General features: G+C 37.6%; 2 protein-coding genes and 2 long non-coding RNA genes across 6 annotated transcripts; all 4 read right to left on the reverse strand.

Annotated features, from left to right (window-relative positions):
• Positions 1–28,324: 28,324 nt before the first annotated feature.
• LOC140809702 (uncharacterized) lies at positions 28,325–29,966 on the reverse strand. Its single transcript, XR_012113155.1, has 3 exons — positions 29,684–29,966; positions 29,571–29,594; positions 28,325–28,548 (listed from the first exon to the last, which is right to left on the reverse strand). It is a non-coding gene; the product is annotated as an uncharacterized lncRNA (long non-coding RNA).
• Positions 29,967–30,154: 188 nt separating this feature from the next.
• Positions 30,155–34,885, reverse strand: LOC140810230 (uncharacterized). The gene is made up of 5 exons (XM_073168103.1): positions 32,873–34,885; positions 32,042–32,698; positions 31,073–31,849; positions 30,873–30,964; positions 30,155–30,785 (listed from the first exon to the last, which is right to left on the reverse strand). Exons 1-5 carry the CDS (start codon positions 34,883–34,885, stop codon positions 30,155–30,157), a joined length of 4,170 nt encoding a protein of 1,389 aa, XP_073024204.1.
• Positions 34,886–35,297: 412 nt separating this feature from the next.
• Positions 35,298–36,383, reverse strand: LOC140810080 (uncharacterized). Its single transcript, XR_012113235.1, has 2 exons — positions 36,194–36,383; positions 35,298–35,595 (listed from the first exon to the last, which is right to left on the reverse strand). It is a non-coding gene; the product is annotated as an uncharacterized lncRNA (long non-coding RNA).
• Positions 36,384–55,882: 19,499 nt separating this feature from the next.
• LOC140808750 (phytochrome B-like) lies at positions 55,883–68,365 on the reverse strand. Of its 3 annotated transcripts, XM_073165979.1 has the most exons (5): positions 65,969–68,365; positions 64,994–65,801; positions 64,371–64,664; positions 56,648–56,712; positions 56,406–56,544 (listed from the first exon to the last, which is right to left on the reverse strand). In XM_073165979.1, the coding sequence occupies exons 1-4, from the start codon at positions 68,094–68,096 to the stop codon at positions 56,649–56,651; spliced, it is 3,294 nt and encodes a 1,097-aa protein (XP_073022080.1). In that variant the 5' UTR covers positions 68,097–68,365; the 3' UTR covers positions 56,406–56,544; position 56,648. The 3 variants fall into 3 exon arrangements, with proteins under 3 accessions (XP_073022077.1, XP_073022080.1, XP_073022079.1); XM_073165976.1 differs by lacking the exon at positions 56,648–56,712 and having other exon boundaries at positions 55,883–56,544; positions 65,969–68,364; XM_073165978.1 differs by lacking the exon at positions 56,406–56,544 and having other exon boundaries at positions 56,654–56,840.
• Positions 68,366–72,089: the final 3,724 nt, after the last annotated feature.

The raw sequence follows: 72,089 nt of genomic DNA on the forward strand, positions 1-72,089 counted from the left end.
CTTTATGGGACCGTTTCCTAGTTCTTTCACAAAAAAATATATTTTGGTGGCAGTGGAGTATGTATCTAAATGGGTGGAGGCAGAGGCTTGTGCCACTAATGATGCACAAGGGGTGTTAAAATTTTTGGAGAAACGTATTTTTAATCGATTTGGTGCACCACGTGCAATCATAAGTGATGGTGGCACCCATTTTTGCAACAAAATTTTTGATAAACTGTTGGGCAAATATGGTGTCACCCACAAGGTTTCCTCTACGTACCATCCCCAAACTAGTGGACAAGTTGAAGTATCCAATCGAGAAATTAAGAGGATTTTAGAGAAGACGGTTAATGTGAATAGAAAGGACTGGTCCATTCGGTTAGATGATGCTTTGTGGGCTTATCGTACTGCTTTTAAAACACCTATAGGCACTACACCATATAGGTTGCTTTTTGGTAAAGCATGTCATCTACCAGTAGAATTAAAGCATAAAGCATATTGGGCGACCAAAGCACTAAACTTTGATTTTGCTCTTGCAGGTGAAAAACGATTGCTGCAGTTGAATCAGTTAGATGAGTTTAGAGGAAAAGCTTATGATCTTGCACTATCTTACGAGGAACGCACCAAACGAGCCCATGATAAACACATCATAAGAAGGGAATTCAAAGTGGGTGAAGCGGTGTTGTTATACAATTCTCGCTTACGACTCTTTCCGGGCAAGCTAAAGTCAAGGTGGTCAGGACCATTCACTATAGCCAAGGTGTTCCCATCAGGTGCAGTGGTGTTGCATGGTAGCAAGGAAGAAACATTTACTGTGAACGCTCAAAGATTGAAGCACTATATCGGTGGCACAATTGAGCCACAAATTGGAGTCACTCGGCTCCATGACAGTCATTGAGGACATGGGTGAAAAGTCGAGCTCTAGACTATAAATTGAGAACTACTTCGACTCCTTATATTGATTTTAATTATATTTTCTTTTTTTTTTCAATCGCATCATTTGCATTTAGGTAGTTGCATGGCATTGCATTCATTTTAAAAACGAGACTGTCTCGCTAGGGCGGTCAAAAACTGACCGCCCCAGCAGGCACTCGCATTTTTCAAATACATAGTCGCCGAAAACGCCTCGCTAGGGCGGTCATAATTGACCGCCCCCGCGAGAGATACGTTTTTTTTAAAGGTTTTAAGTCGAGAACTCCTCGCTAGGGCGGTCAAAGGTGATCGCCCCAGCGACAACTCGTATTTTTCAAACATTTTTTTTCGAAAACTTCTCGCTCGGGCGGTCAGTTTTGACCGCCCTAGCGAGTCGCACAGATAATCAAATTTTTTTTTCCGAAAACTTCTCTCATAGCGAGTCGCGCAGATTATAAAAACTTTCCTCTTCTATTTTCTTCTCCACTTCGAAACCCTCGCCCCCTTCCCGATTTTTTCGCTCCCAATCTCTCAATCTCACTCAATTCATCTCTTGTCACAAAATTTCAGGTACAATCGTGCACCCTCACCTTCACCAAGTGTCAAGACGCGATTTTTCCGGTCAAGAACTCAACTCTCCGGAGAACCCAAGATTTCCGGCCACCGCCGCCTCTTTTCCGGCGGCCTCTTCCGTTCCCGAACGACACCAAGTTCCAGAAAACATCCTCCTACTACGGGCTACTTGTGCTCTTCTCCAATTTTCCACAATGGCACCCAAAATATCTAAGGTAACTCACGGTGCTTCTAGTTCTCGGTCCACTCCATCTATGTTTGTGAATGAAAAAGCTAGGGAGAGATTTGAAAATGCTAGACTACATAGGAAACCAATCCCTGAGCGTGGATTTAGCTCGTCTATTATCAATCTTTTTTCGGAGTCCCAAGTAGAAAGAAGAGGGTGGAATATCTTTGTAGCACAACCGAATGCAGCTGTGGTTCCGGTTGTGCGTGAATTTTATGCCAATGCTCCGGATGGGAATGAGTATAAGGCGTTTGTGAGGGGACATCTAGTCCCGTATGATTCCAAGACGATCAAGGAAATGTTGGGTTTACCGTCGGTGGACGATTCGGTGTTTCAGGCGTGTGTGCTTAACTCGGATTATGATTTGATCATTTGCACACTCTGTTATCCGGGCACCACGTGGAAACAACCGGGGACTTATACGATCTTTCTTGAAAAAATTTTGAAAGTGGAGGAGGCATTGTGGTATGCATTCTTGTCTAAGAGATTGATGCCGGTCGGCCATACGAGTGATGTGCAGCGTGAGCCGGCGGTTGTTCTTTATGCCATCTGTATTGGGATGGTGATTGATGTGGGCAAGCTCATTTTCGGACAGCTTAACATGTGTATTAATAGCAGCAATTTGGCTTTTTACTTCCCGACGATAGTGACTGAGCTATGTGCCCGAGCGAGGGTGACATTCGCAGATGATGATGAGTGGTTACCGCCGATGCGAGCCATTGATGAGGCTCTTTATAAATCCAAGAGGGAGAAGCGACAGGCTGAGCTGCCCGAGGAGGTATTTTTCGAGTATGGGGGAGCAGCTCAACCACCTCCGGCCTTAGGACATGCACCACCACCTCCGCCGCCGCGCCGCCGTGCCATGCAAGATCGCGTCGACGAATTGGGCGCTTGGGCCACTTATCAGACTCAGTACCAGGCCGTTAATCAGGCCCACATTCAGAACATCGAATACTTGGTACAGGGGATCTCGACTCATTTGGGCATCGACACTTCCGGACGGCCACCTACACCCGCATACCCGCCACCCTTCCATTTTCAGTACAATTATCCTATGCCCCCAGCAGCTGAAGAGGGATTTCCACCGCCAGAGAATGAGGAGGAGGATGATTTCTGATCAGGGGAGTTTACTGTTTCCCCTTTCTTTTTATTTTGCATATTCTGTCTTGGCATTTACATTCAAGAGTTTTTATGTTTTTAGTGTTTGTTTCGTTTTGTGCAATGAGGTCATTGCACAACTCTAGTATGAGGGGGGGTAGATTGATATGTTTGTTTAGTTAATTGGTGTTAGTATTGCTTGTTTTGAGTTGGTTGTTTTTAGTTTGTTATAGTATTGCATGTTTGGTGTCGTTTATGGTGAGAAGACATAGTTTATGAGCCAATGATGATGTTGAATTGATAGTATACAAAAGTATTGATTGGGTCACTTCATGAATGGTACTCTTGATTGTTAAAGCATGAATCTTGGAACAAATTTTGAACTTTTTGAGCACATATGTGTGGGGAATAGAATTTTGTAGGAATAATGGTGAAATTTGAAGATTTTGTGTGGTTAACTTGAAAGGCATCATTTATGAGTTGATTTAGCATGTAAACCCGAGAAAATAAGTCACTAATTGGGACCTTGAATGAGAACATTTGATTTGCCTTGAACTTTACATATACCTCCTTTCCAATGCACTGAATTAAAATATCATACTCCTAACCAGCTGTAATCCAAAGTTATATATTCTTAGCCTAGGGAGTACATGTGTGAAAATTGTGCATCTAAACATGTTGAAATAACAAAGTTTCTTGCAAAAAGAACTTTGAGAAAAAAAGGGAGATGTAAGGTGAGGGGGAGCCGAAATAAAAGGAATGAAATTCTATTCCTAGGCCAAAAGTTGGAGATGTAAGGAGACGAGGAAAGTCAGACGAAAAGTATTGACGATTTGCACAATGAAAATGATCGGTGTACTCCCAACTTTTAGCCACTTGAGCTTATTTTCCTTCTTTTCGATACCCTTATCTGCACTCAAGAATTGAATAAAGTTCAATTTATGGTTAGTGATAAATGGAGACGGGGGTGCATGCTAGTGAGACTTGTATTGAAGTGTTAATTGAGTAACCCGCATGATTTGATGATTGATCTATTTGAAGTACGAATGACTAGACCCATCATGACACACACACGTTCAAATTAGTGTCAAGATTTATGTGTAGATGAGAATGAGTATTCGTTTGTGATTTGACTTGATTATGATTTGTATGTGAGAAAGTTCACTGAGGCATGAGCATAAAAGTTGTTAACTCACCATTGACATTTACTTGTGTTGGTTATTTTCTTGTTTGAGTATTTTGTGTTTGTTTGTTTGTTTAGAATCTCGTGCTTTAACCTATTTTGCTCGAGGGCGAGCAAAAGGTTAGTATGAGGGAGTTGATAGGACTCGTTTTTACGTGTTTTTAGTGTGGTTTTGAGTCGCGTTCATGCATCATATTAGTTTGTTTTAGTTGAATTTTGCATTTTTTTTTATCATTATTTAGCATTTGACTGATCTCGTGTATTCTGTGGTTATTTTGTAGGAATTGAACCAAAAAGTGGGAGAAACTTTGGCATAATATCGAAGAGGTCTCGCTAGGGCGGTCAAAAGTGACCGCCCCAGCGAGCATTGTGGTCTGGCCGAGGATCATTTTGCGCAAGTGTCTCGCTAGGGCGGTCAAAAGTGACCGCCCCAGCGAAACCAGGGACATGCTCGAGGAAGCTTATTCGAGGACCTCACGCTAGGGCGGTCAAAATATACCGCCCTAGCGAGAAGCGAGATTGAGAAAGATTTGTTTTCAAATTTCTAGGGACTCTATCCTACACCAAAACCTAACACACGAGATCAGCAGCCGTTTTTTTGGGACATCTATCATATTTTCATCACTTTTCTTGGAGAGGAGGCGAGGAGCAAAGGAGATTTTCGAAGACCTCGAGATTTCCACGCGTCGTGGCCGGCATCCATCATCATCTTTAGTATTTTCATTATTCAGTATTTTATTTCTTACATTGATTGTTGGTTTCTATCATGAATTTCAGTAGCTAAACTCTAGATTTGTTAGGATTTGAGGGGATCCTACCTCGTACTCGGTGTTTAACATTATTTCTCGACGTTTTTATTAGTGATTTGTTTATGCTATTGTTCTTTCTTGTTTCAATCGAGGCCTAGCTAACTTCCTTTGATTATTTCATGTTGTTGATGATTTCGATAGAATAATTAACAATAGGATCAAATAGTATAAACCACGGATTTACAATTTTAGTAGATATACGGAGTTGGGCACGTGTCGATAGTGATAGTTCACCCGGACGAAAGCTAGTGGATTCCATAGAACATAATGCAATCTTGAACTGTTAAATAATTGAGGACACTTGATTACTACATGTTTATGATTAGTATTAATATAGCTCGACAGAGTATATTAATTAGTCTAGGGAATTCCGTCGAATGCACGAGTAAAATTCGAGTGTAATTATTTAAACACGAGTGGTAGGTGAACTGCTAATTCCCAACAAATTCATTTCTCAATTGATTCAATCCAAATTAATCATTGCTTTCTTGAATACGTTTTCTTTGCATTTTAATTATTTTAGTTGTTTAATTTACATTAGTTTAATCATCCACTCATTTTATCGTTGCTAAAGAAATTTTACTTGAAAATAAAAATAGTGTAACGCAGTCCTTGTGGGACGATACTCGTATTCACTTACGTTTATTATAACTTGACTATCGTGCACTTGCGTATTTAAATCGAGCTTTCATTTATAAAATAAATTTTGGGACTATTCACTGTTCAAGTTTTGCTCGATCAGATGCTGGACAGTATACTATCACATCTCACAATCTTGGATCAATATCTCTCAAGTCAAATCCACTCAGTTGCTGTATTTTTGAGTGTGGATACCTTAAAAGATCACATAATGAAGGACTTAAAGAAGCTGAAAAAGGATGTATCTGATCTCTTTGATACCATGGAAAGATGAAAAGAAAATCAGTTACAATCCTTACACTGATTTCCTCCCAGGAACTACTCAGCAACAAAATTAATTTTGTTCATACAAGCCTATCTAAGAAGATTGACATCGTACAAGATCAACTAGTTGAGGTATTTGCCCAAGTCAGTTCAACACTCATTTTTTTCTCCAGAGGTGTGGGTGTTTACAAAAAAAGGGAGAACAACATACAATAGCAGAAGCTGCAGGCACAAGCAGCGAGAGAGGTGTGAACCAGACAAACCAACTGATAAATGACCAGCTAAGAAGAAATCAAAGAAATAATATCAAGTGTCCTAAGTCAGTTGTTAGTTTGTTGGACGTCCATATATATTTTTTCATTTTGAAATGTATGAACGGATCTGTAATGACCTCTTTAAAATTCAATGAAAAACTATTCCTAATCATGTATGAATCTGTACATTATTTTATCTACAATCAGTCTCGATTATTTCAGTCTATCAGAATAATCAGTTCATCCGCCCAAGATATCTAATTTTTGTCAAACACCTAAAAGTGGAAAATTGTTGGAATATTATAAGTTTCAGAGTGTGAAAATTAAACCCGCAAGAGAGCTGAAGAATTGAACTTTTCGGACGTTTTCAAGAAATCGTTACTGAAAGAAGATTTAAAATTGATGACATAAAGTTCAGTAAACGAATTGGTAATTAGAACTAAAGTTTTCGCTTAAGTGAACTATAAAATTCTTTATCAACTGAAGTATCCTAAATTGAAATGACAAAAGTTATGACTGATGATGTCCAGCTGAACTGATCTGTCGACCAGTTGACTCCTGATCAGTTAGCCACGTCATCAGTTGTAATATCAGCCGATAGCCTGATAGTTTGTACCAAAGTAGAATAGATGTAACAGAGTAGAACAATCTGATACTTTGTCCCATTGTCAGATAAAGACATCAACTTGAACTAAACGATGATTCAACAGATATTAGTCATTAAATTCATTCAATGTGACCGTTGAAATCAGAGACTATATATAACTGATCGATTCAGTTGAAGAAGGTTGGTGAAAACATACTAGACACTATCTACAATCATCAATCAGTTTCGATACATTTCTCGAGCATTTCTCAGTTTACAAATCGCACACTTAAGCTCTTATTTCATTTTATTTATTTTAGCATTAAGGCTAGTCTTTAAGAGAGATTCAGTTATTTACTGTAAGGTATTTGAAAACTAAGAGGTAAAGTTTGGCATTGTATAAGTCCAACTGAAGTGGATTATTACAAACTGTTGTAATACATCAAAATATTTTAATGAAAAATCTATCCTTGAGATAGAAGGGGTGACGCAGGAGCATTTGAAAACTCCGAACATCCACAAAATCGTGTGTTCTATTTTGTTATCTATTCAGTTTTTACAGTACCTCACACTCAGTATTCAGTCTATATTTCATTCTAATTCCGTAATATCGTTAGTCGACTGATTTATATAGACAAACAAGATTTCAGGATCCGTACAATTAAAAGACTGATTCATACTCAGAAGGTTGCAAAAAGCCAGAGTATTTATTCATCCTCCCTTCTAAATACTCCAACTACATTAATTGATCCTATCACAAACCTTGAAACAATATATGAAATAAAAATTAAATAAAATTGACAGTTTTTTATAAACCTTACTTCACAAATTTCAACTAATTTATTTTTCAATGTATGTATCAATAACAACATTATAATTATTAATAATCTATGGTTGCATTATTTGATCTAGCATCATATTTTATGAGGAAAAAAGTTATTTTTTTTGGGTCAGATTTTAGGTCAATCGAGTCGACCCGAAACCAACACGGTCCGTCATATATTTTTCGGGTTAGATTTCAGGTCCAACTCAATCTGATTCAAATCCGAAAACCTCCAACCATAATGCAATTTTTTTGCTCGGGTTCGTTTTTATACTCCAAGTAATAATCATTTTTTTAGAGTACATCTATTTTCTCTATTTTGTGATTTTCATTCTCTGTCTATTCATCAAATATGGATCTTGTAAAAATGAAAATAGGATCGAGTAATATAAATATTAATAATGTTTGAGTTATATTATTGTTTAAAATGTAAGCTAGATTATTAAAGTTTAAATGTCAGCTAGATTATTAAAGTTATTATGTGAACATATTGTATTAATATATATAAAAAATTGATTTAGCAATGAATAAAATGTACACGCATCTCGTGATTTTCATTTCAATCTAACTCTTCTGCTTAGTTTGACTTGTAATAATTAAGTGAGATATAGACAAACCTTCTAAAAATAAACGAATAATAATAATCACAATGTTTGTGTTGGAGCTATATTTTAACTAAGCCCAAAGTTGTACAAGCACAATCAAGCCCATGAAGATGAATAGTAGAAGCCGATCAGATAAGAAAGCTCATTAATTAAAAATTAGTTGGAATAAATTTAATAAAATGTAAATAGAAGGAAATCATGGGAAAGAAACATAGGCAAATCGTGAGTTATGGAGAGAGAGGAAGAGCCGCACATTGTGATGAAGAAATTGATGACATCGGCCAAAACAGCAAGACAGAAATATCTCGCACAAATTCTAGCAAAATCCATGAATAATTCTCATAATCTTAGTCAAGTGTTTTCATAGTTTTTCATTTCAAATTTCAGTAGTTCAAGTCATTTTATTTCAGATTTCAACAAGTTCTTTGTTTTATATTAATATTTTGTAAATTCATATAGTATATTAAAACTATAAATCATGTTAGGGGTTTATCTCTCAATTTTCACTAGTTTTTATTTAGTTTTCTTTGTTTATAGCATTGTATTTGTTTATGAGATCGTAACAGATGGTCAAGTTTAATAAAGTTGTGTTTTTAGAAGTTACATTTTTATAATTTTTACACAAATTGATGCATCTTTGGACCTTGCACACCTGCAACTCAAAATATTGTGCAAAAAAAAATTTGGCACGCCTAGTGTGACATGATTATGCCGCCAAGAGGGAAAAAAAGTGTAAATTAAGGGATGTGGAGTCTCTACTAAAATAGGAAGAGATTCAAGCTCCACTAACAGAACAGCCAGCTGATGAAGAGCCGATCAGGGAGTTGGATTTGCATCCAATTCGTATTCGAGAGGTATATGTTCATATTTCAAACCGTTTTGTTGAAGAGTTGACTGCGATGAAAACCAAAGAGATATCACATGTAAGAAAGAATGGAATCAGAGAAACAACCAATTCCATGACTTTGCCCAAGGAGTAGGAAACTCGAGGTCTGGCGATCCTCGCTGCCCAGATTTCACTCTCTTGAATCAACCAGAGAGGAGGTATATACCACCTCACAAGAAAGAAGAGACCTTAGGCGAAAGAGCCCAGTCATATACACGTGCTCATGAAGTGAGGAGCTCAAAACAACCAGTTGATCAAGTGTACAGTGTGACAACCCTCTGTACCAACCAAGAGTTTTTGATGACATGTCGCACATTCATTATCAAGGAGTGGATGGCAGCTTCCCAGGAGGTAATTTTGGTTTTAATGTAGGGTTTCAAGCTCGTGAGATCACATTATTATCATCATCCACTTCCAGCTCAGAATATCCTAGTTATCGACCTAGAAATGGCACGAGAAACTGTTCAAGAGTTATAAGGGACGGCCTTGAGACAAATAGGCCGCCCAGAGTTCCACAAGCCCTATCCAGATTATGTAGATGTAATCAACCCGTATCCCGAGGTCTATTCTCCGGAGATGACAGCTAGTCCAGTATAGAACACATAGACAAATTTATCCAAATTGGAGAACTTCAACAAATTAAGGTTGTATGTGTTCCCAAATTCCCTCACAGACACCGCATTTTCTTTGTACACTTCACTCCCTAAGAATTTAGTGATGAATTGGGAAGAAATGGAAAGACAATTTCACACTCAATTCTATATAACAGAACCATAGGTATGTATTACTGATTTATTCAGGATCACTCAAAAGAAAGGAGAATATGTGGAGTCATTTATCGACATGTTCAAAAAGATGAAGAATCAAGGTGTTATTACCTGAGACCGAGTTCGTGAAAATGACAAAAAAGTTCTGGATTTTGAATTGAAGAAGAAATTCCAGGGCATGAAGTTCATGGATTTCTTTGAGTTGGATGCCAAAATTGATAAATACGAAGAACTATTGAGGGATGAGTCATATAAAAAGAAAACTAGTATGGGTTCCTATTATCAAGAAGTGAAGGGTGTCAAGTGGTGTGGTTCCCTTAACTCCTAATCATTATTATGATGCAATTTGATTATAATTAATTAATTATAACGGAAAAAGAGTAAAAGATTTCTTTACAATGAACTCAAAATGTGACACTATGATTATAATACTAAAAATAATACGTCTAAACACATCACTACATAAAATAAGCCCCCACATGACTAAAATCGACTACATATAAATAACTCATATCCCTGGGACATGTCCCGGTATATAGATACATATATATACACTGGGATAGACTACTTAACATCAACTCGGAGATGTGACTCTCTCCAAAAGTACCATATTCGGTCTCCTCATAAAAGGAGTACCTGCCATTGTCCACACACAAAGTCAACAACAATAGCCCCCTTGGGGTTGAGCAAACGCTCTGTATGGAATGACCATAATAAATATAACATGTATCTAAACAATGATATATGATATGCAATGCATGCATATCATGGAGATATCAGGTCAAATGCTTATCCACTGATCATATATCAGAATCAATCGAATCGCTATCAAATTAATGCTCGAGCATGCACACATGCCTCAATCAAGTATAAGGAAATATCTGTATGATATCATCGGCAAAGCGCTATCAAATCTCAACCAATCAATCATAAGGGCCATGATTGACTATGTTTTTATAGGTCACATAATGCCAAATAGAATATCATGCTCAAAACCTTTGAATCAAAATCCAATGATATCAAGGTATCCAAGGATCATAGTTCAATTCGTATGTCATGTATTGATGTATGTATAAAAATAATGTGTGTTAAAAAAATAGTTATTTTATATACATATCTACCAATCATGAATGTCATTTATGCCACATCAACTCAATAATTAAGGCATATAGACACATATACTTTCAGCCAAATCAACTAATCAATCATATATCATATGACACCGATACATATTATATGTTACTCGGTCGCAAAATACCTCAATTATTTGTCCCAAACTTACAGTAGCTATATCCGAAATTAGGATTTCAATAAAGAAAATCAATCTACATAATCAAAATATTCATTTCAATCAATGAATTCATTCAAACGCAACTCTAATAGCGTATTTTAATGTATCAATTCGTTCAACACTATTCAGTTTAACATTTACATTATTAGGATAATTATATCGTATTATAAATCCTAATTACTCATTGTTATATAATCATTAATATACATCAAATCATTTACAATCAAAATTTCATGTTTTAGAATTATTTTGAAACTTTGAAAATTCATTAAAAAAATATTGAAATCATAATATAATTCAATTTCGACTTTGAAAGTTAATTTCTCGTCGACTATTCTATCGCATATATTAATTTCGAATTCAAATACATGTTATTCCATCAATTCAATAAATAAAGTTGTTGAATCCAAGAGAAAATTATCTCAAAAGAACGCCCTCAACACGAGGATTCCGAATATATATTTTGTTTTATGTTTCGACGACGTGTTGAGGTAGATTCGGATTATAACACTTGAATTCATTGTTTTTCCTTCGAAATTGGAGAGAACATGAAACTAGGATTATGTGGAAACCAAGCTTATCGACCTTAAAATTTGTTCAGCTAAGGGGGTGGACACGGGTGCACGAAATCCCATGCGGTCGAGTGCCTAATGCTATCTGGAAGGAGTTTGGCGCTCGGCTTCCTGTACTGGTGCGTGCTTTGTTCTGTCCAAAACTCTATTTTTCACTTCGAATTAGCAAAGATTCACCTCACTTAATTTGAACAACCGACACGAAATTTATGCTCGTTATCCTAAAATGTTTTAGTGCAAGAATGTCAATATACAAGACATAATTCATGGTGATTTTTCCCCAATTTTCAAATAAATTTGGACAAAACTCAAAACATAAAAGTTTTAGTGTTATGTATTTCTTTATAGTGAAATTGGTTTAATTTAAGTTAAAATAATACTCAAATTGTTATGCTAAAAACCGTAACATGTGTCACTTCTCAATTATGGTTCAGCATAATTTTCAAACATAAATCAATTACTAAAACAATCTTTCACTATCACAACATATTTTCTCACTTCACTGTCAATTTTATACTTCATACACTATATAATATGACAAATATCATTAATTATCGAGAATCAGAATACAATTTACGATAATACAATGTGAGGTCCGTACATTTCTCCCCCACATAAAATATTTCTTCCTCGAAATTTTAAGTATCCATATATACATAACATTGATAAACATATAATACTTCACATGTGACGAACCGTGTCTTAAAAATACTACTACTTTAATATTGAGGAAAATTTTGAAATTTTCTTATTAAATAATTTATTATAAACATAACTCATAATATAAAATAACGGTCGCCGCTCCTACTAAAAATAAATTTAATTAAAACTCCATCATTTTTAAATACCACAACCTTAAAAATCCAAGTTTAAAAAATAAATCATAATTTGAAAAATCTAATATAATATAAAAAGTTCAGAATATTAGTCACCAAAATCAGTGCAATAAAATCAAAGTAAATAGTTTTTTTTTTAAATGTTCATAAAAAAATCTCATAAGCTACAAGGTACTCGGGTTTGCCTTGCCACTAGCCCGAGTCTGTTCACTGATCACCACCTCCAGCCTCCTCATCTACACCATCTGAATCGATCAAGTCTAGTGAGTCTAATGACTCAGCATACATAAATCATGAATAACAAGTAATACGGAATAAAATTTTATGTAATTTAAAGTGTTTTCTCAAATTGTATCTTTCTTACGAATATTCGATGCCGAACTGAGAAAAGAGACTGGAGACGATTAAGGTGTTAACAATTTAAAGTATGTTTTATTTTAAGCCGAGAAAGTAAATATTTTAAAATATTTTTAAATTTTAACATTTTAGGGCTACATTTATTTTATCGAGTGAAATATGGACGTTAAGCATCTTATTTAGCTAATTCGAAAATAATAAATTTAAATACGTCCACTCGAAATATAATATTTTAATAATTATTTTTATGACTTAATTAATTAAATTAGTTAGCATTTAATTATGGGTAGAATTTAAAATTTGTAGGACTCTTAATTTCAAAAATTGGAGGGCTTAATTAGTAATTTTAAATGGTGATTTAATTAAACTAAACACCAGTCATTATCTTATTTAAATATAATAGTAAGAATCCTACCCTAATTCCCTACACAACTCACGCGCACACACACCACACACCAAAACACCAAGAACACACAATATTTACACATACTTTGGCCGAAAATTTCATCTTTATTTCATCAGCAAGCTTAGCCGAACACTCACACTACAATCCTTGATAAATTTAGTCACTTTCAAGCCATTAAACGCAGCAATCCGTCTTCGTTCGGCCTCCATTCTTCCACGCAACTGTTATCGATATTTTGTGCGTTTTTAACGTAAAGACATGTCTAAACCTTTCTTTTATGCTTCGACCATGCTATATACTGTATCTTGATATAAAATATGCATGAAAACTTGTTGGTTTGATTATATGTATGTTAGAACTTTATTAAAAATCATTTCAATATATATTGCTTGAACTTCAACGTTGTTCTCGAGTTTTTGATCGTCAGTCTTCGCTGGACCGATCCTATGGCTTGCTACCACATATGGCTATGTTTTACGGTGTGTTTAGATGTCATTAGGTGGGCCATGATGGGGCAAGAGGCTGCTGGACAGCAGGAAACAAATAAATCACACGACCACGCACATAGGGGTTAGGCCGCAGGTTTTCACGTTAGGTTGCTTGAAGGCTGGACCAAGGTGCATGTCTAGGGTCTAGGCGTGGTCCTATGGTCCCGGGATAGGCCTAGTATGTGTGGGATAGTGTATGGTTTGATGGCTAAGCTGGTGGAGCTGAACTTGGTGTTGCACGCGTAGGTGAGGCTCGCGAGTTAGGGTGAATGGTTTTAGATTGTTTAAGGGGTTTTGGTGTGTTAATGGCTGGAATGGGCGGTCATAATCTATGTCTAAGGTTCGATTGTAGGGCTTGGTTCGAGTTAGAATCTATAGGAATTTGTACGAAACGCATAAGTGCCATAACATCACTCTTTGGGCAGCTTGTGTCTATATTGTTCGTTAACCATGGTACAGGGTTTGGTTATGGTCCGGGGCTGGTTTAGGGCCTTGGGCAGTAGCCTAGGATGTGTTTTACGTATGAGTTGAGTCCCGAGTCGATTGGTACGTCCTAAGTGGTTCCATTTAATTCGAGATTCGTATGTGTCCAAATGCAATTTAGGAGCTGTTTTGGGTATAAATTTTAGTATGTTAGTGCAGCATGTCCAAGGACGATCCAACGAGGTTCACGATGTTTGTAAGTATGTATGACGTGCAAAATAATTATGTTTGAAGTATGCGATTTGTCTTGTAGCCAAATTATGTTACGGGTTTGTAAGCCGAAGAATGTCTGTCACACCTCGAGCCCGGGCACACGCCTACGTTACTACACAATGGGCTCCTATAACAACTACTTCGTATTCGTTCTCGCATTAAGAAAATTATTAACCCAATTCTATAAAAATCCATTATAGCCCATTATAAACTCATTTTAAATCTCTAGTTTTTATCATGTGAGATAAGAGGTATCATAATCAACTCTCTTTCAGAACGCAACGTCCTCGTCGCGCCCTGCCCCCTCTATCCACCATCGCCGATAATCTATAGGTTGCTCTTACAGGTTCAAGAAGTGGCTCTCATGCACGTAGCACTTTGCACTTATTTTCGGTGTTCCTTGCCCGTGACCGTCTCTGATACCATCTTGTCATGTCCCGAGCTCGGGCCTGTGCCTATGTGACTGCACAATGGGACTCTATAGCAACTTCTTCGTATACGTGCTCGCTTTACGAAAATGATTAACCTAAGTTGCTATAGAAGTCCATTGTAGTCATTAAAAACTCATTTTAAATATTTAATTTTTATCAGACAAGAGGTATCACATCACCGGTTATAGTACATATCAAAACTGAAATCAATAAATAGATCATCATATATCGAATACAATGGAACATATGAAATATAATCAAACAAGTGTAGATATAATTCTCGCATCTTGCTTTCCAATTCCCGACGTTGACTCCTCCACACTAAGTCGTGTCCATCATACGTATACCAGTGTAATTGATTTGTTACGCGATACTTTCTCCTTCCGATTCAGAATGCAAATAGGCTGTTCAACATAGGAAAAGTGAAGGATCAAGCTTAATCTCATCAGGTCAAAGCACAAGTGATAGATCTGGTTCATACTTTCTCAATATAGAAACATAAAACACATCGTGAATTATAGATAAAGCTGGTGGCAATGTCAACCGATAAGCAAGATCACCAACTCGATCAAGGATCTCATATGTACCAACATAGCGAGGATGGGTTTTTTTATATCGAAATATGGTACTTTCTTTTTATCAAAATACAGTGTTTTGAAAACATTTTATCAAAATATAGTTAAAAATATGAGGAAAAAAAAACTTTCACTCCCTCGCCGAAATAATAACAAGCGACATAAATGTTTGATCGTTTTCATAAATTTATTATTCCCTCATCTTACTTAAATTTTTTGTAATGTTTGATCGTTCTGATAAATTTTTTTATAATCTTGCTACAGCTCGAGATCTCGTTGTGTGTACTTCTATTTCAAGGTAATAATTATTTTTAAATTTTGCTATACTCTCATTCAGTCTACTTTTATTTCAAAATAACCATTACTTTTAAATTTTGTTATAGTTATAATCTTATTATTTTTTATTTATTTTTCGCATTTTCAAATCATAATTTTAAATAACAATTATTTTCTCATTTTTTATTATATTATCGTTATTTGTCATTATGTTATTATATTCATGTGAACATACATTTTTCAAATATTTTTTTATATAAAACTTATTAAATTTATAATGTTTTGTAAAACAGTTAAGTGATTTTATTTATATTTTTTAAAATTCGTTAACTATATTAGTTATGATTTTATTTTTATAGTTATATATTTGTTTTTACTTAAAAATATTTGAGTAAGTCTCATGTGAGACCGTCTCACGGGTCATAATCCGTGAGACGGGTCAACCCTACCCATATTCACAATAAAAAGTAATACTCTTAGCATAAAAAATAATACTTTTTCATGGGTGACCCAAATAAGAGATCCGTCTCACAAATATGACCCGTGAGACCGTCTCACACAAGTTTTTGCCAAAATATTTATTGTAGTTTACATTTATCTGATATGTTGTTGTAATTTATTTGTTTTAATTTAATATGTTAAATTAACGAAGATATTATTATTCTTAAAATTAAAGTGTGTATGTAATAAATTTTAAAAAATAAATTATTAAGTGTTTTTATTAATGTTATTATTATCAATATTAATTAATTTCTTAACGTTCTCATAACTATTTAAAAAAACAATTGTAGTTATAACATTTTCACAAATGAAATAAAAGTTTTAGTATAAAAGTTAATTTTTTTAAAATTTCTCACTATTTAATCTTTATATATGAAATACATGATGAAATTAACGTTGAACCAATAGATGATAGTGTTTTACATAAGAAAATCATATATCCAGTGTGATCTCAACAAATAATTTGGATAAAACTTTAAGAGTGCACCGATCTGACAATATTATATCAAAATTATGTGAAGATAAAATAATATATCATCGTGTTCTTGTGCATTTAAATGATATGAGATTCTATGACATTATTCGTTGTGGATTTTTCAAATATGATAATCATTTGATTACGGATCTCACTGAAATATGTCGTTGGGAGACCCATATATTTCATCTTCGCATTGGTGAGACAACATTAACGTTGTTAGATAGATGTTGAGCTGATATGGAATCTAAATATCAATAGATTTGTTGTCACCGGTGTTGATGAGTTTTTTAAACCACGTATGTGGCAAACTTTTTGTGCTGAATGGTTAGTTTTTCTACAACATATAAATAATTTCAGATGTAACAAATTGGTAATGTCAGTCTTGGATCAATATTGTAGAACGAATTTGATTAACGAGAATAGCTCAAATTTAGAAGTGGATCGGTATACTCGTTGTGTGACCTGATGATTATAAGAGGGTGTATGTTACCTGATTCAAATGACTTTTCGGTAAATTTGATGTACTTACGTCTTCTCCAAGACATTAATCATGTTTTTAAATGTACGTGGGGAAGTGTTGTGCTAGAATTTCTCAACCGTGAATTGAATACTACATCAACTATCGGCAAGGGTGAAATAGCAGGACCGATTTTCATTTTACAGGTATATATTAATTAAGAATTATTTGTTATTTTCAAAAAAAAATTCCGTTACACACTTATTATCATGTTTAATTAATGTATTGTTATTCTAGGTTTGGGCATCTTCTAGAATTACCTTTCTTTGTCCAGATCCATTTGGCGACATTTCTGATTACGGTGAGCACGATGACCAAATCCTTTTATTCCCTCCATTTGGCGAAAGGTATATTTATAAATTTTTGTGCAAGTGCGTTTTTGTTAAGTGCATTATAAATATTTTGTCAAATTTATTTTCATGTAGGTGTAACCGTTATTTTATGTAGACTCGTACTACTACCCACTCAGTACAAGTCGTTCGTGAATTGTTGGATAAGATGGAACCCAACCAGGTATTTATTAAAAAAATTAAATATAGTTGCAAGTTATATATGTTTAGAATTTTTCATCTTAGTTGTTTGTTTTTTCCATTCATTGTAGTTTAAATGGGTGTTGTATTCTAATGAATTTGACAAAGAAAATTGGCACTCGGTGTGCCCGCTTATATGTCTCAACATAGTCGAGAAGCATAGTCCTTACCGAGTTCTACTGCGATTTGGTCAGTTGTAGCACATTCCAATGCCAATGTTTGATGGGGAAGAATTTCACGAATGCACCCGACAAGGATGACGATACTATAATTGGGCTGAACATCATAAAAAAACATTGACGCATGGGATGATCGTGTCAATTTGATTGTTGTGGGTGAGCCTGCAATCGAAAATACGGGTATAATACGTGAGTATGCAATGTGGTATGATAAAATAACTTGTTGTTTGATAACCTCCATCGATCCAAAAGCAGAATATGGATATAGGCCAGCCTAATGATGCAAATTTTAGATGTGTTATGGTAAGTTTGTTATAACACACTATTTTTTAAAAATTAAAATTACCATATTTTAAATGTTTACTCAATTAATGATGATTATTTTAATTGTTTTTCAGAGGAACGATGCAGAAGTTTTGAAGAGTTGGTTTCATGGACTTTCGTTGCAAGATCAGCCTCGTGAGGCATTTGTGTAAGGTCCAAAATGTGATAACGTAATCCATCTGCATTCAAATCTAGGGAAAATGAAAAATAACTAATTAAATGATTTCGATTGCATGAATTATTTATATTAGACATGTTTATTTGTTTAGGATGTAGTTTTCTACTTGAATGCATTAAAACTATGTTGTAAAGGTTATTCGAAACGCGGTCGAGGAACGCAGATTAGGAACCACATAAGGGAAAATATTTTTATTAAATAATTAATTTTAGTTATTTAATATATGGTATTTTAAAAAAATGGCAAATTTTGAGGTGTTTTTATACGCCGAGTCGTATTTTAAATCGACAATCAATTTTTGACAAATATAGGGACGTATTCAGAACTCGGCTAATATTTTCACAAATTTTCCTAAAATAAATATTTTAAATATTACTTAAGGGGCTTAATAGGCCTATTAAAATTGGTTAATGGGCCTAAGCTTATACCATGTGTTTTAATTAAAATAAAAGCCTTAAAACCCTACCCATAATCCTCATAACACACGCCCCTCACCCTAAAGCAATACTAGGACTCTCCCCTCACACACCACACGGCCGCACACACGAAGTTTGAGAAGGAGACTCACGGTTTTGGAGAAAGTTAGCAAGGGTCGTCTCTCCGCAAACGTTTCTTCACATCGCTAATTTGTTTTCGTGTGTAATAAAATCAAATGTACGCTTTAATCTCCTTTTACTCATCTGTCACACCATAATATAAGTTTGATATTTGTTGCATGGAATACATGTAACCTTTCTTTGAGTTCGTTTTTGGATTCTTCATGATCAAAACTTATGTTCTCATGATTTAAAACTCATGCTATTGATACCTAAGGTGTAATGCCCGAGATTTAATTACTATAATCAGACGTTGATTAATTGACAGAATTGAGGTTGTAGGAACTCAACTGAAGAAGCCGTGTGTTGGTGCATTATAAGCTAAGATGTTGGACAGAACATCTGGCGCCCGAGCGATAGAAAAGAACCGCCCGAGCGCCAATGCATCACAAGATTAAAGTTTGGACAGAAAGTCTGGTGCCCGAGCAGTAGTTTTTGACCGCTCGAGCGCCAGTGTGTAACAAGCCGAGTACTTGGACAGAAGGTTCGGCACCCGAGCGGTAGTTTGTGACCGCCCGAGCGTCGCCTGAAATGTGTAAAGATGAGACACGTATCTTACACATGCAAAGAGATATATATATATATATATATATATATTTATATAAGTTTCCTTCTTTCAGAAGTTTGAAGAAAGAAAAGAGGAAAAGTTCGTAGAAATCCTTACGCCTTTTATCTTATAGATTTGTGATTTGTGCAAGATCCGCCCGTCTGATTTTCAATCTGACTTCAGTACTGTATTCCTATCGACGAGAGCTTCAACTGGACGTAATTTTTATTGATTTTCTTTATGATTTGAAAATATGATATTGCCATAATCGGATATGATTCATATATGGTGTTCTTGACATAGTAGACATCGTATAATCGAAACCGGATTGAAAAACAAATATCGTATGAAATTGTTACGATTTTCGGAATGGATTTGATTGAGATTTGATACCAGATTTGTGTTGTTATCGATTATGAGTTGTGGGAATTGATATTTGTTGATTTGTATTACTGGGTATATTGAGATTATACAGTTATGATGTTGAAACAGAATGTGATTTATTTCTGATTATATCCAGTATTGAATTGAGTGGTATATTGATATAGTACCCTCGATATTGTCATTGCCAGATTGAGTATTGACAGGCTTTGAGTTCGAGACTTCGACAAAGTCAGATCGACAGACAGAAAGGTATAAATCAATGTTAACCGGGAGATCGACTTGAGTCAGATTGGACTCGAGTTTCCCACAAACCACATACTTTACTTTATTGCATTGATGTTTGCAATTCATAAGATTGATATGCTTAGTCTATTGATTTATAGCAAAGCATGTATTGAGTCATGGGCGGAGATGCCTAGTCATTGGCGGATATGCCAAGTCTATGGCGGACATGCCAAGACACTGGATGATTGAATTATATCAATGTTGCTTAGGAGTAGACCGACTCCTATCGCTGAGATTCGATATATGTGACAATATCCAGGAACCGGGATCCCTAGATTAGAGATGAGTCGAGTCTGAGATGACGAGTCATGAGTTTGAATTACAGTTTTATATCGTTCATGTTTTCAGATTTGATACATGTTGATGTTAACTGTTATATGCATTTATATATGTTTTATATGATTGCATTCTGACATTGTTTATACTGGGATGATATTCTCACCGGAGTTATCCGGCTGTTGTCTTGTTTGTAAGTGTGCATGACAACAGGTGGGACAGGATCAGGGTCAGGAAGAGGATGAGAGAGGACAAGTTAGCGTGGAGATCCGGAGCAGAAGTAGATTAGGATTCATCACTTGAGATATAGTTGTTGAACCCTAGTTTGGTTATATTATCATTGTACAAGACTTATACTGTATGTTGATATTTTTATCAGACAGATTCCATTACGTTCCGCATTTTAAAAAAATTAGACCCTGTTTATCTTAATTGATTAACTTATTCCAAGAATGATTAAAAATGGAATTAGCGTCCGGGTCCCCACATAAGGGAGCTGCCATTTTAGGCACATCCAAAGGGACGAATTTGAGAGGGTTTGGGAGAATTATGTGAGACTGCATGGGGGCTGGACGTGAAGGGTGAAGTGCTGAACAAAAAAAAAAATTAGAATCCTTGAAGGGTGAAGGGTGAGGATGCTTCCTAGGTGCACATGACGGCTAGCTGTTGTCAAGGGCACGTCCATGGGTCTAGTGAGGGCTGAGACACGGTCTTAGATAGGTTGCATGAGGGCTAGGTCGAGGGCTAGTGGCTGCGGCGCGAGGCTTGCACGCGAATGCATGTAGCAACGGGTTTGGAGGGCTGCGGCTTCTAGGCATGATAAGATCTCGCCAAAAGGTTCCCTATGGGTTATTCATGGTCCTAAGGTGGGTAGCTAAGGTCTGGTTGGGCTGGTTAGTGGCTAGGACCGAAGGTTGCATAATTAGGGAAGCTAGGGTTCGAACCATGAGCGGCCAAAACTTCAGTAGGTGGTCTAGGCTTGATAGAGGGTCTTAATGGGCTTGAATTGGGTTGAATATGTTTAGTTAGGTGTCATTAAGCTTTGGTTAAAGTTTGGTTAAGTTTCGAGTCGATACGAGTCAGAACCGGGATGTACGTCTAATTTTAAAGAACGAATTGGGAAATTAGTCGAGGAGCTTAAGTTTACATCTAAGAAATATTTATGGGTGAATTTTTAGGCATTATGTTAAGCTTAGAATGATTTAGGTCATCGTGTTAAGGTCTAAGAATAAATTAGAAAAGTTAGGGTTTCAAGGGAAAAACAGTCATTTTACATCTGAAAAATGTTAGACGTCATGGCAGTGCCCTGAATGCTGTAATAAATATTAAAGTGTTTATTTTAAATGTTTATGAAATTTTATGATGAAACGTTAATGTTGAAAGATATGTTGCGTGCTTAGTTTAAAAAGAAAAAGATTTATATATGCATGAATTTTTATAAGTAATGGAAATATGCAAAGTTGAATGAGGTGAATTGATTGTGACTGATACGATGACACGATGATACGATAATATGTAAGGTCAAGGTTCAGTTGACGGATGAGAGTGTCGCTGATATCCCCACCGTCTGGTGCCGTGGTAATACATAGATAGATCCATCGACCTTCAGCTAATACGAAAGTCACAATTGAGGATCTGAATTCAATAAAAAAAGGAAACGTATACGTATATGATGAAAGGAAATATGATATGATATGTTGAAAGGAAAACGTTAAAGTTTATGTTCGTGAAAAGTTATTTTAAGTAAAGTATTTTCACTGCTTCTTGTGAATGTATATGTTTTATTTGTTATCACGATTAAGGTTTGCTGAGTCAATAGATTCACTATGTGTGATCGATGCAGGTGAGCATGAGATTGATGTTAATGGAGCTCTTGATGGTTGATCTTGTTGGACTGAAAGTGAACACAACCCGAGGACCGTCGCTAGTTGTCCGCAAATAAAATAAGTTTATGATTTATGATTACTTAAATATTTTATGATTATGATGCTTTTGTTTGAGAGGATGTTAGAGTTAAATTTATTTTTGAAATAATGTTAGTTTAGGTTGGTTGACGTTTTATGATTTTATGTGTTGAATGATTTTATTTTGGATTTTCAAATAATAGTTGGTTGGTTTATTTTTAAATGGTGAAAAATATTCATATTTTAAATGTGTAGTGTTTCAGCCATATGAATTGGAAAGAAAAATAATTCTAGTACTTTTTAAGAAAAATGATTGTTGAACTTTTCAATTGAAGTCTGCTATGATAGAAGCTTTACAAATTGACGAGAGGCTTTATGTAATGCTTGATAGAACATCTGAGCCGTGTCGATTTCAAGAGATGTATCATCCTCGTCATAATCAAGAACCACCTCACTCGCATCATTTCGAAGAGTCGCCTCATCCACATTAGGAGTTTGCTAACGAGGCTGGAACTTCTCACACTACATAATACCATGTGTCATCACAACCTGTTTAAATGGACGAGGATCATGGTTTCCAAACTTCGAATGAGTCGTATATTCCTTCTTTGATGGATATGCTTACATGTGGATATGGATGGAACGTGGATAGGATGAAGACAAATTATAACATATAACCTATTCCCTTCCCAAAATATTTGGAGATATGGGTCATGAAAACCTCAAACAACCAACTTAGAGGCAATGCGAATGACGAAGATTCAGATGAAGAAAATGTGAATTAAGAAGACACGGAAGAGGAATAGAAAAATATGAGCGACAAAGATTTAGGCGAAGAAAATATGAATGAAAAAAAATGTGAATGATGAAGTTCCGGGTGATTGTGGTATATTGAAGCCACATGAAAAGAGTAAAATGCTGGCCTAAATGTGGAACTGGAGGATGTTTGTAGTTAATTTTAGTTGTCTAAATTTTATTGTTATTGTGCGCTAATTTTATGTAATTCCATTCGACTGTGCTGCATTTTATTTGTATTAGTTGCATTCTTCTAATATTAAATTATGTTATACTGTTTTTTATTTTAGTTGTATGCTGTCAATATTAAAATGGTAGTTTTACTATGATTCCAAAACTAAATTATACAATAATATATTTTAAATATAAAAACGTTCAATTAATAGAAATAATACAAAAGCTAAAAAACAAATTTGTTAATCTGATGCAAACACTAAACACAATAAGAAATAAACATGGAACACAAAATACAGTAGTTTAAAACAGAGTTTCAAGTTAAATTGCATCGTGCATCTAGAAAATAAAATGGGATATTGATTATTCTAGTCTATTTCAAAGTCATAATTTTAAAAATGGCCTTCTTTATTACTTAATTTGCATTATGTCTCATATAATTTAAAAATCCTAAAATACCCTTTTTCTATGACCACATATGTTTCATTTTCTTGATTCATTTATTTAATTATCTATTTTTTAAAGAGTTGATTTAACATTTGTTTTGTTTTATTTAATTTATAAGATATTTTTTTAATACTATTGCTTATATCAATAAACATATTTTAATAAAATTATGAATGGTTAATTTGAATTAGTGCATACGAAAACACCAACGTTATAATATTTTAATTACGACTGTTACTCATGAAAATAATCAAGTCAAATATTAAAAAAAATTAAAATCAACATTACAGCAATCAGTTCTAGGCAATATATTCTAATGATTTGACATAAACAAAATTAGTAACAAACTGATTTTGTCATAACTCATATACCTACTCACACAGTAATATCAATATAAAATCAATTTTTTTTACGTAAAAGTTAAGTGGAAAAAAAGAAATTCATACTTGTTTAAAAAAATATGATTGATGTATTTCACGGCCGCTTCTATACGTACGAAATTGATAAGATAATAAAATAAAGAGTTTGAGATGAATAAATTGATAGTGAATAGGATTTAAAAGATAGGGGATATCTTTGTAATTTGATATGATAAAAAGATTATTTTGGTAAATTAATTTAAATGAAGACTAAAATTGATTATAGCAATTGTGTAAAGTCTATTTAGGTAAATCTCTCAAATAAAATTAACATTATGATTGAGTAATACTGAATTGTGGCACAGTCCTGCAAAATACAAAAAAACTATGAAACACAAATAATTATATATTAGTTATGTATGTATGTAAGATATCATGGTCATTGTTAAAATTGATTTGTAAAAGGTGAAAATGAAGTCATTGATTGCATTGAGATTTTTTTCTGGTGTTAAAGTTAACTACTATCAGGACAACACTTTGATTGGTGGCAAAAAAAGAATTATATTTGGAGCAGTTAGATGTGTTTCGTCATAGTGAGCTAGATGAAGAAATGAAGCAGTTACAAAGATTTGAAGTATGGGAGAAAGGGAAATAATGTGCAAACTTCAAAAGAGCTTGTACAGTGTCAAACAAGTTCCAATACAGTGATACATGAAGTTTTATGTATTCATGAGTAATAATGGTCCTGAGGTGTCAGACTAATTTAATCAAATGTGAAGGACCCAATATCACCTTTGGATGCTAAGGGTAAAACAGATGGTAAGGGTAAGATTATCCGTGGAAATGTAATCATTAATTATATGTTACTCGTTGAAAATATGTGTTATAATTTAATTAATATCATTCAACTATGCGATAATGGCTATTTAGTTGAATTTCAGAATAAGAAACTAGCTAAATTGAGTAACATTTGGAATAAGTCATCAGCAAGTCTTGAGAAAATGCAAAAGCTGCAGAAGCACTCGAGAGACAAAGCTGGTCTTGGCTTCAGCGATAATGATAGCAATCCCACTTACTGTAGTACTCAATCCAAAGTGAACACGTGCAAAGAGAAATGCCTTTATTTTGTAAAGTCCAGTACGATATATGAACATCATAATCTAACTGATCAAGTTGGGAAACCCGTCGAACTGATAAAAAAATAAAAAAAATTTGGTACTGGGTATATACCGGATAGTTCATTTGTCAAGCCCAACTAGTCTGATCACAGATTCAGTCAGGCAAGACACAACTCAAGAATGGCTCAACCCTATTGTTACTACAAATGCAAGCTTCTTCAAAAGAGATACATACAGAAAAGCTAAACAACATTTCGTTTCCAACAATTGCACAACATTTCACACACACAAATTGTAACGTACCGTACTTTTGCTACTTAAAACTTTGCGGAAAAATTAAAAAATTTCTTGAATAAGAAGTGAACCTTTGAAATTTGATAAAATAAATTGTTCATCTCACAACCATTATAACAAAAAATCTCATATTAAAGTTTGCCAAAAGTATTTGTTAAGAGTCAAAACCAGTAACACAAATAAGAGTACTTTTAAACGTTTCATAAAAACTTCAAAACATGGGCGGTCCTCGAGTTTAGCCTCCCGCTCAGTCCAAGCCTGCTCCTCGGTCCCCACCTTCAGTCTCCTCATAAACATCCTCACCTATATCGATCAAGTCTAGTGAGTCTAAAGACTCAACACGTATAAACTGGTAGTAACGAGTAGTACATAATAAAATCACATGCAACTTTAAAATAGGACATACATACTTAAAACTTGAACTTGCGTATTAAAACTTGAACATACGTACATACATACTTAGACGTGCCATCAACATAAACTTTTCATAAACATGCTGCAGCCTGTATACTTGAACATACATAGCTTCATAATTTTGCGTAGAGATATGTTTCAATGCAAGTGACCCCTAACAAATTTCGCCTGATCAGACTAAACCACAGTACTGGGATGACAGGGACGTATCCACTGCCGCATACATGAGATCCCCGTTCATAATTTAACTGGCTGATTGGTCCACGTTCATGATTTAACGCTTTCCAATCACGATCTAAACTCGTTCATAATTTAACGGGGTGGAGAGGTCCTCGGCCACGTTCACCGACTTCCAAACTCATTCATAATTTGGTCACAAGACATTTAGCATACCTCAAAACTTAAAATATTTTCTTGCACGTCAAACATACTTACTTGGCGTTGTGGGATTCATTGGACTTCGATTGGGGCCGTTGCTGCACATAATAACATGAATTCAAATGCTTAACTTGCATAACTTAGACGTAACTATCAAGCTTACTTACGAGCTCATTAAGTTCCTTAGGACGTTCTAAATTCCCATGACTCGACTTTGTAAATCATTGAACTAAACCATGATATAGAACCCCGAAGCAAATCATAAAAAAATTAAATAAAAAAAATTTTAAATTTTTTTTAAGAGGGGGTACACGGACCCCGTGTACGGGTCCGGGTAGGCACTGGACTTGCAAACTCACGAAAATTCACTAACTTATTCATTCACCATTTCACTTCAAGCCTAAGGACCACGAACCAACACCTCAAGACTCATCCTGAGATGTTATTACATTGATTCAAACCCATACAAACAACCCGAACGTTCCCAAACATCGACAAGTAACTTCAATACAACAATAACCCGTAATTCGGCATCGTTTCGCTTCCTACGATTTCTATTATATCTCAAGCCAATCCCGACCCAAACGAACCACCAAATAACCCCAAAATACATCCCATAACATATCTAAATGCAGTAGCACAAGCCCGGCATTGCCCAACGAAGCCTGCAACAAATAACTTCAAGAACATGTCAGGACCACATTTTCATAAAAGTCGCCGTTTGAGTAGTCCCACCAAAAAACAATCATAACTCACTTATTTCTAATTCAAATATTTCGAATTTTATATCAAATCGAAGGTATCGAAAAGTTCTAAAATTTTCACGTTGAAAGTTTTCTCAGATTCACTACTGAAAAATCGCAGTATTTGAAAAGATAGTTAAAACGAGTTTTCAGATCTAAAAATTTTCTCAAAACTGATCCAAACCATTTTCTGCTCAAACGACGAACGTCATACATAAAATTTTACACATAAAAATAACACGACACATAATATGACAAGGTCGATGCAGAAATAACAGAATATATGTGCCTTTAAATCTTTAACGTTATCGAAACGACGATACCGAAGAGAGAACGGAGCGAGGGTTGATCCGGGACTAACGTGTCACTATTTTCTTTGAAGAAAACACCACAAAACCTTGCTGGAATTTCAGAGGAAAGGGGCGGCTGCTCTTGGCAATAAGAACCTTAGGTTTTCTTAAAAAAATTGAAGAGAAAATGTGTATGTGTGTGTTGTGTTGTGTGAAACGTATATGGGTGTGTGTAAAAGTGTGTGTGTGTGTGTTTCAGATTAGATTAGGAAAATAATTTGCTTAAATATTAATTATCAATTAATTAAAATAATATCTTACTATAATATTTTAAATACACACTTAGAAATGCTAATTTAAAAATGTTAATTCCTACTACTAAACAAAGTCTCCTAATATAAAATAAAATGTACCAATGCTAAAGTTTAAAGGTTTTAAAATATTTAAATCACTAAATAAATACATTAGATTTTAAAATGCTAAAACTTAATAAATCATTTAAAATGCCCCTATCCTAGCTTAAAATAAATTACCACGTTTTAAAATTACCAAAAGTCGTCCCCGGTCTCTTCTCCTCGATCCCACATCGAATAATCGCCTGAAACATGAAACTCGATAAAATATTTTAATGTACATCACATAAACATTAAAATAATGCAATTTAAATAAATCACGCATCACCAAAAAAGCATTTTAAAATTAAATAAATGATTTGACAATTAAACAAATGCATGGGTTATACGTACTGATTTTGGGCTCTACAGTTCATCCCCCACTTACAAAATTTCGTCCTCGAAATTAGATCTTACCAAACAACTCCGGGTAGCGAGTCCTCATGTCTGCTTCTGTCTCCCATGTGGCCTCCTGTGGCGGCCCGTGCTCCTGATTAATATTTAATGACCAAACAACCAGGATTTATTGATGTAAACAGCGAAAGCGATTAAAAATTTTCCATTTTGGGCCTACAGAAATTTCGGCATGACCTATTCGTAAATAGGACATCCCAAAAATATCAAAACATCACAAACAACATTTATATACTCGAAATAAAGTCATAATAGCAATTCACAAAACTGCCGCACTGGCCAGAACTAAACACATGCAGAGCCGGCAAGGCTCGATCACACCACTATCAATTCAAAACATCGTAAACATAACAGTACAGCTACACGGGGCATCTCCCCGGTAAATGTATGACTCCATAATATAGTGTATATATATATCTGGGAAACTCTCAACCACGACTCGACGACTGGGCACCACTACCTGACGCTCCACCAGACGCGTCAAATCCTCCTGGATAACCTGCTATGGCATCAAAAACAACCACAGCATAAAAGAAACGAGGGGTCGGGCCCCAGTACGACGAACCAGTAATATTACGACAAATATAACTGACATGAAATAAAATCAAGTACAATGCGATGCGATGCGATGCAATGTAATGCAATGCGTGAAAGGTAACAACAAAATAATGGATACCAAAGCGGAGTCCAAATGAAACGCATCAGCAACAAGAACAGTGGCCACCCGTGCCAGGAATGCAGCAACGTAATAGCATGCTGCCGCTATCCATGCACGTAGCATCGAGGGTACGGGTGCGACCCGCTCAGCCCTCATGCAAGTCATCAGGAGTGCTAGTCCTATCACCCATTCCATCGATGAGATGTCAGGAGTGATCTAATCCTATCACTCACTCCATAGATGACGCAACATCGCAACAGATCAGTAATGCTAGCAATCAACGGAGTCAAAGCTCGAAATGCTATGCATCAACTCAAATAAATCCATGAATGCAATCAAGTATTCACAGAAACACATAAAGCACGTCACAACTTATTACAAAGTACTTAACGTCATTTCACATCACTATAGACGTCATAATAAAACGGTTCATACGTACCTCAAATGAACCCTTAATTTACCACTGAATTTCTTAAGGATTTCTCGAATAATCCAATCCTGTGGCAAATAATACATTTCATATCAAGTCCCATTTATTTTTCCAATATTCACTAATTTAGCCTAAAATTCCAAAAATCCATAATTTAGGCTTTACAATTTCTAAAACTCATCGCAAAGTCAAATATAATGATTTATTTAACTTAAATCTCTCAATACCGGACAACTAGAACTTCCGAAAATTCGATCATATCGAATCTGAAATTTTTCGATATTTACTAGGAATTTCCAAAATTTTCATTTTCTATTTCTAATGCTATAAACACATCCCAATAACAATTTAACATTTCACAATTCATAAATCCCAAATTAATAGGCTAAATTCGAAATATTATCTAAATAAATTCCGAAAATTAGCTTAATACCTCCAATCGACTCCGATATAGCACCTACAATCAATAATCCAATATATATTAGTTATTGGAACTCAATTGAATTAAAATGCCCAAAATTCGAAACCCTAAAATCGTAATTCTACCTCTGAAATTTCGAAAATTGCTTAAAGCTTCGAATTTAAGCTTCAAACAACATAACCCAAGCTTTCTTCCAACTTTTCCGGCGAAAACAGGCGGCGGGTTTCCGACGGGTCTACGAGAGTCGCGATAAAACCTTGCAAAATGGGTATCACTGGATAGCTCTCGTCGAGAAGATTCCAAAACTATGCTTACTTTAATTTTTTGATAAGCGGAGCGACCACAATCAAGGAATGAAATTTCGAAAGGGAAGAAAAAGAAAACGAAGCTCGGCCGATGCAGCTTACGGGAGAGAGAAAGTGATACTTATCATTTCATTTCTTTTTTTTTTAATTAAAACTTACTCAAATTGGGCCGGGCTTAAGAATGTGTTTGGGCCAAATATATTGGGCTCTCACATTCTCCCTTACTAATAAAAGATTTCGTCCTCGAAATCTAGCATACATAACATTTATACAAAAGTGGTTTACAAACATTTACCACTGATAGTACATAGGGAAATCAGAATACATGGAATAATTTATTACATTTTCAAACAAGTGAGGCCATTCCTGACGCATCTTAGCCTCTAATTCCCATGTAGCTTCTTCTCTCCCATGTCTACTCCACTGCACCATAACCAATGGAATCGTCTTATTCCTCAGTTGCTTCACTTTGCGATCAAGAATTTGCACTGGATGCTCAATATAGCTAAGGGAACTATCCAACTCCACCTCATCAGTCCTCAAGACATGAGAAGGATCCGGCTCGTACTTTCGCAGCATAGATACATGAAACACATCATGTATCGCAGATAAACTCTGCGGCAAGTCTAAACGATAAGCCAACGTGCCAATCCTCTCAACAATCGCATATGGACCAATATAACGCGGAGCTAGCTTCCCTTTGCGCCCAAATCTCATAGTACCACGAAATGGTGCTTTCAAGAAAACCTGATCGCCAACCTGAAATTCTAAAGGCCTACGCCTTTTATTAGCATAGCTGGCTTGACGATCATGTGCTGCTTTCATTCTTTTCCTAATCATTTCAACCTTCTCTTTCATTTCTTGAAAAAATTCTGGCATTGACATCTGTCTTTCTCCTACATCTTCCCAGCATATCGGAGATCTACATTTTCTACCGTACAAGGCTTCAAATGGTGCCATTCCGATGGTTGCTTGGAAGCTGTTATTGTAAGAGAACTCAACAAGTGACAATGATTCCTGCCAACCACCCCTGAAATCCATCACGACTGCTCGCAACATGTCCTCGAGTGTCTGAATAGTCCTTTCAGACTGACCATCTGTCTGTGGGTGATATGCAGTACTCATCGCCAACTTTGAACCCAATGCTGATTGCAAACTACCCCAAAACTTTGAAGCAAACCTGGGATCACGATCTGATACTATAATTACAGGCACACCATGCAATCTCACTACATGATCGGTGTACATTTTTGCCATTTTCTTATAAGTACAAGTACGATCATAAGGAATAAAATGGGCTGATTTAGACAATCTATCCACAATCACCCAAATCGCATCACAGCCACGATTAGAACGAGGTAGGTGTGTCACAAAATCCATAGCAATGTGCTCCCAATTCCACTGTGGCACTTCAAGACTATGTAACATACCACCAGGTCTCATTCTCTCAGCTTTAACCTTTTGGCACGTCAAACATTTAGCCACAAAGTTAGAAATCTCTTTCTTCATACCTTCCCACCAATAATGAGATTTCAAGATATGGTACATCTTTCTGATTCCAGGATGAACACTGTGCCGACTACAATGAGCTTCACGAAGTATAGATTCTTTCAAATCTATCAAATTCGGAACCACAAGTCTACCATGATAGCGCAGACATCCATCTGAAGCAACACTGAACTTGTTAGATTGACCTGTCTGAGTCAATTCTTTCAATCTATGAACATGTGGATCAGTTCTCTGTGCTGCTTTAATTTTAGAAACAATCTGTTGTTCAACTTGAATAGATGAAACTATAAAGTAGTCGCCCTTAGACTGATAAGTCCATCCTGAAGTTCCCAAATGTTCATGAACTTTTGAAATAGTCAAAGATGCCAACATTTTAGGCTGAACTTTTCTACTCAGAGCATCTGCAACTTGATTCATTCTCCCTGGTTGGTACTGGATCTCACAATCAAAGTCTTTAAGTAATTCCAACCATCGACGCTGTCTCATATTCAAGTCAGACTGTGTGAAAAGATACTTCAGACTCTTGTGATCAGAATAAATCACAAATTGTTCTCCGTACAGATAATGACGCCATATCTTCAATGCAAACACAATGGCAGCTAACTCCAAATCATGAACTGGATATCGAGTCTCATGTGGCTTCAACTGACGAGAAGCATATGCAATAACTCGCCCATTTTGCATCAAAACACAACCCAGTCCATTTAGAGAAGCATCTGTACAGACAACAAATCCACCTGAGCCTGAAGGCAAAGCTAGCACCGGAGATGTGGTCAACTTTTCTTTCAAAGTCCGAAAACTAGACTCACATTCTGCAGTCCACACAAAACGTCGATCTTTTTGTGTCAACTGGGTCATAGGCCTAGCTATTCTAGAAAATCCTTCAATGAAACGCCTATAGTACCCAGCTAACCCCAAAAAGCTTCGAATCTCAGACACATTGGTTGGTTTAGGCCAATTAATAACAGCTTCAACTTTACTAGGATCAACAGATACTCCTTGTGCAGATATAACATGGCCTAAAAATAAAACTTTATCCAACCAGAACTCACACTTAGAAAATTTGGCATACAACTGCGCTTCTCTAAGTGTTTGGAGAACTAATTTCAAATGTTCCTTGTGCTCGTTCTGTGACTTGGAATAAATCAAGATGTCATCAATGAAAACGATAACGAATTTATCTATGAATTCCCGGAATACACGATTCATTAAATCCATAAACACCGCTGGAGCATTAGTCAACCCAAACGGCACAACTAGGAATTCATAGTGTCCATAACGTCTCCGAAACGCTGTCTTAGGAACATCTTCCTCTCGGACTCTGAGCTAATGATAGCCGGAACGAAGATCAATCTTGGAATACACAGAAGTACCCTGCAACTGATCAAACAAGTCGTCAATACGCGGCAGAGGATACTTATTCTTCACAGTAGCCCGGTTCAACTGCCGATAATCGACGCACATTCTCATCGTTCCGCCTTTCTTCTTTACGAACAATACTGGAGCTCCCCAAGGTGACATACTTGGTCTGATATAGCCTTTCTCCAGTAAATCCTGAAGCTGTTCTTTGAGCTCTTTCAACTCTGTCGGAGCTAAACGATATGGTGCTCTAGATATAGGATTTGTCCCTGGCATCAATTCAATGCTAAGATCTATTTCCCTTTGAGGCGGAAAACCCGGAATCTCATCAGGAAATACATCAGGAAAATCCTTGACAACAGGAATGTCTGAAACTTTCAATCGTTCTTCCCGTGTTGCATCAAGAGCATAGATCAAAAATCCTTCGTTGTCGATTGACAACAACCTGAACATTTCCATTGCAGATACTAATGGAATTCGAGACTGTGAATCATAACCATAAAAATTCCATTTGCTGCCATAATACGGTCTAAATCTGACAATTCCATGGAAACAGTCCACAGTAGCTCGATAATTCGTCAGTATATCCATACCGAGGATACAATCGAAATCAGACATGGCTAACTTGATTAGATTAGTTATCATAATATTATTCTCAAATCTAATCACACAGTTCAAAACTATCTCGCGAGACATCAAGTATACACCGGCAGGAGTAGCCACAGACACAGTATCCAACAACGGAATAGTAGCAATCTCATGCTCATCAACAAATGCAGCAGATAAAAATGAATGAGATGCTCCAGTGTCTATCAATATACGCGCAGGATAATCGAAAACATAGCAAATACCTGCAATCACTCCGCCTGGTGCATCCTGAGCCTGGTCCTGAGTCAACGCATGTACTCGAGACTGCTGCGGCACTGGAAATTGCTGCTGAGGAGGACCTCGAGGTGGTGGATAGCCAGACTGCTGAAATGACTGGGTAGGAGCATATGGTCTAAAGACTGGTCCACGGGGAACTTGTCCAGACTGTTGTGGCTGAAATTGCTGTCTTTGTGCATTAGGGCATACTCTGGCAAAATGCCCAACTTGACCACAAACGTAACAAGATCCCTGTACTCCTACACATTGGGAACTAAAATGTCGACCACCACATCGGTCACAATGTACAGTGCTAGACGACCCAACCGAACCTCCTCCTCGTGCACTTCCTGAACTGGAAGAGCTGGATTGAGACTTCTTCTTGAATTGCTTTCCTTTTACCTTGTACCTCTGCTGTTTGGGTTGTTGGTATGACTGTACTGGCTGATATGGAGGTAAATCCACTGGCATTGACATACTACTACCAGATCCCTGAGAAACAGATGATGGACCTGGCTGTGGGTCTCCTCTGAGCAAACTTGCTTCAATTTTCCTCGCCTTTTCCACTGCTTGAATATACGTATTAGGCGATCCAGTCATTACCAAAGTATGAACAGTCCATTGCAACCCATGCAGAAAACATGATAGTTTAGCCTGATCATTCCTAGCAACATGTGGAACATAGGGCAAAAGAGCAGAAAACTGTGAAGCATATTCCACAACTGATTTGTTTCCCTGCACCAACTGATTGAACTCTTCTCCTTTAGCAGCATAATATGACGGTGGTGCATATTCCTGGGTAAAGTGAGCACGAAAAGCATCCCAAGTAATACTTTCACCAGAGTCCTTCATTGCTTCTTCTGTGGCTTCCCACCAGAGTTGTGCTCGGTCTTTCAGTTGGTAGATGGCAAGCTTCAATTTAATATCTTGGGAATACTCCATCAAATTAAATAGATGATTTATGCTTTTCAGCCAGCCTGCTGCTTTTTCTCCGCTCTCGTTGCCAAAGAATTTTGGAGGACGTAATTCTTGGAACTGCGAAATTATTAACTGCATTCCTCCAACTTTCTGTGTCAGCTGTTCCACTTCTTGCTCAATCACTGCCTGTCTAGCTCCAGGTCTTTCAGGTCGAGGAGGTTCTTGGTTAACTTCTTCTTCAACATTTTGAGCGACTTGTCCTCGAGGTCGACCACGTCTACCTCTAATGATATCAGCAAGTCCTCGAACATTTTGTGCCTCAGATTCTTGCGCTATTTCCTTCCCTTTTCTACCTCTACCTCCAGGTGCCATTCTATAAGACACAAGGATTTAAGATCAAGGCAAAATAACTTAATAAGCACAAAAGAACCAAAGGAAAGCTGAACTTAGCCTCGTAGCTAGTTATTAAACTAAGTCAAAATCTAATCAACAGTGCTAAATCAGGATAATTCAAATAAATCACAGCACATAGTTCAAACAAGAGCAAATAGTCAAACACATACGCAATCATTTTATTTGTGTCTAGACTCAAGTGCCCTAGACTCTAATTCGAGCATATCCCAGTTACGCTCTATTACCAACTGTGGCGGCCCGTGCTCCTGATTAATTTTAATGACCAAACAACCAGGATTTATTGATGTAAACAGCGAAAGAGATTAAAAATTTTCCATTTTGGGCCTACAGAAATTTCGGCATGACCTATTCGTAAATAGGACATCCCAAAAATATCAAAACATCACAAACAACATTTATATACTCGAAATAAAGTCATAATAGCAATTCACAAACCTATAGCCGCACTGGCCAGGACTAAACACATGCAGAGCCGGCAAGGCTCGATCACACCACTATCAATTCAAAACATCGTAAACATAACAGTACAGCTACACGGGGCATCTCCCCGGTAAATGTATGACTCCATAATATAGTGTATATATATCTGGGAAACTCTCAACCACGACTCGACGACTGGGCACCACTACCTGACGCTCCACCAGACGCGTCAAATCCTCCTGGATAACCTGCTATGGCATCAAAAACAACCACAGCATAAAAGAAACGAGGGGTCGTGCCCCAGTACGACGAACCAGTAATATTACGACAAATATAACTGACATGAAATAAAATCAAGTACAATGCGATGCGATGCGATGCAATGTAATGCAATGCGTGAAAGGTAACAACAAAATAATGGATACCAAAGCGGAGTCCAAATGAAACGCATCAGCAACAAGAACAGTGGCCACCCGTGACAGGAATGCAGCAACGTAATAGCATGCCGCCGCTATCCATGCACGTAGCATCGAGGGTACGGGTGCGACCCGCTCAGCCCTCATGCAAGTCATCAGGAGTGCTAGTCCTATCACCCATTCCATCGATGAGATGTCAGGAGTGATCTAATCCTATCACTCACTCCATAGATGACGCAACATCGCAACAGATCAGTAATGCTAGCAATCAACGGAGTCAAGGCTCGAAATGCTATGCATCAACTCAAATAAATCCATGAATGCAATCAAGTATTCACAGAAACACATAAAGCACGTCACAACTTATTACAAAGTACTTAACGTCATTTCACATCACTATAGACGTCATAATAAAACGGTTCATACGTACCTCAAATGAACCCTTAATTTACCACTGAATTTCTTAAGGATTTCTCGAATAATCCAATCCTGTGGCAAATAATACATTTCATATCAAGTCCCATTTATTTTTCCAATATTCACTAATTTAGCCTAAAATTCCAAAAATCCATAATTTAGGCTTTACAATTTCTAAAACTCATCGCAAAGTCAAATATAATGATTTATTTAACTTAAATCTCTCAATACCGGACAACTAGAACTTCCGAAAATTCGATCATATCGAATCTGAAATTTTTCGATATTTACTAGGAATTTCCAAAATTTTCATTTTCTATTTCTAATGCTATAAACACACCCAATAACAATTTAACATTTCACAATTCATAAATCCCAAATTAATAGGCTAAATTCGAAATATTATCTAAATAAATTCCGAAAATTAGCTTAATACCTCCAATCGACTCCGATATAGCACCTACAATCAATAATCCAATATATATTAGTTATTGGAACTCAATTGAATTAAAATGCCCAAAATTCGAAACCCTAAAATCGTAATTCTACCTCTGAAATTTCGAAAATTGCTTAAAGCTTCGAATTTAAGCTTCAAACAACATAACCGAAGCTTTCTTCCAACTTTTCCGGCGAAAACAGGCGGCGGGTTTCCGACGGGTCTACGAGAGTCGCGATAAAACCTTGCAAAATGGGTATCACTGGATAGCTCTCGTCGAGAAGATTCCAAAACTATGCTTACTTTAATTTTTTGATAAGCGGAGCGACCACAATCAAGGAATGAAATTTCGAAAGGGAAGAAAAAGAAAACGAAGCTCGGCCGATGCAGCTTACGGGAGAGAGAAAGTGATACTTATCATTTCATTTCTTTTTTTTTTTTAATTAAAACTTACTCAAATTGGGCCGGGCTTAGGAATGTGTTTGGGCCAAATATATTGGGCTCTCACACCTCCTCCCCTGATTGATTCAGCCACTAGACTTTGACCAGCTTCGTCACATTGTTCCGAAGTCTACGCTCCCGTCTGTCTAGGATTTGGACAGGTCCTTCCTCAAATGACAGATCTGGAGCAAGCTGTAACGGCTCGTAACTCAAAACATGCGAAGGATTAGTTAGGTACTTCCTCAGCATCAAGACGTGGAACACATTGTGTATATTGGCCATATTTGGCGGTAAAACTACACGATAAGCTAGTGTCCCAACTCTGTCAAGAATTTCAAACGGTCCAATAAACCTCGGACTGAGCTTGCCTCTCTTCCCAAATCTCATAACACCCTTCATGGGTGCTATCTTCACGAAAACGTGATCACCTACGGCAAACTCTAGATCTCTTCTCCTCTTGTCAGCATAGTTCTTTTGGCGACTCTTGGCAGTCTTCATTCTGTCTCGAATCTTGACCACCACATCTGCAGTCTGCTGAACAATCTTTGGACCAAGTTCTCATCGCTCACCGACTACATCCCAATGAATCGGTGATCTGCACTTGATTGGAAGCTGTTGTTGTAGGTAAACTCCACAAGAGGTAGTTTCGATTCCCAATTCCCATGGAAATCGATCACACAGGCTCGCAACAAATCCTCCAAAATCTGAATCACTCGCTCAGACTAGCCATCTATCTGAGGGTGGTAAGCTGTACTGAATAGCAACTTCGTCCACATGGTTGCATGTAAGCTCTTCCAAAAGGATGATGTAAACCTCGGGTCCGTGTCGGACATAATTGAAACTGGGATCCCGTGAAATCGAACTATCTCCCTGATATAGAGCTCCGCATACTTCGTCATGGAGAAAGTCGTCTTCACTGGCAAGAAGTGCGCTGACTTAGTGAGTCGATCCACTATGACCCAAATGGCATTAAAACCTCTTACTGACTTTTGCAAACCAACAACGAAGTCCATGGTAATATTATCCCATTTCCACTCGGGGATGGGGAGTGACTTAAGCGTTCCTGCTGGCCTCTGATGCTCTGCTTTCACCTGCTGACAAGTAAGGTATTCAGACACAAATCTATGGATGTCTCGCTTTATCCCTGGCCACCAATACAAAACCTGCAAGTCTTTGTACATCTTAGTACCTCCTGGGTGGATGGAATACGGAGATGCATGTGCCTCTGTCAGAATATCCTCTCTGATCAAATCAACACTAGGCACCCACATTCTACCTCTGTATCTCACCAAACCATCCGACATTGTGTAGAGTACACTGCCCTTGGCTTCATCCTTCAGTCTCCATTTTTGTAACTGCTCATCTGAATACTGACCTGCTCGGATCCGGTCTAGCAAAGAAGATTGGAATGTCAGATTGGACAGCCTCGGAGCTCTGCCCTTGCGATAAACCTCTAAGCAAAACTTCTGAATCTCAGACTGAAGAGGTATCTGCACTGACAACTGTGCTAAAACTGCCACTTTCCTGCTCAAGGAGTCTGCGACAACATTAGCCTTTCCCGGATGGTAGCTAATCTCACAGTCGTAGTCTTTCACCAACTCTAACCACCGTCTCTGTCTCATGTTCAGTTCCTTCTGCGTGAAGAAATACTTGAGACTCTTGTGATCAGTGAATATCTGACATTTCTCGCCGTACAAGTAATGTATCCAAATTTTCAACGCGAAGACAACTGCTGCTAACTCAAGGTCATGAGTCGGGTAGTTCTTCTCATGCACATTCAACTGCCTGGAAGCATAAGCTATAACTCGACCCTGCTGCATCAATACTGCGCCTAACCCAAGCTTAGATGCATAGGTGTATAGCACTAAATCACCTTGCCCTGTCGGCACGGCTAATACCGGCACTGAAATAAGAGTTTGATTCAAAGTATCGAAGCCCTTCTGGAAATCGCCACTCCACACGAACTTAGCATTCTTCTTGGTCAGTGAAGTGAGTGGCACTGCTATCGACAAAAACCCCTGAATAAACTTACGGTAGTAACCGGCTAAACCCAGAAAACTGCGGATTTCTTATGCATTCTTAGGCTCAAACCAATCTTTAACGGCTGCCACCTTGGCTGGATCCACCTCAATTCCACTGCTAGATATTATATGCCCCAAAAACACTACTTTCTCCAACCAAAATTCACACTTACTGAACTTCGCAAATAGTTTGCGACTCTGCAAGGTCTGCAAAACTGTCTTCAAGTGCTGACTGTGCTCCTCATGACTCTTCGAGTAAATAAGGATATCGTCAAGACACTATGACGAATTGGTCTAGGTAAGGCTGAAATACTCGGTTCATCAAGTCCATGAAAATTGCTGGAGCATTCGTCAGTCCAAACGACATCACCAAGAACTCGTAATGTCCTAATCTAGTTCTGAAGCTTGTCTTAGTTTACTTTACTATGACCTCGAGTTCTGACTTTGCTCACAATTCCCAATATTAGAAATGGAGGTTCAAACGTATCGTATCTTACCTTCCTTATACTATACCAGTAATGTTCATCGATATATTACATTAGCATTTATGCAGTTCAATCTAAGAAATCTTAGCACCAAAAGTTACTGATCAACTTTTATCATTGGTACTACACTCAAAAGTTTAACCTTATCTTAACCCCGTAATAATATTGACCTACGATCCTTGAATCGAGTCTTTACCTTACGACACCAATTTACGTAACTTAGTTGTTTACAAGTACATCCCAAATAAAGATTGCTGTTAATCTTAAGTTTCGAGTAACACTAATCCATAAAATCCTAAAATATACAATATCGATATTCTGCTTAGATAATAAAACCTTCCTGGCATCAAACACATGCTTAAACTATTTCCTTCCCAATTATATTATAGTTAAGGCCTAAGACACTTAAACCTTCATCATTCGAACGAATGTCACACTTTGACGTATCCTCAATACTTAATTCATTCTAACGTATAAAGCTTAATAAGTTTCCCCTGTTAATGATGGACTAATTCTAATAAATCAACTTCACTTATAACCCACAGAATTCTAGAACCCTCATATAAAGATTTTAGATTTCTTACTCGATAAAAATCTTAATATTCGACATTGGTAACCTATGTTGAATGTAACTCATTCCCTTTTTATTTCACCCAATATCCCCGTATGATCACCTATTCCATAAACTTGAAATTAAAACTTACACGACCCAAGTAGTCTTAGATAACCTAATTCCAGTACTAATATCCACTTAATCCTAAGTTTCTTAATGACTTACAAAGATTCCTCAAAACAAGGTGCCTGATAGGGCCTCTTTCCAAGCCTATCGACCTCAATGTCCCTTTGGTTCTGCCCTGCCGCCAAAGCTCTCGACACGGCAACTGTATAAGTCATAGGACCAGCAACTCGAACATTGTTACGCCTTAAACGCATACAAATCTCGAGGATGAGATTAATGTTTTTAATGCTGTAACATATCCCAAAGTTTTTGTTTTGATGATACCAAAACTTGGATTAAAAATGTACTAATGTTTTATATTGAGGCATGCAGGAAATTAAGAACAGGTTACGTTCGGAAGATCCGACATTCGGTTCGGATGGTCCGAAATTGTGCAATTCAGAAGCAAAATAGAAGCTGTTCGGAAGCTGCGAGGAGAGCGTTCGGACGTTCCGAAGACGTGATCGGACGTTCCGAACACAAGCAATCAAATCACTTCAATGCGGAGACAAATTGATATGACTGATTGATCGAGTAAGATTTCGGACGCTACGAAGGACATTTCGGACGCTACGAAGTGTTGAAGATTTCAAATCTCCGGAAACGCGGGAATGTTCGGACGGTACGAACTTGAGTTCGGACCTTCCGAAGCTGTTCACACACTGTCTGAAAGAACTGTTCGGAAGATACGAAGCTGGATCGGTGCCTCCGAAGCATATGTTCGGACCCTACGAAGTCAAGAACGGACGATCCGAAGTCATCCCAAAATTACGGAAATTGATTTCAATCACATCGGACGTTCCGAAGCATAAACAGAAGATCCGAACCTTGGCGTCCAAGACTAATATAAATAGGCCTTTGAGGATGCATTTTCAATCATCCCACTCCACTCTCTTGTCTCTTACAAAGCTTTCTACTATCTCTTGTGTGCGTTGATTAAAAGAGTTGTAATATCAAAAGAGTTGTAGAAAAAGAGTGAAAGTAATACTCTCGAGTGGGTTGTAAAGTTCGTGGCTATCCTTGGAGCCCTCAAGGCCAAGTAGACGCATCGAGGCGTGGTTGTAAAAGCTAGCTTGGAGCTCCTAAAGCCAAGTCGATATAGTGATACCTCGATCCTCATCGAGAAGGGGAGACGTAGACGATTCTTCGTCGAACTTCCATAAACATCTCTATCCCTCTTTACTTTACGCATTTACTTTACTACGCATTTATTTTACGCACTTACTTTACGCATTCATTTTATTTGTGATTGTCCCTCAAGTCTTCCGCTTGCAATTTTTGCAAACTCGTTTTAAAAACGCTAAAGGGCCTAAAAGAACCTATTCACCCCCCCTTTAGGTTCTTCAAGTGGTATCAGAGCTAGGTTTTTCAAAATCTTTTAAATGGCCAATCTAGCAAGCGAGTATGCCCAAGGACAATCCACAAATCGTCCCCCTCTTTTCAATGGTACTAATTACGGATATTGGAAAAATAGAATATCTCTATACATCCAATCCGTCGATTACGACCTTTGGAAAATAACGGTGAAAGGTCCCTATATCCCCATGAAAACGGTGGATAATAAGGAAATTCCTAAGGGAATGGATGACTTCACCAAGGACGATATGAAACTTATCTCTCAAAATGCTAAAGCTATGAATATTCTTCATTGTTCTCTAGATATGAATGAATACAACCGAATCTCGGCTTGTACCTCCGCCAAAGAGATTTGGGACAAATTGGAGATTTGCCACGAGGGAACCAATCAAGTCAAAGAAACGAAGATAGACCTTCTCCAACTCAAGTACGAGACCTTTGAGATGGAACACAAGGAGGATATCGACACCATGTTCCGGCGGCTCACCCAAATCATCAATGAGCTTGCCCAACTTGGTGAGAACTACCCAACTAAACAAGTGTGGAGGAGAGCCCTTCGAGCATTACCGGCGGAATGGGATGCAAAGCGCACGGCTATCATTGAATCCAACAAGGGAGATGCGGCATCCTACGACCTTGATCAACTTCATGGGACCCTAAAGACCCATGAACTTGAAGTATCTACCCGGAAGGAGACAAAGAAAGATGACGACAAAGTAAAGGCGAAAGGGATCGCCTTGACCAGTCAACTTGAAGATAGCGACGATGAAGAAATGGCACTCCTCACTAGAAAGTTCAAAAGATTCATGCGGAGTTCCAACTTCAACAAGAAAGACAAAAAGTTTGAGAAGGAAGTGACCTGCTACAACTGTCAACAAAAGGGTCACTATGCAAACGAGTGTCCCTCCAAGAAGAAGGCCGGCAAAGACAAGAAAAAGGCCCTTCTAGCCACGTGGAGCGACAGCGACAACGAAGAGGAGTCTACCCTATGCTTCATGGCGAAGGAAGATCATCTGACCGACTCGGATGACGACGAGGTACCCTCTTACGATGAATTACTCTCCGCTTACACTAGTATGTACAATAAGGCTAAGTCACTTAGAAATGAGAATAAGCAACTTAAAACTGAACTAGAAGCTAGGATGCATGACAACACTAAGCTCAAGACAAACCTAAGAGACTTAGAGAAAGCCTTCAACAAGTTCAATGTGAGTAGCGGTAAACTAGAAAACCTCTTGAGCATGCAAAGGTGTAACTTCGACAAAGGAGGTCTAGGATATGAAAAGAAATCAGTCAACTTCGCTAGTCTTATCGCAAAGGCAAAACCAAGAACACCACCAACATGCACTTACTGTTGTAAGATAGGCCACATAAGACCTAAATGCAAGAAACTTAGACACCAACACAACAAGAATAGTTATTGGAAATGGATCCCCAAATCCCCAACTACTACTAACCCCAAAGGACCCAAAGAAACGGGTACCAACTATCAAACTGTATCTCAACCTTGTAGAGACAAAGGGGAGACAAGTCATCGAGCACTTGGTATCTTGACAGTGGATGCTCTCGACACATGACGGGAGAAAAGAAGCTGCTACAATCCATTCGACCAAAAGAAAAGGGATCGGTGACCTTCGGAGACAACAGCAAAGGGATCATAGAAGGCATCGGCTCAATAGGTATATCTAACTCTACTATTATTGATGATGTACTTCTTGTGAAAGGGCTTAAACATAACCTCCTAAGCATTAGTCAATTGTGCGATAGGGGTTATGAAGTCAAATTCACACCACACGATTGCACTGTATCACTCACAACTGACAAAACCATTAGTTTCAAAGGTTATAGAAGTGAAAATGTTTACAAGGTCGATTTAAAGATTTCATCTTTTTCAAAAATAAAAAGCCTTGTAACATTAAATGTTGATGACAACATTCTTTGGCATAGACGACTTGGTCATGTTGGGATGAGCACCATAGAAAAACTTTTAAAACTTGACCTAGTTTCCGGAATGCCAAAGCTGAATTTAAAATTAGATTCTTTTTGTGATGCTTGTCAACTTGGTAAACACACAAAGGAATCTTTCAAAAATAAAAATTTTGTATCCACTTCTATGCCCCTTGAATTACTTCACCTAGATTTATGTGGTCCCTCGAGGACAACTAGTCTAGGAGGAAAATCTTATGCTTTTGTCATTGTAGATGATTTTTCACGTTTTACTTGGACATTGTTTTTAGCCCACAAAAATGATGCCTTTGATCATTTCAAAATTTTTGTCAAAAAGGTTGAAAATGAGAAAAATCTTTTGATCAAACAAATCCGTAGTGACCACGGAACGGAATTTCAAAATGAAAATTTTTCAATTTTTTGTCAAAGCAAAGGCATTGGTCACAACTTTTCTTGTCCTAGAACTCCTCAACAAAACGGTGTCGTTGAGAGGAAGAATAGGACCCTAGTAGAGATTGCAAGGACCATGCTATGTGAGCATTCTCTACCAAAATATTTTTGGGCTGAAGCAATGAGTTCTGCTTGTTACATCATCAATCGCGTATCAATAAGGCCAATTCTCAAGAAAACTCCATACGAACTATGGAGAGGGAGAAAGCCTAACATTTCTTACTTCCGCGCTTTTGGATCAAAATGCTTCATCCACAACAATGGTAAGGACAACCTGGGTAAGTTCGATGCTAAATCGGACAAAGGTATCTTTCTTGGTTACTCTACTTCTAGCAAAGCATATAGAGTCTTTAATAAACGTACTTTACTAGTTGAAGAATCTATTCATGTCATATTTGATGAAACTAACCCTTGCTTGCCTAGAACTGTTGTTTCTGATGATGATGATATAGATATCCTTGGCGAAAAGTTGGAGTCCACAAGCCTAGATGATGTTCCTAAAGATCAAGAGGACGCACCTCTTCCGAAGGAGTGGACTACACACAAGGATCATCCCATGGACCTCATCATTGGTAGCCCATCGAAGGGAGTATCTACTCGCTCTTCTAATATGTGCAATTATCTTGCTTTTCTTTCTCACATAGAGCCTAAGAACATAGAAGAAGCTTTACTTGATGATTCTTGGATTATTGCTATGCAAGATGAACTAAATGAATTTAGAAGGAATAAAGTTTGGAATCTTGTACCTAGACCCACTGATAGACCTGTCATAGGAACTAAATGGGTATTTAGGAACAAGTTAGATGAGCATGGTACAATCACTAGAAATAAAGCTAGGCTAGTAGCTAAAGGATATAGCCAAGAAGAGGGAATTGATTATGATGAGACTTATGCCCCTGTTGCTAGACTAGAATCCATTCGCATGCTACTTGCTTTTGCTTGCTCTAGAGACTTTAAATTGTTTCAAATGGATGTTAAAAGTGCTTTTCTTAATGGTGATTTGAAAGAAGAAGTGTATGTTGAGCAACCTATTGGTTTTGAAGATGTGCACTTATCTGATTATGTGTATAAACTTGATAAGGCTTTGTATGGTTTGAAACAAGCTCCTAGAGCTTGGTATGAGAAATTATCTACCTTTTTGCTGTCTAATGGTTTTTGTAGAGGTAAAGTTGATATTACCTTATTTACCTTGACTAAAAATAATGATTTGCTGATAGTACAAATATATGTAGATGATATTATTTTTGGTGCTACTAATGAACACTTGTGTAGAGATTTTTCGAAGCTTATGCAGGATCACTTTGAGATGAGCATGATGGGCGAGCTCAACTACTTCCTTGGTCTCCAAATCAAGCAATGCAAGGATGGTTTCTTTGTCAACCAAGGGAAGTACATCAAGGATATGCTAAAAAAGTTTGGGATGGAGTCTTCCAAAGCCTCATCCACACCTATGAGCACGACAGTCAGACTCGACAAAGATGAGGGAGGTAAACCTGTTGACCAAAAGTTATTTCGTAGCATGATTGGCTCCCTACTCTATGCGACTGCTAGTAGACCTGACATTATGTTTAGTGTTTGCTTGTGTGCACGATTTCAATCATGTCCAAAGGAATCACACTTATTCGCCTTAAAACGCATTTTCAAATATCTTTCAAATACTCCAAATCTCGGATTATGGTATTCTAAGAACTCATTTTTCGATTTAAAAGCTTACTGTGATGCCGACTTTGGAGGATATAAGGTGGATAGAAAGAGCACTAGTGGAACTTGTTTCTTTTTGGGAAATTGCTTGGTGTCATGGTTTTCTAAAAAGCAAAACTGTGTTGCACTTTCAACGACCGAGGCCGAGTATATGGCTGCCGGTAGTTGTTGTGCACAAATTCTTTGGATGAAGTATCAATTACTCGACTATGGTGTTACTTTTTCAAAAATTCCAATCTTTTGTGATAATACAAGCACCATATGTCTAACAAAGAATCCAGTTCAACATTCTCGTACTAAACATATTGACATTCGACATCATTTCATTCGTGATCACATTGAGCAAAATGATGTTGAACTTCACTATGTTGACACCAAGAATCAAATTGCTGATATTTTTACAAAACCACTAGATGAATCTACTTTTATTCGTTTGCGTGGTGAACTTGGCATGATTGAGTTGTAAACACTAGTCGAATACTCTCGTACATATTTGTTAAATTGAGGGGGAGTATTATTAATGTGAGCATTATAATGTCGGATAATACAAATTAATTGTATTTATCCATAATTATGGCTCAACATTCATTTATGTGCTAAATATTTTAAATTTTAGGTGTTCCTCATCTTGGCTACTTCGGAATCACCGCTCCTATTCGGATGCTCCGTTTTACCTCGGATCCACCGAACGTGTTCGGATCGTCCGAACCTGACCATAGGTTCCAGAACCTCCGATTCCCTCTTCGGACCATCCGAACACACATCGGATCGTCCGAACCTCCTTCCGATGTCATTAAATGTTCGCACCTTCCCATGCCTGATTGTCAGACTTCGGACCCTCCGTTTACGCTTCGTAGCCTCCGTTCTATGATCGGATCGTCCGATTACGAATCGGATCGTCCGAACTTACTGCCAGATAACCGTTCCGTTCAAATTCCGGACCTTCCGAACTCATGTTCGGACCGTCCGAACATGGCCTATAAATAGGCGTTCGGATCCTCTGATTTATTTGCTCATTCACTCCTTCTTTCTTTCCCCACACAAAACACTCACTACTCACTATGCCTCCGCGCCGTAACGTAGCTGGCCGAAATGTTCGCCCTCGTCACGGTGCCTTTCACCATGATCTTACCCAACCACCCAACCCTCGTCCTACCCCACCTGAATTCGAAACCCGTAACATTCTGCCTGGTCGTACCCTTCACACCGATTATCTTCGTGCAAATTTCTTTACGTTGATTACTCTTATTGAGTCTCAACGTTGGGGAAACTTCTTTCTACCTTCCGTACCCGATCTCATCTACCCCTCTCTCATACATCAGTTCTATGCGAACTTTTCCTTAGTTCTTGGTGGTGATGACACTCGTGTTGTTACCATTGTTCAGGGTCGGTTCATTTCTTTTTCTACCGCCGACCTCTCCACTTGGTTCGATCTTCCTCGAGACGGACCGAGTGAGTTCTTTTCTCAGTCTTGGACTGAGAATGACCCTACTTTTGATCGAGTCACTGCCTTGACCACCATCTTCGGTCGTCCGCCTACTCCTGCCGATGACCGTCCTCATGCGAAGGACCTTCCTCCTCAGCTTCAGCTTGTTCTGAAGCTCATCACTTCTTCTATTGTTCCTCACAGTGGAGACCTCTCCACTTGCAAATATCTCGATCTGTACATTCTCTATTATTTAGTCTCCCAGCGTCCTTTTAACCTTCCCCGTTTTCTTATGTACGCCATGGAGTACGCGGCTTCTTCTACTCGCGTCTCTTTTCCATTTGGCCGGTTCATTAACCGGATTCTAGCCCATTTGGGCATTGACTTTACAGATGAAGAATCCTTATCTATTTCTCCTCGCGAGACTATCGACCATGATACTGTTGTTAAGATGGGACTCTCTTGGAATCCCGTCTTATCCTCTTGGGTCATCGACAAGGATCGCATCTTTGCGTCCTATCGTCCGACCGAACACTTTCATGTTCCCTTCGGTCTCCTTCCTCCTCACGTTCAGACGAGAGGATTTCCCGCTGGTCCCCCTACTACGGGTACCACTCCTACCCCTTCGGTTGATATTCCCTCTTCATCCCATCAGCGTGTTCCCGACCCTATTAGCACTCCTTTGATGACCATGGATGACCTTCCTCATGGCTTCACTCCGCCTGCTCCCTCTGGACCCTACGATCGGATTTTCGAGTATCTCGAGCGATTGGAGACTCGTTTCGACACTCGTTTTTCTCTTTTAGAGTCCACCTTAGAGCGCCATCATACCGAGACTTCTTCGCGTCTGGATTCCATCGAGGCTGAGATGAGGAGACATAGAGAGTCGCGGGATGCGGATTCTTAGATTATGTTTTTTGTTATTTTTGTTTATTTTATCTTTATGCATCATTGTATAAAAGACTTGCATTTATTAGTGGATATTTTACCTGTTTATTTGTCTCTCTTTATGCTTATGTCTTTTTGCTTATCACAAAAAGGGGGAGAATTTATTTGGTTAAAATTGCTATTAATTGGTTATTAAATTCGCCTTAATTCAACCTCTTAGACTTGTTATTTGATTAAGGGGGAGTTATTTAATAATAATTTTGATTATGTTGATTATTGTTATCTCAATTTTTAACCAAGTTTTGTGATCATCAAAAAGGGGGAGATTGTTACGCCTTAAACGCATACAAATCTCGAGGATGAGATTAATGTTTTTAATGCTGTAACATATCCCAAAGTTTTTGTTTTGATGATACCAAAACTTGGATTAAAAATGTACTAATGTTTTATATTGAGGCATGCAGGAAATTAAGAACAGGTTACGTTCGGAAGATCCGACATTCGGTTCGGATGGTCCGAAATTGTGCAATTCAGAAGCAAAATAGAAGCTGTTCGGAAGCTGCGAGGAGAGCGTTCGGACGTTCCGAAGACGTGATCGGACGTTCCGAACACAAGCAATCAAATCACTTCAATGCGGAGACAAATTGATATGACTGATTGATCGAGTAAGATTTCGGACGCTACGAAGGACATTTCGGACGCTACGAAGTGTTGAAGATTTCAAATCTCCGGAAACGCGGGAATGTTCGGACGGTACGAACTTGAGTTCGGACCTTCCGAAGCTGTTCACACACTGTCTGAAAGAACTGTTCGGAAGATACGAAGCTGGATCGGTGCCTCCGAAGCATATGTTCGGACCCTACGAAGTCAAGAACGGACGATCCGAAGTCATCCCAAAATTACGGAAATTGATTTCAATCACATCGGACGTTCCGAAGCATAAACAGAAGATCCGAACCTTGGCGTCCAAGACTAATATAAATAGGCCTTTGAGGATGCATTTTCAATCATCCCACTCCACTCTCTTGTCTCTTACAAAGCTTTCTACTATCTCTTGTGTGCGTTGATTAAAAGAGTTGTAATATCAAAAGAGTTGTAGAAAAAGAGTGAAAGTAATACTCTCGAGTGGGTTGTAAAGTTCGTGGCTATCCTTGGAGCCCTCAAGGCCAAGTAGACGCATCGAGGCGTGGTTGTAAAAGCTAGCTTGGAGCTCCTAAAGCCAAGTCGATATAGTGATACCTCGATCCTCATCGAGAAGGGGAGACGTAGACGATTCTTCGTCGAACTTCCATAAACATCTCTATCCCTCTTTACTTTACGCATTTACTTTACTACGCATTTATTTTACGCACTTACTTTACGCATTCATTTTATTTGTGATTGTCCCTCAAGTCTTCCGCTTGCAATTTTTGCAAACTCGTTTTAAAAACGCTAAAGGGCCTAAAAGAACCTATTCACCCCCCCTTTAGGTTCTTCAAACATCCCAGCGCAAGATCGGCTGCAACCCATCTATAAAATTCCTCATCTTCTCCCGAACATCATTTGCCATCAGGGGCACAAAGTAACACCCCTTCTCAAACTTTCTGACGAATTCTGCCACGCTGATGTCTCCCTGCCGCAACGACATGAACTCCCTGGTCAACTTCTTCACTGAAGTACTCGGAGTAGAAAACCTCCTTAAACCCATTCCACGTCAGTGTTTGTAAGTTCACTGACACTGACACGCTTTCCTACCAAAGCCTTGCATCTCCAATCAACAAGAAGGTGGCACATCTAACTCTGTCAGCATCCTGTAGCTCCATAAATGCAAAGATTACCTCGATGGACTTAATTCATCCTTCCGCTATCATCGGGTCAGTGGTCCCCGAAAACTCCTTCGGATTCATCCTCCTAGATCTTACTTAGACTGCCTCCAGTCTGGGCCTCGCCCCTGTGTCTACTGCAGTCTGGTTCCCCGCAAACTGTGCGAAGAACTGGGTCATCCCTGCAAGCATCTGAGCCTGCATATCTGGGGTGGACGAGGAGGAGTGACCCTCTCCCCATCCTGGGCTTTCCTATTCTCATCGCCTGCATCACGCACAATCCTACGTCTGGGAGGCATACTATTCTAACATTTACCCAACACGTAAACACAACATGCATGAACATAATACCAATATCATAAGATGCACGTAGTTTGAACTTAAAACATGCACATGCTGAAATCATGACTTGATGCTTACTACATGAAATAATTTAAAACCTTAAAACTTACAGACTTGAGGTGTGACTTCATGAGCTTCTCGCAACTGGCAGTATGCATAACCCTTTACAAGAACACCGCTCTGATACCAACTGTAATGTACCGTACTTTTGCTACTTAAAATTTTGCGGAAAAATTAAAAATTTTCTTGAATAAGAAGTGAACCTTCAAAATTTGATAAAATAAATTGTTCATCTCACAACCATTGTAACGAAAAATCTCATATTAAAGTTTGCCAAAAGTATTTGCTAAGAGTCTCAAAACCAGTAACACAAATCAGAGTACTTTTAAACGTTTCATAAAAACTTCAAAACATGGACGGTCCTCGGGTTTAGCCTCCCGCTCAGTCCAACCCTGCTCCTCGGTCCCCACCTTCAGTCTCCTCATAAACATCCTCACCTATATCGATCAAGTCTAGTGAGTCTAAAGACTCAACACGTATAAACTGGTAGTAACGAGTAGTACATAATAAAATCACATGCAACTTTAAAATAGGAGGTACATACTTAAAACTTGAACTTGCGTATTAAAACTTGAACATACGTACATACATACTTAGACGTGCCATCAACATAAACTTTTCATAAACATGCTGCATACTTGAACATACATAGCTTCATCATTTTGCGTAGAGCTATGTTTCAATGCAAGTGACCCGTAACATATTTCGCCTGATCAGACTAAACCACAGTACTGGGATGACAGGGACGTGTCCACTGCCGCATACATGAGATCCCCGTTCATAATTTAACAGGCTGATTGGTCCACGTTCATGATTTAACGCTTTCCAATCACGATCTAAACCCGTTCATAATTTAACGGGATGGAGAGGTCCTCGGCCACGTTCACCGACTTCCAAACCCATTCATAATTTGGTCACAAGACAATTAGCATACCTCAAAACTTAAAATATTTTCTTGCACGTCAAACATACTTACTTGGCGTTGAGGGATTTATTGGACTTTGATCGGGGCCGTTGCTGCACATACTAACATGAATTCAAATGCTTAACTTGCATAATTTAGACGTAACTATCAAGCTTACTTACGAGCTCATTAAGTTCCTTAGGACGTTCTAAATTCCCATGACTCGACTTTGTAAATCATTGAACTAAACCATGATATAGAACCCCGAAGCAAATCCTAAAAAAATTAAATAAAAAAATATTTTTAAAAAAAATTTTTTAAGAGGGGTTACACAGACCCCGTGTAGGGGTCCGGGTAGGCACTGCATATTCGTATTTTTGAAGGAAAACGGACACGGACTCCGTGTAGGGGTCCGGGAAGGGGTCCGGGTAGGCACTGGACTTGCAAACTCACGAAAATTCACTAACTTATTCATTCACCCTTTCACTCCAAGCCTAAGGACCATGAACCAACACCTTAAGACTTATCCTGGGATGTTATTACATTGATTTAAACCCATACAAACAACCCGAACGTTCCCAAACATCGACAAGTAATTTCAATACAACAATAACCCGTAATTCGACATCGTTTCGCTTCCTACGACTTCTATTACATCCCAAGCCAATCCCGACCCAAACAAACCACAAAATAACCCCAAAATACATCCCATAACATATCTAAATGCAGTAGCACAATCCCGGCGTTGCCCAACGAAGCCTGCAACAAATAACTTCAAGAACATGTTAGGAACACATTTTCATAAAAGTCGTCGTTTGAGCAGTCCCACGAAAACAATCATAACTCACTCATTTCTTATCCAAATATTTCGAATTTTATATCAAATCGAAGGTATCGAAAAGTTCTAAAATTTTCACGCGAAAGTTTTCTCAGATTCACTACTGAAAAATCGCAGTATTTGAAAAGACAGTAAAAACGAGTTTTCAGATCTAAAAATGTTCTTAAAACTGATCTAAACCATTTTCTGCTCAAACGACAAACGTTATACATAAAATTTTACACATAAAAATAACACGACACATAATATGACGAGATCGATGCAGAAATAACAGAATATACGTACTTTTAAATCTTTAACGTTACCGAAACGACGATACCGAAGCGGGAACGGAGCGAGGGTTGATCCGGGACGAACGTGTCACTTTTTTCTTTGAAGAAAACACCACAAAACCTTGCTGGAATTTCAGAGGAAAGGGGCGGCTGCTCTTGGCAATAAGAACCCTAGGTTTTCTTAAAAAAATTGAAGAGAAAATGTGTATGTGTGTGTTGTGTTGTGTGAAACGTATATGGGTGTGTGTAAAAGAGTGTGTGTGGGTTTCAGATTAGATTAGGAAAACAATTTGCTTAACTATTAATTATCAATTAATTAAAATAATATCCTACTATAACATTTAAAATACACACTTAGAAATGCTAATTTAAAAATGTTAGTTCCTACTACTAAACAGAGTCTCCTAATATAAAATAAAATGTACCAATGCTAAACTTTAAGTGTTAGTTTGGTATGTGTGATGGGATAACTAAATGATTAGTAATTAAAGTGATTAAAAAATGAGAGTTATGGATTAATAGTATGGTGGGATAAATAACATGGTGTTTTGTATGATTTTAAAATGATGGATTAATTTTGTAAATTTTATTGTAATGACCAAAATGCCCCAAGTGTTAATTAAATATATATTCTTAAAATAATATGATAGTTATTAAATTATTATTTATTACTATTCTTATCACGTATATATTATTTTTATTAGTATTATTGTAATTCTTAATATGTTATTATTTTTTTTTACTGTTTTATTATTAAAACTTTTTAAAAATGTGTACATTTTGTGATATATTGTGAAGTAAAATATCTATTTTTTTAAGCTTAAAAAATATGTTGGGTGCAATAATTGTCCTTGCTTGGTAGAGCAATCGAACCGTGGTGCTTGTGCAGCTGTGCGGTTTAAAAGATTTGAGTTGCACCATTACTACTAGCTATAGCTTTTGGTAAAGCGGTAAGCACTCGATCCTACAATTGGTATCAGAGCCAAGGTCATGGGTTCGATTCTCATTGATTGCAAGGAGTGCAATTATTGGGAGGGAGATTGTTGGGTGCAATAATTGTCCTTACTTGGTAGAGCAATCGAACCGTGGTGCTTGTGCTGCTGTGCGGTTTAAAAGATTTGAGTTGCACCATTACTACTAGCTATAGCTTTTGGTAAAGCGGTAAGCACTCGGTCCTACAAAATATCTATTTTTAGTATTTTGAAAACCATTTTCTTTTGTAATTAATTTATCATTTTTTCCTTACAACCTTAATTTCACATTTTATCTCAAAAATTAACGAGTTGTTGAAAAACTATAAACAATTACGTCAGGTTATAATGGTAATAAGCTATTCTAATCATAAACATGCACAAAGAATCACACCTCCAAAGAGTGATAAGACATCACACACTTTGTCAGTACAGTACGGGCCCAAATGAGGGCCAATAAGATAACTAAGAACATACAATATTCCAACCAAACGCAGGATGATGAATGATTAGTTATTAATCCATCCTTTATCCACCTAACCAAACTGACCCTAAATATTTATTTAGTGATTTAAATATTTTAAAGGTTTTAAAATATTTAAATCACTAAATAAATACATTAGACTTTAAAATGCTAAAACTTAATAAATCATTTAAAATTCCTCAATCCTAGCTTAAAATAAATTACCACATTTTAAAATTACCAAAAATCGTCCCCGGTCTCTTCTCCTCGATCTCACATCGAATAATCGTCTGAAACATGAAACTCGAGAAAATATTTTAACGTACATCACATAAACATTAAAATAATGCAATTTAAAATAATTCATGCATCACCAAAAATCATTTTAAAATTAAATAAATGATTTGACAATTAAACAAATGCATGGGTTATACGTGTACTGATTTTGGGCTCTACACTAATCACTGCACAATCATGTTCCTGCACAACCCTTTCGGAACAAACAATGAGGCCAATCTTTCAAACTAATCCAAGTGTGGGTTCTTAAGGAACTAATTCTGTTTGGATCCAAATAAGATTGGATATCAATTGATTCAATTTGTGAATTAATAGAAGCTCTTCGGAAGTTGATCTCCTACAAAAACTCAAATAAACATGTAAATGGTATGTTAGAAGAATTTTCTGACGTGACCACTCCAACACTCCAGTCACCACCGTTGGACTTCACGAGAGAGAAAACTCAAATACATATTGCAATATGAAAGTGAACAGATGAATCCATACTTCTTCTAGTCGTGAGTAGGGGTATTTATAGGGCAAAACACAGTGATGACTTGGAAGCCCGAACTCGACGTCCGCTAATCCCGCGCATTAATTACCACCATTCGCCTTTGATTTTAGTCTTAAGCCTATGTCATAGGGGCATGGGCTTATTGTCAATCCATACTGTATAGACTTAACTAAATCCCTTATTTTCTAGATAAAATTTGACAATTTGATTAATGACCTCAATCTGGTAGCTATCTTGTTCATGAACTCCATCAACTCGATCTCGACCCCTATGCCATACGCAAGGGTAGATCTAATGTGTGGGCAAAGTTGGGTTTTTCCTAGTAGAATTTTGGGCCAAAATTTTTTAATAGTTAATCTTATAATATTTTTAAATTGTTCGAGTATAAATAATCTTAGTCTACTATTGAGGGAGTTAATGAAACTATATCTTTTCTTAACAAATGTGAAATTTTTTCGGTTTGTATTAAATATTTGTTAATGAATTTTTTTTGGTTTTTATTAAATATTCAACAAAAACATTTAAAAAAAATTTGTGGTGGATAGCAAAATTGCTTATGAATAATGGCTTTAATCACTTTCGAATATTATTTTAGGCGATTCTATAAATCATTTAATCTTAGTCAAAGATGTTTGCCTTCGTTCATCGAGGATAATATTAGAGGTACGTAGATTTGATGATGGTTTTGAAATTAATGATTTCTTTCAATGAAAAGTGAAACTAAAACCCTTTTTTATTATGATTTGGTTTTGATTTGAACTAAAATTTATTATATTTTAATTGTAGAAATGGGGTAATTAATGTAATTGTTCAATAATTACAGTATAAAATATTTATTATTATAGTTTTATTGAAAACAACATAAATAAGGGATTCAGTTTAAAATAAATAGACCAAATAATTAAATTATATAATTTAATGTGTCTATACGTACAATAAGATTTAAAAATTTAACATTAACTTTCATTTTTGTTATTGTATTACATGAGAATTGATCATCTATCGTCGACATCTATCCGAGCACCGCTAGACGAAGTCTCTTATTTTTGGATGTGATGTAAATTTCCACAATAGATGATCAAAAGATCAAACATATGATTTTGGTTCTGGTTCTCGTTTAAGGTTCTTACGTTTAGAAATCGGAACAAAACTGAAAGTTCGCAGGTTTTGGGGAGACATCCCAAATTCGTTTGGAACCGTGGTCGGATCTTTGGTATGTAAGCCATAAACTCCTTAATAACAGCCTACAGGAACAACTAAGTTATTAGACAACATTAAAAAATAAAAAAATTGTTAATATGATGGATGCATCGTACGTTATATCAAATCCAACTATTCAGATATTTGCAATCATTTATGCATGATTTCTCTAAATCTTAGATGGGGTATAAAATAAGTGACTAGTTGGAAGTAAGAAAAATATTTTCAGAATATTTCCTATGATATATTATACAATCGTTGTTACTTTAATTATTATTTTTATATCATTAAATGAGATATTATTGAAATGACTATACATATTTCAGAAGTACGAGCCGAAGAATATTTTGTTGCTTGCCTCCACTCATCATCGTAGCTTATTGCCCCGGTGGTTTGAACCTCAAAGTCGAGTTTTCCGCAGAAAATCAAAGCAAAAATGGCAGAACAAACATAAAACCATCACGAAGGAGTGTTGCCGGTTGCCACTAGTCATCAGTAGTCCAACTTGTGAGGCCGAAAGCTCCAGAACAGATACCCTCTCAAGATTCAAAGGATTGTGTGTCGAGGCGGCACTTCAGCAATGTCACTATGTTACAGATATGTAAAAGATCGAGGATTGAAAATTGGAGGGTAGAATCAGCCAACGATCTTCAAGCCTCTCTTTGGCATTGGCAGATCAAGAACAATAAGGAAATAACATCTTTCTGATTCTCTGATGTATTGAACTTCTCCATTCATAAGCTTCAATATTCTCCGGCAGATGCTCAGTCCTAGGCCTTCTTGGGTCACCCATCGGCTGCTGAACATGTCTTGGACAAGTTCGGGTGGAAGTCCTTCACCTGGGCATACGATCCTTCACAGAAAGATTTATCTCATAAGCCAAGAAAATTCAAAATTGATGCTCTTAAAAAATGTTGGATTATAAGCTCAAGATTATGCACAAACAAAACACTAGCCTCATAGGTTAGAGAACTTCTTTGCGTGTGGAGCTGACGTGGGATCACAATATTGGCCACCCCTCCTGAGGAGCCGAAGCCACAGTGACCAATTATGGACGACTTTCATTCACATACTAATATTTGGGGTAAGCATTTTAATCCAGTCCGTGATTTGAAAACGAGCCACATTATAGCCCCTTCCCAGAGCAGACTTGCATTAGGGGTAGGAGAACCCCTCAAATTCATTAGCAATTCCATTATTGCTTGGATAGTCATGGGAAATTACATCAGATTGGCATTTTAGTAATACTAGTTGTTTGCACAATATTTGGTATTTGCGGGCGTGCCAGGTGCGAAGTGCACCGATATGTGTGAAAATGATAAAAATCTAACTTCTAAAAACTTGACGATTATGGATACTAAATTTGACCGTCGGTTCTAATCTCCTAAAACAAATGCAACGCCAAAACTAAGAAAATTATTGGAATTTGAAGAAAATAAATCCCTGACATTGTTTATATTTTCAATAAACCGTAGGAATTTACAAGACGTAAAAATATAACAGATAGAATTGCTGAAACATGAAACGAGAAGATGTAAATTGCTAGAAATATGCTGGAATGATTAACGACTAAAGCTTGAAGATTGCAATTTTGCAGAGAGTATTTTGCAGAATTTTGTGCGTAGTTGAGTTCTGTTGTGTGTGTAGCCAGTGTTTGCCGATGTCTTTTTCTTTCCAGCGTTGTGCCGTTTCTCCTCACTCCCCCATGAGCCCATGATCTTTTCCACTACTTTCTCACGATCTCCATTTATCCTCCCACGTTCTGTGACCAGTTTTGAATCGATAAAAACCAATTCCGCCAATTTTATCGGGCCTATATAATTTAATTGGGCTTGTAATTTAACTGGGCTTATAATTAAATTATTTTGGCGCAAACAATTGCCCCCCGCAAGCATTGGCCCATTGGGCCAAAATGCTTGTATGTAGCCCGGTCCGATCCATTTATTTGTAGTGGCCCATAATCATTTATCTGTGAATTTGATTTATAGCAGTGGGCCACTCACCCAAGCCCAATCCGTATTTGGGCTTTAAAATATTGGGTTCTATTTCTTCCCCTTCAATTCAAAATCTGTAATCCGCTTTCTTCACTTCTTCCTTCTCGCTGCCCTCATCCGATTACTCCCCGCTGCCACTGTGGAAGCCCGTCGCTCCGCCAATCCTACACCTCAACCGTGGCGGCTCTCAAGCTCTTTCCAGCCGTTCTTTGCTGTCGATTGTTCTCTACTGCTGCCCACAGTCGTTTTATGGCTCACGATCCACCTCCGGCGAATCCTTCCGCATCCATCGCTGCGGGCGCCATTTCTGCTCCGGCCACTGTTTCTGTCTCGTTGCCCATTGCGTTCGCCGGCTCCGCCACTGGTCTTAATCCCTTCCTCGCCATCTCTGGGTCGTCGATTTCCCATTCGGTAGCCAAGTCAACTAATACTTAATTTGATCATCATCACGTCTTAATGGTGTTTGTGAATTTGCCCAAATGAAATCCACAAGCATTTCCTTGTATTGCATGTCTGCTTCTTTAGCTTCCATTCCTTCTTGGATTTGGGATTCATTCAACTCCTTACTCTTTCTTGGGCATCAACTCCCCACTCTCATTTTTTTTAATAGTGTTGGCATGTTTACTCATAACAGGTATCACTGGATTGAGATTGGCCATGGGTTGGCCTCAGCTCCCTGGTGCATTTGACACTTAAGCATTTGTGTCATTTGAGGTTTCTTGACACAGGTATTTCTCGACTATTATGTGCTCTTATATGCTCTTATGTGTTGCATCCACTCAAGATGATTCCCTCGCTCCTAACATTATGCATTGCACTTCAGTCGGATCCCTTTCCCGCATACACGTATATGCATTTGCACTTCAGTTGGACCCCTTTCCCGCATACACGTATTTGCACTTCAGTTGGACCCCTTTCCCGCATACACGTTTACTTACTGTTCTTGCATGCGGTGGCTCCGCTTCTTATCTGTTGATTGTTGGTTTGGTGTTGTGGTTGTTGGGTGATGGGTGTGGTACGAAGGTGGATTTGTATGGGGTGTTGTGTATTGGATGTTGGGAAGGAGTTTCTATTCGTTCTTAATTCACTTAACCCAACTCATTTTCAATAGCTTCAATCAAAACCATATGTTGGCTTAAAACTCCCCACTCGAGATCATTCTCTCCCTTCATTGGCTATCGAAACACAATGGATCCAGTACGATAAAAGTGGCCTACTGGCCAACTTTAATCGATCGTTGTCATTTTTGAATCATAACCAACAAATATTTACATTAGTGGCCCTAAGGCCTACTTCAAATAAAATCGTACAACATGAACATGAAGCTAGAAATATGCAAAAATGGCTGATTAGCCTATTTTTCTTCCAAAATCAATTTCTGGGTCTTTTTGGGGTTTGCATATCACCTTTGTTCTCTTCAGTTCTTCTTTTATTACTCGTCGTCTGCCCAGTAAGCTCAACTCCCCGCTGGCTGTGTGCCTTTCCTCCCACATTCTAAGTGGCCTCAAGGCCTACTTCATGAATCTGTCACTGCACACGCAAACAATCAATTTATAATGGCAGAACGGTCTATTCCACCATGATTTTTGGTACCATAAAAACATTGGAAATAAGTGGCCATAAGGCCGACTCCCTAGTGAAATAATGGACCTTCAACATAAAGAATGAAAGTGGCTTACTGTCCCACTCTCCCCGATCGATTTTATTGTTGAATCATAAACAAAATATATTTATTTCAGTGGCCCTAAGGCCTACATCACATGACACCTTGAAATCAGGAACTTAATATATATACACAAGTGGCCCCGAAGGCCAACTCCCCACAGAAGGATGCTAACTCTCCACTGAAGAATGCCAACTCCCCACTGAAGATTAGCCTTCGTGATTGCTTTACTCGCAAGCTCTTCCTACTTCTTCCCTCATACTTGGAAAATACGGCTTGAGATACTTGCCGTTTATGCATCTTTTGTGTGATTGGTCATCTAGACTTGATAGCCAATATGCGTTTCCGTCCAACACCTTATGTACTTTGAATGGTCTCTCCCAATTGGGAGACCACTTGCCCAGCTTCCTATCTTTTGTTCCTAAAAGCAGTATAGCCTTCCACACTACTTCCCCCTCATGGAATCTTTTCTTGTTAACTCTTTTGTTGTAGATTCTCGCTACTTTATATTTCTGTAACATTATAGCAATGTACGCTTGGATTCTCAGCTCCTCTGGTTCTTCTAACGGGTCTTGTACCTCATGTTGGCCATCTTCCAGTTGAGATGACGCCATTAATAACTCGTCAACTTGAATCTCATCTTTTTCATGCTCCTCTTCGAACTCATCTTCATAAACCACTTCCGTCCCATGGATATTCCATTGTTCCTCATCGCATACTCTATCCGAAACCTGCTGCATGTAGACTTTCCACACGAAGGCTGCAGCCACCTCTTTCTCCATTTGGTTGTATTCAATCATCGATCTCCTCGATCGTCGGCTGAATCATCGGCCTATATGGCCCGAAGACAGTAGGTTTAAGTATCTGGTTCAACACTGAACTTGGGGTTAGGGACTGCATGTAAACTAGACTCTTTTTTCTATCCTTGCCACATACTTTTATGGGCCCGAAATCCCCGTTATAGTATCTGGCCTCCACTGTGTTGGCATGAGCTTGGAAAGGCTGTGCATCGGCTTCCACAATCTCCACGTAATCTCCTTTCCAAAATAAAAAGAACCGGTGCATTGAGGATGTGATGCACTGATTTGCATGGATCCAATATCTGCCTAACAAAGCTTGGAAGTTGGCAGATGAGTTCACAACAAAAAATGCGCAAATAGACGAAATACTCCCCACAACAACATCAGCTGGGAAAAACTCAATGTTCTTGGTGGTTTTTTCCGTAAACGCAACAACAGAAACTTCTGTGGAGATTAGGTCCTCTTCATTTTTGCCCAAATTTTTAAACATCCTCACTGGCAAGACATTCACTACCGAGCCATTGTCGATTAACACTTTGGACACTGGCTTGCCATTCACATGAGCCTTGATGTATAAAGACCTTATGTCATTAGTCATATCGGCTGTTGTCTTTTCCAAAATCACATGCTTAGGCTTGTTAGGGTGATCTTCTCTGATAATAACTCCTGAACCTCTTTCGGGGAGTTTGTTGCCAACCTTCTTCTCTTCAACAGCTACTTCAGACACTGACTCCCCGCACTCTTCCTCGACAAGTTTGAACCTTTCTGGTAGTATCGTCAATCCTGTGGCACAGTCCACTGATATGTGGAACTTCCCTATACAGAAACTGAATGTTTTCCTTTCTTGATTCTCATAATCACTCGGTAAATCATCGTCTTCGTCGACCCACTTATCTTCAGTGGCGGACCTACCAAAGTTTGACCTACTTCCCGCTTGTGATTCGATGACTGGCATATCATGTATGGGTTTATTGTCTACCTTAGAAAGTTCTTCCTTTTTTGCAGCCGCTTTTTCCCTCAACAGCCTTCTTTTCTGGGTTCGAGTTGGTGGCCTAGGGAATTTTCTGTGTTGGGCCACTCTCCATTCGTGGGTGAATTCTTTTTTGGCTGGACGTACAAATCTGGGTCGAACTTCCCTGACCTCTACAGTCTTTCTCACCGGAGCTTCATTCACACGCTGACTTTTATCATGATAAAGTGACTTCTTCCTGATTTCTATCTTTCGTGGTTCAACTTTGTTCACGTTCCTCCTGTTCGAGTATCTCTGGTGCTGATTGCGAGACGACTCCCCTCTAAACAATTGATTCTCAAGCACTGGTCTCTTGAATAAATATTTGTTCTTCGGCCTAGAGGCCGCAGATTCACCAACACTTCTGGGAAAACGCTGTTGAAATGTTCTTAGTTGATTAGTACTATACCTTACAGCGGCCTCAAATAGTTGACCTTTCGGAATCCAACATTTCTTAATTATTCGGTCTTTCATTGCAAAGAATCGGCTTCTTCTCTTGTCATTCAACAAATTTCTCAAATTTGTGACGTTCACGTTTACCGATGCCGCAGGAGGAAATGGGTCATTGTCCACTGCCATGTACTCTTGCTTGTTAGGGAATTTCAATATTCCTTTGTTGATTCTTTCCTGCAGAACATTCTTGAAAGCCCAACACAATTTAGTGGAATGATTGTATGAGTTGTGATACTTACAATATTCTCGACTTTTCAGCTCATTCTTAGCAGGCATCCGATGATCAGGTGAAAAAGCGAGGAACTTTTCTTTAACCAGAAAATCAAATATGTCATCTGTTTTGGAAATATTGAATGTGTACTGCATGTCCTTGGGAGGTTGGGAGCTATTCTTCTTTTCAGGTTCTGTGAGCTTCTTTTTTAGCAAGGGAACCGTATATGAACCAGCTGATCGAATTTCTGCCAAAACATCTTCCACCTCTTGGTAATAAGATTCCATTGTTGTTTTCTTGTTAGACGGCTCATCTGTCAATAGTTCCTCGTACTCCCCAACCTTTGCTGCAAGTTCAAAGAAATCTCTGAATTCCATATCCTGAAAATTCTTCTTATGCTCAAAGTCTAGCCCCTTTTGTACTATTTTGACAAACTCAGTCTCTGGCAGAAACACCTTGCACTTGTTCTTTGTTTTCTTGAACCTATCAATGAACATATCAGCTGTTTCTCCTTTTTTCTGAGATATCTTTGACAAATCAGCGATGCACGCCTCAGGCTCAGTTCGGTAAAACTGAGTAAGGAATTGCTTCTCCATATCTTTCCAACCTAAGATTGAGTTTCGAGGAAGTGCGGCATACCCCGAAAATGCCGTGCCAGTAAAGGTATTTGGGAACAATCTCAACTTCAAAGTAATAAAGTTTTCCAAGTCCGCCAGCTCCCCACACCTTATAGTGAACCTAGCAATATGCTCAAGGCTAGATTGACTATCTTCTCCAGAAAATAAGCTGAAATCTGGTACCTTGTAACATCTGGGAAATGGATTGTCGATATCTATGTGGTTGGGGTATGGCTTGTGAAATTCTGGGCGGCCAATTTGTCTCAAAGCCGGCCCATACATTTCTTGCACAGTTTCTCTCACCATATCAGGATCGATCATTGCTGCGTTTTTGTTGGGGAGCAGATGGTGATAATAGTTTGCCCCCCGAGCCTGAGCCTCTGAACTGTAACCAACATTACATCCTTGGAAACTTCCATCAACTCCATGATAACCCAAGTGTGGTATATCATCATCCATTCCTGGTTGATACAAAGGATTAGTAATCGCATGGACTTGGTTGACAGGTTGTTTCAAACTCCCTGCTCCATCTGTACGTGGATATGGCCGAACTCTTCCACCTAAAGTTTTCTCATTTTTATGTGATAGTGTGTAACTTCCTTCCCGTTGGTTTGGGAGTGCCAACTCTGGGCGGCGAGGATCGCCAGCCTTTGAGTGTCCTGCTCCCTGGTCGAGTTCAGTGAATTGATTACTCCCCTGATCAGCCTCTTTGACAATGGTATTTTGCTCTTTGTTGGTTGATTGGTTCGGTTTACCCAATACTGTCTTCAAGCAATCAGACACAGCTTTGGACAGTGCTTCTGATATTTCTTCAAATTTTATCGCAGCCAACGTTTCAACCAAATGATTTGAAATATGAGCATATACCTCTGGAACATGACTTGGATGCAAATCCAACTCCCTGGTCGGCTCTTCAGAAGCCGATTGTTCTATCTGTGGAGCATGAGTCTCTTCCTGGCTTGGTAGAAACTTCCCGTCTCTTTGATTGACGTTTTCTTTCCTTCTTGGCGGCATGATGGTCCCACCGGGCGTGCCAAAAATATGTTTGCACAATATTTGGTATTTGCGGGCGTGCCAGGTGCGAAGTGCACCGATATGTGTGAAAATGATAAAAATCTAACTTCTAAAAACTTGACGATTATGGATACTAAATTTGACCGTCGGTTCTAATCTCCTAAAACAAATGCAACGCCAAAACTAAGAAAATTATTGGAATTTGAAGAAAATAAATCCCTGACATTGTTTATATTTTCAATAAACCGTAGGAATTTACAAGACGTAAAAATATAACAGATAGAATTGCTGAAACATGAAACGAGAAGATGTAAATTGCTAGAAATATGCTGGAATGATTAACGACTAAAGCTTGAAGATTGCAATTTTGCAGAGAGTATTTTGCAGAATTTTGTGCGTAGTTGAGTTCTGTTGTGTGTGTAGCCAGTGTTTGCCGATGTCTTTTTCTTTCCAGCGTTGTGCCGTTTCTCCTCACTCCCCCATGAGCCCATGATCTTTTCCACTACTTTCTCACGATCTCCATTTATCCTCCCACGTTCTGTGACCAGTTTTGAATCGATAAAAACCAATTCCGCCAATTTTATCGGGCCTATATAATTTAATTGGGCTTGTAATTTAACTGGGCTTATAATTAAATTATTTTGGCGCAAACACTAGTATTGCTTCTGCTTAATTGGAAGATGAAGAATCACTACAAATCCATATTTTACCGATCTGGCTTCATAAGCAGATTAGTACGGATTACGAGCCAGGAGAAAACGAGAAAAAAGAGAAACTAAGACACGCAGCCTATCCTATAGAACTCAAGAAGCATGTCAACTAAGCTCATTTATCCTATTCATAAAACCAGATGAAACACAACAGGAGCATTCATTAGCTAGATGGCATGAGCAACTAGCACTGTGAGAATGTTCATACCTGAATTCAATGTGCACAATGGTTATTCCTTCAGAAATCCATTTCAGACTTGGAGAAAGTTGGATCTCCACCCAACCTTCGGGAGAGGGTGCATAGCGTGCCATGTTCAGTAAAATATCAGCCAGGACCTGTTGAATTCTAAATTGGTCACCATGAACGGCCAGTGTCTTGACTTCCTCTGGTATGTCACGGATCAATTGCAGACCTCTCTCTCTCAGAAATAACATTACTTGGCTGACCACAGCATCTATCACACTCCCAATTACAAATTCTGCCTTCTCGAGCTCCAGAGAACTACCAGGAAACATGAGTGTTGGTTGGTTCATCTTACTATTCACAGATCAGTGATGTAAAATGGCGGAAAGAGTACTTGTTTATGAAGCCTCGTGATTAACATATCAACAAAATAACAGAATTGCAAAGATAAGGCACTAGTTTAGCAAGCTTCATGAATCAGCAAAATATGCCTCCAACTTTGTCTTCAAAATTTTAATAACAGCTAGTACTAATTAGAGATCATTGAACAGTTTCCACATAGCCCATAGGCAGGGAAAACTATACTAACTATGCATCTAGATCTTCTATTACGAATATATTAGTCTAAAGTCAGAAAGAAAATGTACCCATTTTCAATGTTTTCAAGATTGACATCCTTCATAATCTTTAGCATTTGCTTCTCACAAGCAGCACTAGTATCAAGAAGCTGTTTCTGGTCTTCTGTCAAGTTTGTTGCTTCCAAGAGAGAGTTACTGAATCGTATTCCACTCAGTGGATTTCTTATTTCATGGCAAATATAAGCCAACTCTCTCATCTTTGAATCACACTTCATTTCCTGTTGTCTCTGGACACTCAAGGCTTGCTGCAGTTCAGGACTTGCAATTTGCAAGAAGCAAAAGGCTCCAATTATCTGGCCATCAATACTCACCCTCTTGTTTGCGGTCAAGAGAGTTTGCACATATTTCCCATTTTTGTTAAAAAAAGAAAATGGGAATTTGTCAGTATCCTGGTTGCCAATTGCATTGTGCAAGACAATCATAAACTTCGTCAAAGTATCGGGACCCTTAAGCCGACAGCAATTGCCAAATATTTCCCCAACTAGCATCTTCCCTACAACATCCTGCTTATTCCACCCAGTGAGCTTTTCCATAGCAGTGTTCCACTCAGAGCAACAAGTGTTCTCATCCGAAGCAAATATAGGTGGAATCAGGGGGTTGGGACTGTGTACAATTGCCTTATAATCACCTTGAATGTGGATGAATTTGTCCATCACCACTTTCAGCTCAGTAATGTCCTGACCAACAAAACATACACCCACTACATTGTTTGTATAGTCCTTGCTAGAGCAAGCATTGACCACCAAAAATACAGCTTCATTTTGATGTTCAGCACCAAATATCCTTAGCCTTAATTCTATGTTCTTATCTTCCTCACCTGCATTAATTATTTCTCATATAAGCTAATGAAACAAATCGAGATAATCCAAGGGTGCCGTTTAATAAAATGGAACTAAACACTATGCTTTAGACTAATCAACTAAAGAGAAAAATAATCCACAATGAATGGGAAAAAAATACATAGATATAATTCAGAGGAGCCACCTCTTAGAGCATTAAGGAGAAGTTTATCTGCAATTTCTTCTGACTCTTTTAGTACAAGATCATGAACCAAGGACTTTCCCATTGCTTCTTCAACAGGTAGTCCAGTTAACTCCGAGACTTTTGCATTCCACCCGTTTATGCGGCCATCAATATCTACAGCAAATATAGGAGCAGTGGCAGTCTCTATCAACCTAACCATTTCCATGGCAACACAACTGAGTTCATCCATGCCTTTTAATTCCATGTCCTTAACCTCAGCATGCACAACTTCCTTAGAACTGCTTCCAACAGCATGTTGAAATGAATCTCTTAAAATTAGCTGCAAAGAGTGAATTGCATCCATTTCTGCATTCTCCCATGGCAAACTTCGGCTCTTGACAACTTCTAGAAATGCTTTAAACGAAGAGCGAGGATGCATCCTCTGGCCATCATCTTTGTATTGAGGATGATGCTTTGCCCCACCCCATTTGATCTCTTTTGCGGTATGGGAACGGAACCAGAACAGATAATCCCTTGAAGTAATATATGCAACAGCCATTCCACAGACAGCATCCCCTAGAGCAGCAGCCCCAGAATATCCAGCATCAGCTAGACTATCAGCGCTCAAACCAGTCGAATCCCCGTGAAATGCCAAGAGCCATGCGATAATATCCTTTATCTGAGCTTCGGTAGGAGTGACACCCAGAGGGTAATATTTACCCTGGTAGTACAGTGCAGCACCGTCACACTTGACCAGGTCCATGATACTAGGGCTCTGCATGACAATTCCAGTGGGTGAATCTCGAAGTAACATATCACACAACAGAGTCTGGGTCCTTAAAACTCGTTTCTCCGAGAACTGTGATGCCAGCTGTAATTCCATATTCAGCTGAAGCCCAAATGCCTGCATTAGGAATTCACAAGCATAACGAAGTGGGAAGGGAATGCATCGAGCAGAAGTGTGATGGCCAACAACCAAGCCCCACAGCCTCATTGAGTTTCTTCCTTCAACACCATCTTCATCGTTTCCGTTAATTATAACAGCCAATGTCAATGATGCAATCGAACCCATGTTAGCCATGTATTGGGCATGGCAACCATGAGGAGACCTGAGAGTTGAGCCTACTAAACACAAGGACTGAACTAATGCTTCGTCCTGGACGACTCTAACTGGCGTGGCACGGCAATCCACAATCATCCGAACCCTATTCTGTTTAAACAAAAATCTTGAAGCCTGGGGAATGTCCGTGGAAGGATAATGCAAACCAATATAAGGCTCTAAACCCGGCCCCTTGCTCTCTGCAACAACCTCGCCATGTTCATCTTCGTGAAACTTATAAACCATCACACGATCATACCCTGTGAGGTCCCTCACGCTCTCAACGACCGTGTCACACAAAAGCTTGATATCCCCACCTGGAAGCGACTGCAAATGAGAAATTGCCCTCACAGCGAGCTTCTGTGACTGGACGGCCCCAGCAATCGACAAGGCTGGATCCTCATTCCTCGCAGGTTCTAAATCAATAACTATTCCAACGTCTATTCTATGTAAAATTGCATAAAACGGTTTCCCGGAATTCTTAGAATGAATCCAAATAGGATTCAACAGAGTGATCTCTCTCGCCCCAAATGCCCTCTCCAGCAAAACAGAGCTCGAGGGGGTAAACAGAGCTCTGACATCAGTCCCAAATGTAAGAATTTCTGGTTTTTCAAGGCTAGGGACCGACTGAGGCATCAAGCCCATCATTTCCACAGCATTTTCCGAATACGCTATCACTCGAAAACTAAATTCATCCACGCCTATCATACAACCAAATGGTTGAATATGGCTACCGCGCTGTATTCTCGACAAATAAGCAGTGATCTGCTGCTCGGGAACTGACTGAGTCGACGCCTTAACACTCTGCGAATAGTCAAAAGATTTTCCGGACTCGCCAGATTGCTCAAAAACAGCATGAAGTCTCGCATCCACCGTGTACTGCGCTACAGCCTTACTCATGGAATCGCCTCCCCTATTCCTGCCAGAATCATTATGAGCATTTTTAGCATGGCGGCGAGGGCTGCCCCTACCCGAAGATTGCGCTCGTGCTTGTGCTTGTGAATACTGCGGATTATTTGCATTCGTTGATCTGCTCCCCGATGCACTCATTTCAGCAAACAGCTTCAGCTCGACACCCTAGTACTACAATTTCAGCAGAAACCCAGAAGAATTTGGCGCGACACAAGAAACAATACTTCCCAAAGATTGTATTTGTGCCGCTCTGCTTCAAGAATTGATCAATTCCACTGTAATGACACTGGAATTATGCGATCCTTGGAATTTGGAAAGGCGTCTTTTGGGAGGTTACAGATTAATATACGAACAAACTTCATTTATTTTTTTCCTTGTTCATGTTTCCTTTGGGTTGAGGAAATGTTCGGTATCTATTTGTTTTTCTTATAAAGTACCAAGGACCTACAATAAGTATTTGTAATTTATTATATATTATACTGTTTGATTAGTTGACATGAGACAAATCCTACGAAGATAAGTAAAAAAAATTTTAATAATAAAATATATAAAAATAATAATTAATATAATATTTGATTTTATTAATTAATTAATTTGATTAAATTTCTGAGGCTTGGAATCAAAGAGGAACCTGATACGTGACATTGTTTTACCAAATTTTTTCTTAGTGGCTTTCGCACACATGGAGTTTATTGGTTTCCAGCCTATATACCATCTTCAACTCAAATTGAGTTAAGAAAAGGAGAAATTTAAACTTCAAAATAATAATGAATATAAGATTCTTATTTGGAATTTTACAAAACATAAAAGAATTTACGAAAGATATACCAAAGAAATTAAACAACAGAGGATTTATCGAGGGCCCAAAGAATCATAAATTCATAAAAAAATCACCCATAAACGCCATTCTCGGCTAAGCAGGCTGAAGGGCTATAACATGAATTTATTTTTCTCGGATAAACTCGAACCTTGTGTTCACCATTTCCTGGTTCATCTTCTTACCTTATGTTCTAACCAAAAACTCTTATATTACATTAGATTCCAGAAATTTAAATAAATCTTTTATTATATCAATCTGATTCCAAGTTTCACATAAATATAGATCATGTCATAGTAAGGAAAATAATTTAGCACGAATGCTTTAGCCTGTTATTCAGGCTAATCTCTGAAATATAAAAATAAAAATAAAAATAAAAACAGAAAATAAAAACAGTAAACTTACAGGGTTGTAAACAGAACTTCAAACTTTTATTGATTCACTTCAGAAGGGTTGTATACAAGAGAGAGTAGAGAGGGGAGCAAACTCAACGGTGTCCCTCTAGAGACACAGAATGATCCTATAAATAGATAGAAGAGCCGGACATGAAACCTCGGATTCCATCTTAAAATAAAAACAGTACAATACTTTATTAAAGTAAATAGTACAAGCTTTATTAAAGCAAATAGTAACATGCTATAAATTCAAAAAGTCTACAGTGTTATGCCACCCACTTTTTGTCACGATATACCATGATGAGATGTCATATTCCACCGGCTGCAGATTCTTCATCTGACAATTTTAATCTTCTTTAATATTTTCTTTTAAAGAATTCTTCAAATTCTCAAAAATATTATTTATTTGAGAAAATTGAGGAATATCATCCTCAGGGTCTTGAGCATCATGCATCTTCATTAAATGAATAAATTGATTGTCACTTGATTCGGAAGCCATTGATTTATCTGATTTTGAATCTGAACATCCAATGTTGGAGTATAAATCATTTTTCATTTTCTCAATATAAACTTCAATCATCTTTTCTTTGGAATAGATGTCAGAATATTTCTGAGTCAAAATCTTGAAGGGACTCATAGAGTCTTTCTCTTTTTCCTGTTGATTATGGAATTCTTTCTGATATAAAAATTTTTTCCTCCATAGTTAGAAGAGTTTCATGACCATGAAGTTTTCCAGTTGATGGATCTTCTCGTAACATTTTATCCCAGAATTTAGTATAACTGACTCTTTTTAAACAAGGGATTCCTTCCTCAGTATAATCACATTCTGGTTGCCATCTCCAGATCCATGGAATTCCAATTTCCATGAAGAATAGACATAGAGTCTTGCCGTCAATCCAATGTTCAGAAAAGGATTTCTTTATGCATGGGGATACATTTAACCATGTATTCATAGACTTTATAAAAACCTCTGGCAAAATCTTTGCAGATGGACCAAATATTTTCCACCATATATAAAACCAATTTGGAATAGTATGATGAAAAATATTTTCACATATCTTCAGAAACCAAGTATGTTTCTTCTTTTCATTTTCATAAAATAAAGTTTTATTAAAACTTTCAACGTAATCCCAATAATTAAATTTGAAACTCATTTTATGAGGTTCAGAATAAAATTCTTTTTCAACTAATGGAGATATATCCCATTCTTCAATAGATATAATCTTTTTGATAATGAATTTTGATAAGTTATAACTTCTTTTTTGTTGAGTATTACTAAAAAAGTGAGTTATATCAACACTTTTTGTAGATATAAGAAGATTTTCATAAAATCATCTTTGCTTATAAGCACCATATACATATGATGTATTGGTTAAATATCTATCCATGATAGTCCATGGAGTTTTTTCCCATTGGAGATCTTTTTCTTCTATAAGAAGAATTAATTCACGATATTTTGTCTCTGTATAAAGAGCTGAATCATTATCATCTTCTTTGATGATATTAGCATATGATGCTGAAGACTGAGAATCTATATTATTCTTCTTCTTTTGTTTCAAGAATTCTTGAAACTCATTATATAATTCAGTATCCTGCTCAATATTACTGGCTGATGAACTTGATAAGTTCTGGGCTATTAGCCTCTGTTTGCCATGCTGTGCTATAATATTAGGGGGTTTTCCCCTGCCACCTCGCCCTCTATAAGAGGACTCTCCTCTTCCTCGGGAATACATATCTGTAAATGAAAACATTAGGATAAATATTCTCGAGTTAAAAAGTCAGGTAGATGATTATCTTCACCTTTTTTATAAATAATCTCAAAATCAAAAGGAGCTAAATGAGCCTGCCATCTAGCAAACATTTGCTTAGACACATCATGTTTAAAATCTTTATTAAACATAAATTTTTCAGATTTGCAGTCAGTTTTTATAATAAACTTTTGATTATATAAATCATCTTGAAATTTTAAGATACATCTAACAATAGCTAAAATTTCTTTTGCTACTGTGGAGTAATTTTTCTGGGCATTATTCCATTTTCCAGAATAAAATCTTATAAGATATTCTTGTTTTGTTTGGGGATCTTTTTGTTTTAAAATTCCACCAAAACCTATATCCGAGGCATCGGTTTCTACAATTTTATCCCATAAAGGATTTGCCAGCATAAGACAATGAAGATTCTTAACTTTATCTTTAATAATCTGAACAGCTTTAGTATGCTTATCTGTCCAAGGTAAAGGATTTTTCTTAAGTCTATCATATAAGATAACAGAATCTTTAGTAAGATTTTGAATATAAGGAGAAATATAATTTAGACTCCCTAAAAATCTTTGTAACTGAGTTTTATTAGTTATTATATCAGGAAATTTTGAACCGAATTAAATACTTCTTTGAATAGGAATTATTTTTCCCTTTTCAATCATATGTCCAAGAAAACGAATATTAGTTTGAAATAAAATCATTTTAGATTTTGAAATAACTAATCCATTTTGAATAACAATATTTTTAAACATTTCTAAATGTTTAAAATGTGTTTCAATATCATTAGAAAATACTAAGATATCATCTATATAAACAATTATAAAATTGCTATAATTATAAAAAATATCATTCATTATTTGTTGAAATTCTGAAGGGGCATTTTTAAGTCCAAATGACATTACTGTCCATTCATAATGTCCTATTGGAACATTAAAAGCAGTTTTATATCTATCAGATTCTTTTATTTGAATCTGCCAAAATCCTGATTTTAAATCAAATTTTGAAAATATGATTGCATGAACTAATCTGTCTAATAAATATTTTTTATTAGGAATAGGATGCCTAATCCATTTGAAAACCTTATTAAGGTGTTTATAGTTTATGACTAATCTAGGTACACCTCTTTCTTGTTCAGAATGTTTATTAACATAGAAAGCAG

The sequence above is a fragment of the Primulina eburnea genome, chromosome 13 (assembly GCF_022965805.1).
Source record: "Primulina eburnea isolate SZY01 chromosome 13, ASM2296580v1, whole genome shotgun sequence".
In the NCBI taxonomy this organism is placed as follows: domain Eukaryota; kingdom Viridiplantae; phylum Streptophyta; class Magnoliopsida; order Lamiales; family Gesneriaceae; genus Primulina; species Primulina eburnea.

Bases quoted from the DNA above. Each gene is read 5' to 3' on its own strand.
- LOC140810230 (XM_073168103.1), bottom strand. From the start codon at position 34,885: ATGGCACCTGGAGGTAGAGGTAGAAAAGGGAAGGAAATAGCGCAAGAA. The intron at 32,699-32,872 runs GTATTGTTCGTA...GGCTATCATTAG, and splicing joins TGTCACCTTGGGGAGCTCCA to CTCAGAGTCCGAGAGGAAGA. The intron at 31,850-32,041 runs GTTATTGCATAT...AATATGAGACAG, and splicing joins TTTTGATGCAAAATGGGCGA to CGTCGATGGTTGGAATTACT.
- LOC140808750 (XM_073165976.1), bottom strand. From the start codon at position 68,096: ATGAGTGCATCGGGGAGCAGATCAACGAATGCAAATAATCCGCAGTAT. The intron at 65,802-65,968 runs GTGGCTCCTCTG...TAATTAATGCAG, and splicing joins TCTCCTTAATGCTCTAAGAG to GTGAGGAAGATAAGAACATA. The intron at 56,545-64,370 runs GTATGAACATTC...CTTTCTGTGAAG, and splicing joins ATTGTGCACATTGAATTCAG to GATCGTATGCCCAGGTGAAG.